At 48.7% G+C, this 71,127-nt stretch overlaps 2 protein-coding genes across 4 annotated transcripts; both read right to left on the bottom strand.

The window, feature by feature from the left end:
* Positions 1 to 20,084: 20,084 nt before the first annotated feature.
* Positions 20,085 to 34,412, bottom strand: PDIA4 (protein disulfide isomerase family A member 4). Of its 2 annotated transcripts, XM_049894186.1 has the most exons (11): positions 34,145 to 34,412; positions 30,432 to 30,606; positions 29,080 to 29,285; positions 27,855 to 27,990; positions 27,152 to 27,156; positions 26,823 to 26,963; positions 24,983 to 25,141; positions 23,485 to 23,636; positions 22,241 to 22,397; positions 21,774 to 22,007; positions 20,085 to 20,785 (listed from the first exon to the last, which is right to left on the bottom strand). In XM_049894186.1, exons 1-11 carry the CDS (start codon positions 34,230 to 34,232, stop codon positions 20,370 to 20,372), a joined length of 1,869 nt encoding a protein of 622 aa, XP_049750143.1. In that variant the 5' UTR covers positions 34,233 to 34,412; the 3' UTR covers positions 20,085 to 20,369. The 2 variants fall into 2 exon arrangements, with proteins under 2 accessions (XP_049750143.1, XP_049750142.1); XM_049894185.1 differs by lacking the exon at positions 27,152 to 27,156 and having other exon boundaries at positions 20,091 to 20,785; positions 26,740 to 26,945; positions 27,852 to 27,990; positions 34,145 to 34,402.
* A 948-nt stretch (positions 34,413 to 35,360) lies between these two features.
* Positions 35,361 to 61,433, bottom strand: ZNF786 (zinc finger protein 786). 2 transcript variants are annotated; one of them, XM_049894181.1, is made up of 5 exons: positions 61,374 to 61,421; positions 61,279 to 61,338; positions 58,093 to 58,219; positions 46,432 to 46,584; positions 35,361 to 45,076 (listed from the first exon to the last, which is right to left on the bottom strand). In XM_049894181.1, the coding sequence occupies exons 2-5, from the start codon at positions 61,294 to 61,296 to the stop codon at positions 43,419 to 43,421; spliced, it is 1,956 nt and encodes a 651-aa protein (XP_049750138.1). In that variant the 5' UTR covers positions 61,297 to 61,338; positions 61,374 to 61,421; the 3' UTR covers positions 35,361 to 43,418. The 2 variants fall into 2 exon arrangements, with proteins under 2 accessions (XP_049750138.1, XP_049750137.1); XM_049894180.1 differs by having other exon boundaries at positions 61,279 to 61,433.
* Between the last annotated feature and the right edge of the window lie 9,694 nt (positions 61,434 to 71,127).

Genomic DNA, 71,127 nt, shown 5'->3' with positions numbered 1-71,127 from the left:
ACAAAAGCCATCTATAGATACAATGCAATTCCGATCCAAATTCCAGTGACCTTTTTTAATGAGATGGAGAAACAAATCACCAACTTCATATGGAAGGGAAAGAGGCCCTGGATAAGTAAAGCATTACTGAAGAAGAAGAACAAAGTGGGAGGCCTCACGCTACCTGGTTTTAGAACATATAATACCGCCACAGTAGTCACAACAACATATACTTAGACCAATGGAACAGAATTGAGAATCCAGACATAAATCCATTCACATATGAGCAGCCGATATTTGACAAAGGCCCAAAGTCAGTTAAATGACGGGGGGGGGGGGGTCTTTTTAACAAATGGTGCTGGCATAACTGGATATCCATCAGCAAAAAAGTGAAACAAGACCCATAGCTCAAATCGTGCACAAAAATTAACTCAAAATGGATCAAATACCTAAATATAAAATCTAAAATGATAAAGATCATGGAAGAAAATATAGGGACAATGTTAGGAGCCCTAATACATGGCATAAACAGTATACAAAACATTACTAACAATCCACAAACACCAGAAGAGAAACTAGATAACTGGAAGCTTCTAAAATCAAACATCTATGCTCATCCAAAGACTTCACCAAAAGAATAAAAAAATTACCTGCAGACTGGGAAAAGATTTTTAGCTACAACAATTACGACCACTGTCTGATCGCTAAAATCTACATGGTACTGCAAAGACTTAACAACAAAAAGCCAAATAACCCAGTTAACAAATGGGCAAAGTATATGAACAGGCACTTCACCAAAGAAGACGTACAGGCAGATGACAGATGCATGAGGAAATGCTCACCATCATTAGCCATTAGAGAAATGCAAACCAAAACTACAATGAGATTCCATCTCACTCCAACAAGGCTGGCATTAATCCCCAAAACACAAAATAATAAAAGTTGGAGAGGTTGTGGAGAGACTGGAAAACTTACGCACCGCTGGTGGGAATGTAAAATGGTACAACCACTTTGGAAATAAATTTGGTGCTTCCTTAAAAAGGTAGAAATAGAACTATCATATGATCCAGCAACCCCACTCCTTGGAGTATATCCTAGAGAAATAAGGGCCTTTACACGAACAGTTATACGCACACCTGTGTTCATTGCAGCACTGTTTACAATGCAAAAAGATGGAAGCAACCGAGGTGCCCATCACTGGATGAATGGATAAATAAATTATGGTAGGTTCACACAATGGAATACTACACATTAATAAAGAACAGTGAGGAATCTGTGAAACATTTCATAACATGGAGGAATCTGGAAGGCATTTTGCTGAGTGATATTAGTCAGTTGCAAAAAGACAAATATTGTATGAGACCACTATTATAAGAACTCAAGAAATAGTTTAAACACAGAAGAAAATATTCTTTGATGGTTATGAGGATGGGGAGGGAGGGAGAGAGAGGGATATTCACTAATTAGATAGTAGATAAGAACTATTTTAGGTGAAGGGAAAGACAACACACAATACAGGAGATGTCAGCACAACTGGACTAAACCAAAAGTAAAGAAGTTTCCTGAATAAACTGAACGCTTTGAAGGCCAGTGTAGCAGGGGCAGGGGTTTGGGGACCATGGTTTCAGGGGACATCTAAGTCAACTGGCATAACAAAATATATTAAGAAAACATTCTGCATCCCACTTTGGCGAGTGGCATCTGGGGTCTTAAGCGCTAGCAAGCGGCCATCCAAGATGCATCAATTGGTCTCAACCCACCTGGAGCAAAGGAGAGTGAAGAACACCAAAGACACAAGGTAACTATGACCCTAGGAGACAGAAAGGGCCACATAAATCAGAGACTACATCAACCTGAGACCAGAGGAACTAGATGGTGCCCGGCTACAATCGATGTTGGCCCTGACAAGGAACACAACAGAGAATCCCTGATGGTGCAGAACAGTGGGATGCAGACCTCAAATTCTTGTAGAAAGACCAGACTTAATGGCCTGACGGAGACTAGAAGGACCCTGGAGGTCATGGTCCCCAGACCTTATGTTAGCCCAAGACTGGATCCAGTCCCAAAGGCAACTCTTCAGACAGGGATTGGATTGGACTATAACATAGAAAATGATACCGGTGAGGAGTGAGCTTCTTGGCTCAAGAAAACATATGAGACTATGTGAGCAGCTCCTGTGTGGAGGGGAGATGAGAAGGCAGAGGGGGTCAGGAGCTGGCTGAATGGACACAGGGAATACAGGGTGGAGAGGAGGAGTGTGCTGTCTCATTAGGGGGAGAGCAACTAGGAGTACATAGCAAGGTATATATAAATTTTTGTATAAGAGACTGACATGATTTGTAAACTCTCACTTAAAGGACAATTATATAATATATATATATATATACACACACACATATATAAAATATATAAAGAGGTCTTTCGGGCAGATTTGCCTAATGTAATGCATCATTTGATTTCTTGACTCCTGTTTCCATGGGTGTTGATTGTAGATCCAAGTAAACTGAAACCCTTGAAAACTTCAATCTTTTCTCTGTTTATCATGATTTTACTTATTGATCCAGTTATGGGGTTTTTTGTTTTTTTATGTTGAGGTGTAATCCCTGTTGAAGGCTGTAAGTCTTTGATCTTCACCAGTAAATGTTTCAAGTCCTCTTCACTTTCTGCAAGCAAGGTTGTATCATCTGCATAACACAGGTTGTTGGTGAGTCATCCTCAACCCTGATGCCACATTCCTCTTCATGTAGTCCAGCTTCTCCTATTATTTGCTTAGCATACAGATTGAATAAATATGGTAAAAGGATACAACCTTGACACACATCTTTCCTGATTTTAAACCACGCAGTATTACCACCTTCGGTTCAAACACTGCTTCTTGGTCTAAGTGCAGGTTCCTCATGAGCGCAATTAAGAGTTTCGGAATTCTCAATTTTCACAATGTTATTCATAATTTGTTATGATCCACACAGTAGAATGCCTTCGCATAGTCAACAAAACACAGGTAAACACCTTTCTGGCGTTCTCTGCTTTCAGCCAGCATCCTTCTGACATCAGCAATGACACGCCTGGCTCCACGTCCTCTTCTGAATCCAGCTTGAATTTCTGGCAGTTCCCTGTCAATATACGGCTGCAACCACTTTTGAATGATCTTTAGCAACTTCTTCCTTGTGTGTGATATTAATGATATTGTTTGATAACTTTTGCATCCAGATAGATCACCTTTCTTTGGAATGGATACAAATATAGCAAAACCAGTAAAGCGTATAAATATATGTAGAGAGAGATTTATATCAAGGAAATGGCTCAAGGGGTGGTAAGGCTGGAAAGTCCCAAGTCCGCGGGTCAGTCTGGAGGGGGCTCCTGGCTCACATAGCTGTAGCGCCTGGAAAACACAAGTTCGGCAGAACCGACAGCAGGCTTCTGGTTGACAGGTTGTGGAGACTGAAGAATCTAGAGTTTCAAATACATGAAGTCATACACGAGGCCTGCTTTCTGCCTGGCTTCTTTCACTCATCATTGTCCCTGAGGTTCATTCGTGTGGCTGCCTCAGTGGTTTACTCCTTCTTGTTCCTGAGTAATATTCCACAAACACTGTCTCAGTCTCCTGGTGCTGCCGTAACAAAGTACCACAAAGTGGGACGCTTAAAGAACAGAAATGTACTGTCTCACAGTTCTGGAGCCTACGGGTCCACATTCAGGAAATCAGCAGGACCCTGCTCTCTCTGCTGGCTCCAGGGGAAGCTCCGTCCTTGTCTCTTCCAGCTCCTGGCTGTTTCTTGGTGTTCTTGGTCTGTCTTCTCCCTGTGTGACTCTGTCTCCGTGGCTGTTAGTGCGTGGGGTTTCTTACCTGGAATTTGTCCTGGGTGCTCCTGCCTAAGCACTGGTAGGGTGTAGCCTCCTACAACTTCCAGGAGCAGCAGTAGCCTGTCTTCAAGGTGGAATATAAGGTTATGTGAAAAGTGACATAACCATCTGACTTCCTGTAACTATTAGGATAGCGCGGGAAAGAGACAAAGCCTACCAAGTAACAAGCACGAATGTCCTATGTATCCTGGCTGAGCAGTTCTCTAGCACAAGCTCTAGTACGAAGTCGGTGGAGAGGAATCCCTGGGTCTTACTGCCATCTGCTGCCACCTTGCCTCAGAAAGTATTTGCAGATCACAGGCAGGAAGATGATGAAAGATAAAAGCTCGTCTTGTTGACATTCAACGTTCAATATTTCTACGGCTGAACATCTGGGACAAGCATGTTCACTTCTCTCCTGTGACTCACGAACCTCTTAGAGATCTGTGCAGGACGAGGGGCTTCCGTCTGACCATCAGTGTCTCTTTCCCAGCATGCAACTACGTGCATTTAGAGTACGCATCTGTGTTATGCTGTTTCAAATAAAAGGAAAACCATCAGGCAACGTGCTGCTTTTTGTAGCACTATACTGTGTGGTTCAGGTGACGTGAGACCTTTTTGTAAACTAGTAACTAACTCATCCTAAGTTATTTAGAGTAGCTACTTAAGTGATTTATATAATGAAAGAGAAAGCTGGTGGTTCGGCTGGTCCGATGGCAGTGGGTTATCAGAACTTATTAACGTTAGTGTCACTAAAGTTGGTATACAACCCCCCCACTGCTGAATTTGACTGGCTTTTTACCATTTGATTTTGCATTCAGTTAAAGGCAGCTCTGCAAAACATGCTTAAATGATTGCACTCAAAGCAACGGAGGGTGGCATTGCTCTTTGTCTGATGTTAGCAACCAGAAATGGCAACCTGCAGATCTGATCCTTCTACTTGCATGCAGCCTAAACGCCAGGTTCCTGAGGCTTTGGGCTTGGAGGACACCTGTCTCGTTTCCTGTGCCCTGGGGGTGCAGCCAGTGCAGCCCCCTGGGAAGTGTGGGCCTCCGGGTAGAGCCTAGGAGAGGGCAGGTGTCCAGGCACCCATTTATCTGCTCAGAAGCGTGATCCGTTCTCAGGGCCCCAGGCACAATTGTCCCTGATTGTCTTCTGAGGGTCAAGACCTGGTGAGGCCCTGGTGATCTATGTCATTACTGATCTCCAGACGCATCTCTGTCTCCAGCCTAGTCTCTTTGTTTAGGGGAGCTTAAGGGCAAGAGCTACAGTGCAAGCTAAGAAGGGGAGGCTACCAAGTCTCTCCTCCACCCCCTTCTGTTTGCTCTGCTTTAAAATAGTAATGGTAACAATAACAGGAGTAATAAAACCAATGGCCTTTCTTAAGTGTAGCCTTTGATAGTGAGGCCATCCATCAGAGCAAAGCCAAGAAAATAACAAGGTGATATCACTCCCTAAAGCTCCTGAGTAGGCAGGAACAAATACATACCTTTTTCTTCCTTCCTTCCTTCCTTTCTTCCTCCCTTCCTCCCTCCCTCCTTCCTTCCTTCCTGCAGTGGGCAAGAGAGCGAAGGGCTGGTGGTGGGTCCCTGAGAGAGACATCACCCCAGTCCCCGGAAATTTCACTTCAGTGAACTGTCGTCCAAATTGTGTCATGATTCCACCTGGTGGACCTGGTTATGGGAAATGAAGGGTAAAACAAACACCTGGAGGAGTCAGGCAGCCTCCCTCTGCTCCCCAAACTCTCTGCCTGCAGGCCTGGGTGCTGGTTCCTCAAGTGCCTGGATAGTGGACTCTGCTCTAGAACCTGGCCGCAGAGGAGGTGGGCACGGTGTGTGCTCACACGGGGGACACAGCCGCAGAGGAGGTGGGCACACTGTGTGCTCACAGGGAAGACAGGGCCACAGAGCAGGTGGGCACTGTGTGTGCTCACAGGGAGGATAGAGCTGCTGAGCAGGTGGACACGGCGTGTGCTCACAGAGGACACGATGCAGACCAGGTGGGCACCGTGTGTGCCCTGACACCGGGGACATGAGGGGCCCCAGGTGATGGGATCTAGGTCACAGTACCCTGGCTGTCTCTTGTTCACTGTCCCTCCAGGGGTAACAGCCCTGTTGATCTGGGTATGGAAAGCCTTGCTTCCCCGGGGCCAGCACGGAAACTGACTTCTGGAGCCCACCCCTTGGTCCCCACTCCCATCTCTGAGCACCCCAGCCTCTGACTGTGCCAAAAACCCTGCCCTCCCTCGAGGCAAAGCACCTGTGTGACCTTCATCCTGGCCTACAGCCCCTGTTCCACCATCCACTTAATTTTCTGGCTTCCTGCAAATTCACTTCTGACCCCAACTATGCGGATTTGGGCCAAATGTCACAGGTTAAGGGCACAGCCCCCACAAGAGGGCCCTTGACTCAACTACCAGCCACAAGCGCCTGTCCCAGGCACACCTGTCCTTCTGACCAAAACAAAAAGACCAAACCAGGTGCTGTTGGCTTTACTCTGACTTAAGGCGCCTCCATGTGTGTCAGGGTGGAACTGCACGCCACAGGGTTTTCAATGGCTGTGATCTCTTGGAAGTACAGGCAGGGCCTGGGGTACGAACGTCTGTTTTACGTAATCTTATAATCTGTTGTTATGAACCAACCTCCATAAAGCCTATTCCATTACAAATTCAAGGAACATAAGATGGTTCATAATAACAAATGGGTGCTGCTTTGTGACACGCATGAGAACGTTGTGATCGCTGTATCAGTATGGTAAAGAGAGTTTATCTGGAAGTGTTTCCTTAATGTTTTTTATGGATAGAAAAGGACACTATATACCGTATAATTTTTTTTAAGACAAACATTTGCCTAAATGACCTGCGATACGAACATTACCTAACTCTTTCGATTTAGGGACAAATTTGACTTAAAGACAAATTTAGGATCAGAACTCCCTTGTAATCTGGGGTCTGCCTCTACAGTGAACCTGAGAAAGCTGACACCTGTGTAAGGCAGAAACCTGTCAGAGAAAGAAACCTCAAATATTTTCCATTAAAACAAGCGATAAAAAAAGTGGCAAGGCAGTCCCGTGGCGTTCTGGCTCACACAGGTTTCACCATACTGTCAAGTCTTTCTTCCAAGGTGCCACCAGGTGGGCATCAACCTCCAACCTTTCAATTAGCAGCCGAGCAAACAAACCGTTTGCACCACTCAGGGACTCCACAGATCTATGCTGTAATTGGTTGACATGTCCCTTAAGTGTGTTAAAAAATTTTTTTTCAATTAAGATATAATTCACATAAAATTCGTCCCTTTAAAATCTTCGAATCTATTGTTTTTAGCGTGTTTACGAGGTTGTGCAACCATCACACCATCTAATCCCAGGACATTCCATCACACGGAAAAGAAACCCCTATACCGTTAACAGTCACTCCTGTTCCCCCCAGCAAACCCTAGGCAAAGACTAACTTGCTTTTTGTCTCTTCATTCTCTTTCAGTCTAAAGATCTCTCCTCCCTCTGTTGAGGTTTCCACAGGACCAACCTCACTGACTGTTCCTGCGTGCTGTGTCTCCTGTAAACGGGCCGTTAGAGCTGCAGTCTTGACCCCATTCAGGTTGCACTATCTTTGTATTGCTTTATAAGTGCTATTGTGAACTCCTTGATAATCCCTTTCTGTGGTGTTAGCAGCCATTGATAATTGCTGCCTAGATCCATTCATCCATCAGGGGTTGCAAGACAATGAAGCTTCAGTTCTCTCATTCCTTCTTCTTTTGTCAGTTGGCAACCCTGTATAGAGAGAAACTCCTTCAGAAGCTCTTAGACTGCTCTGAGGTGCAGGACAATTACGAAATGCCAGATGAATGCCTGATTCTTTTCCTTTACTTACAGTCAAAAACAATGAGCTGACTCCCTGGCACCCTCCAAAACTGATAAGTGAGGACTTTGGGGGCAGCATCACTATAAAGTGTAGGAAGGGTAGGGTGGGCCCAGATGCTGGGGGACCTTAAACCAGCAGAAGAGCATCAAGCGTGGCGTTAGGGAGCCTTGGGGGAGCCCTGATGTGCGGTGGTTAAGCGCTTGACAGTTAACAGATCAGCGGTTCAAACCCACCCAACTACTCCAAGAGAGAAAAGACGTGGTGGTCTGCTCGGGTGAAGATTACAGCCTAGGAAACCCTATGGAGCAGTCCTACTCTGTCACACTGGGTCAGAATCGACATGACAGCACACAGCAGCAATAGGGAACCTTGGTAATTTTCTGATTGAGACATCATATGGTAAAGACGGCCTTAGAAAGGGCAGAAGAATGGTGGGGCCGACTCAGGGGTGAGGAAGCCAGCCAGCTGGGAACTGTCACTGTAACTGACTGAGAGATAAGCTGTTCAAGTGGATGTAAAGAAGAACAGGTGGAACATTTGCTGTTTCTCTAAGGTGTGTCGAGTTGACCCCATGTGACAGAGTACAACTGCCCCCATAGGGCTCCTAGGCTGTAATCTTTGTGGGAGCAGATTACCAGGTCTTTCTCCTGAGCTTCCAGTGGGTGGATTCGAATTGCCAGCCTTTCGATGGGCAGCTGAGCGCTTAGCCATTATGCTCCCAGAGCTTCCGGAGGACATGAACCCACTGCTGTGGAGTCAGTTCTGACTCATAGAGACCCTAAGGGACAGGGTAGAATCCTAGGGTTTTCAAGGAGCAGCATATGGATTTGAACTACTGACCTTTCGGGTAGCAGCAAGTGCTTAGCCATTGTGCCACCAGGCTTCTGGAGGAACACTAGGACAATACACATCTGTCCTGAGAAGCCACCCATCTGTGGTGCTTTGCTACAGCAGAACTAGAAACAAATACAAAGGTCTGGGCTTTTGTAATTATAGAAACAACACCTACACATTATAGAAAAAACTGGGAAGTTCTGAGCACACACACACAAAATCGAGAAGAATCCCAACGAAAGCAATTGGCTGATTTCCTCCAGGCCCCTTTCCTTTCCGTTTTCCCTTAGTGCCTGGTGAGGTCACATTGTCTGCAAAACTGCCACTTTCCCTGGAGTTCTCCCAGCGGCAGGTCTTCATCCTACTCTTGGTCTGGAGACACACAGCTCTGTCGTCCGCCAAGAGTAGGGCAGCAGCTGTGTCTGCAACCAGGGCGTAGGAACGGCACCGGTGTTTCTCTCCACAGGGGACCCGGTGGCAGTGCTACCAGGGAGCCGGCCAGTCAACACCAAGATGAGACAGATCCTGGAGGCCTGGGCCCCAGCATGTGAAGTTGCCAGAGAAGTCCACTGGTGCCAGAGCCCTCCAGTAAACTCTTGAGCCTTCACCGCCCACTTGTTGCCTCAGATTTTCACCCCTTGCCTGGCACACTGGGTGTTCACCACTCACCTGGGCCCTCAGGCTGATCCCCTTCAACCAAGCCAAGTCACCGTTGTCAGGTATTGTCTTGGTTAGGTTCTCTAGGGAAGCAAAACAAGTCCAAGCTGCTCTGAGCTGAAGCCATTAGCAAAAAACAAAGTTCCAGGAATTGACAGAATACAAGTTGAAATGTTTAAAAAAATGGATGCAGTGCTCCAAGTGCTCACTCGTCTATGCCAAGAAATCTGGAAGACAGCTACCTGGCCAAGCAACTGGAAGAGATCCATGTTTATGCCGATTCCCGGGAAAGGTGATCCCACCTAATCCAAAAATTATCAAACAACATCGTGAATATCACACGCAAGTAAAGTTTTGCTGAATATCACTTAAAAGTGGCTGCAGAAGTACATTGACAGGGAACTGCCAGAAATTCAGGCCAGATTTAGAAGAGAACAGGGAACCAGGGATATCATTACTGATGTCAGATGGATCCTGGCTGAAAGCAGAGAATACCAGAAAGATGTTTACCTGTGTTATATTGACAATGCAAGGGCATTCCACTGTGTGGATCATAACAAATTATGGACAACATTGCGAAGAATGGGAATTCCAGAACACTTAATTGTGCTCATGAGGAACCTGTACATAGATTAAGAGACAGTTGTTCGCACACAACGAGGGGATACTGGATGGTTTAAAGTCAGGAAAGGTGTGCGTCAGCATTGTATCTTTTCACCATACATATTCAATCTGTATGCTGGGCAAATAATCCAAGAAGCTGGACTATATGAAGAACGGGGCATCAGGATTGGAGGAAGACTCATTAACTACCTGAGTTATGCAGATGACACAACCTTGCTTCCTGAAAGTGAAGAGGACTTGAAGCACTTACTGATGAAGATCAAAGACCACAGTCTTCGGTATGGATTACACTTCAACATAAAGAAAACAAAAATCCTCACAAGTGGACCAATAAGCAACATGATGATACACAGAGAAAAGACCGAAGTTGTCAAGGGTCATCCTCGGAGCGCGCGCGGGTCCGAGAACCGACTGTCCGGACCCCGGTGAGCCCCCAATCCCGGCGCTGCTGCGCGCAGCCCAAGCGCAAGGAGAGGGCTCGCGGGGGCCCGGGGCGCGCGTGCAGGGTGTCTGGGTGCCGGGTGGGCGTGTCGGGGTGCCGGGGCCGTCACGCTGTGCAGGGTGTCGGCTGTGTAGGAGAGGGCTTGTCGGGGTGCAGAGGTGTCGGGTGCGGGGCTTGAGGCACCGGGACAGATGTGTGAGGTGTCGGGGTGCGGTCTCGAGGGTCCCCCAGCAGAAGCCGAAGCCCCGCCAGCCTGTCGCCCGGGTCCGACGCTGCGGACACTCGGGTCCCGTCACAGCTGCAGCGGGCTCCGCGCTCACCAGCGTCCCCTCCTCTTCGCCTGGCGCGTCTCACCTGGGGGCGGGCACACCTGGCCCAGGAAGGTGCCGGTGCGCGCGCGCCCAGGGGACGCAGCTCCGGGCCCGGAGGCGCTGGACCCTTTGGGTGCAGGCGGAGGGTCACCTTGCAGCCCCTCGGGACGCGGGCGCCCTTGGGGGAGGGGCGGCCCCGCAGCGTCCATCTCCCACAATGCCCCGGGCCCGGGCGGCGGGTTTCGGGTCCACGGAGAGGGAAAGGCGCGCGTCCGGGCCAGGTCACCGTGCAGGTGTGTGCATGTCGTGACGTGCAGGTCACCGTGCAGGCATCCGTCTGTGCATGTGAGAGCCACCCCCCCCCAAAGCTGATAACTCTCGCCCTAAGTGTAGAGTGAAGTGGGCCCCGCAGCCTTATATAGGAAGCGGTAGGGTTAGTGTTCCGGCTGGTCCGAGTGCAGTGTGGGGCTTACAACTAATTGATCACAACCAGTTACAGATTCCTTTGTTCCTTCTCCACTCCCACTGCTTCACTAGACCGGTCTTTTGCTCGTGGGACAGGAGAAGGACTTTGTATCCTTCTTTCTTCTTTTACTGGAAAGGCAATGGCTAGGTCCTGCCTGATTTTCCCCGCACAGCAGCACATCAGAGAAGGACGCGCGCAGCACCGCCTGCGGGAAGGTGCGGTTGGGGAGTCCCGCCTGGACCTTGCTGGGCAGGGAGGCCCCTGTGTCCCCTGGTCCCTGCAGAAAGGGCGAGCCCTGGTTTGCTCTTCATCCAGGTGGGCGCTTGCTGAGGGACCAGGGCAGGCACGTGGGGCCTGGGGCATCTGCAAATCCTTTGTGCCGTGCGGTTCTGCTTGACTCTGCACACAGAGCAGAACCCCGAACCTCCACGTGTTGTACGTGTGTCAGTGGGAGCAAAACGGGAGACGAGCAAGGCCGCACCGAGGTCACCTGGGCAGGCCCCTGGACAAGTCCCCGGGAAATGCGCATCTGCCTGGAGGGAAAGGCGGCGCTGCCATCGCACAGCGGCCAGCACCGGGCCACTGAGCGCACGTTTCTGCGTCCTGGGGACTCGCTGAGGGCTCCTGCAACCTCACAACTCTGCAAGGAAGCTGTGGTTTCCAGGAGGTGACGGAGACAACGAGGCCCGGAGAATCTCAGTCGCCTGTCCCAGACGAAACGAAAATAAAGCCGGTAAGCCCCCGGCCCCGGGCGGAGGTGGGGCCCGTAAAAGACCAGTCAAGCGCAGCAGTGAGCGGGGTAGACGAGAAGGTCGACTTGTAATTGGCTGAGAAATCGGCGGAGAGAACTCACTGCCTTCGGACCAGTCCGTCGCGGGGCCGCCCTGGGAGTATTTAGAGGTCAAGGGGTAGCACTCTTTACCCTTACGGTGACCTCCCGCAGGGACGGCTCGTGAACGCCCACACCCCACTGCGGATGACGGTATGTGCCCAAACCCCGCACGCGGTCACCTGGTCCGGGAAAAGGTGGGACCAGGGGAAACGCTCTCCTCGCCTGCGCGCGCCGCGGGGCATCCTGGGAGAGACATGCAAACGAGCGGCGCCCGCTCCGGCGCTGAGGTGGCTCGGCCTCGGCTGTGCCTTCCCGTCGCCCTCGGGCGGCGCTCAGCCCGCAGCGGGGGCGTGCGGACCGGTCTCCTCGCCCCCTGCTCCCGACCCCAGACGGGTCCTCCGCCCGGGCGCCGCCGCCCCGGGAGCCCCCGCCCTGGGAACCCAGACCCTGGAGCCACGCCCCCCTCAGCACCCCGGTTCTGCGAACCCCTGCCCTGGAAGCCACCGACCGGCAGGATCCTTCTCCTGGGAGCCCCCGCCCGGGAGCCCCCCTCCGGGAGCCCTCACCCCGGGAGTCACCGCCCCGGCAGCCCCCACCCCGGGAGCCCCACCACGGGAGCCCCACCCCGGGAGCCCCCGCCCCCGGAGCCTCTGCCCGGGAGCCCCCACACGGGAGTCGCGGCCCCTGGAGCCCCCATCCCGGGAGCCCCCACCCCGGGATCCCCCGCCCCGGGAGCCCCACCCCGGGAGCCTCCACCCGGGATCCACGCCCCCCTCAGCACCCCGGTTCTGCGAACCCTTGCCCTGGGACCTAACGACCCGCAGGATCCTCCTCCTGGGATACCCTGCCCCGGAGCCCCTGCCCTCGAACCACCGCTCCCTCCGGACAGGCTCCCCGCCCCCGCAATTCCCAGGACCCCCGTCCTGGGAGACCCCTGCACCAAGAGACCCCTGCCCCGCACTCAGTCCTGGCTGAGGCACCGCCCCTGCCCAGGGCCCCTCTATTGGCAGCCCTCCCTCCTCCCCCAGGTGTCCCGTTGTTCCAGGGATGAGGACAGACAGGGGTCTGAGCCAGGGGACCAGAGGGACCACAGGGGGCTCTGTCGGGTGGCAGGGCGGCAGCGTTCCTCCCCCCAGGTACCAGCACGGGGCCCCACATACAGTAGGCGCTCAGTTAATGTGTGGAGTGAGTGAGTGAACAGAACAAAACAGGAAAATGAACAATGAAGACTCAGCAAATGTCCTCATTTTCAGAAGAAGGAAAGAAGAGAACAGTCTGATGAAGTGGAGACAAGGCCTCATGGATCTCCCCAGCAGCTTCTGGACAGTCATTGAGAAGGCAGGTGTACCCCTGGAGCAACTTAGAAGCAATCAGGGAAAGTCACACCAAGTTAATGTAATTTTTCTTTTTTTAGTTGGACAGGGAAGTAGACAGGAGAAAAACAAAAGAGCCTGGGGGCGACACTCAGCCTCGAGTGGGCACCAGTTTGGCACCCCCAGCCACGACTGCTCCTCAGGCCTTCGGTGGTCACCCCCCAGAGCACGAGGGGGGCGTCAGACCTCTCTCTCCTGGGGCCCCTCTGCCTTGGACTGTGAAGATGGAAACAGACCAGATGAACCTACACTCAGGCCACAGCCCCAGGCATCTGCCTCCACCCTGCTGGGCAGACCCTGGTGTCCAGGTGGTACTGGACCCGGGGCTGGCGTCGTGCAGGGCCTGCCTGCTGGGTTCTGGTCCAGATTTCACGCAGGCAGAGCTGGAGGAGGACAAGCGCTGGGAGCTCCCACCAGGCCCTGAGGGCTGTTCTTAGCTCACAGGGGTCACCTCTGGGCCGGCCAGGGCCCGTTACTGGACCGCATCTGGGCCTCAGCACCCAACTACCCCAGCCCAGTGTGTGAGGAAGCTCGGCCCCTCCTCCGTGAGGGTCTGCTCTGGGGGTAGGCCGGCAGCTCTTCAATCTTGAAAATGTGAGGGGCCTTCCCGCATCCTGAGCAGGTGGCTGTCCTGCCATGGGGTGGGGGAGGCCTCCTTAGGGGTCTGGAGGGGACTTCCCCAGAAGCCATGCTGGTCTAATCCCAGGACCTGCTCCTGCCACTGGCTGGGCCCCTCCTGTGTTCTCTCCCTCCAGGTATCCTTCTTCGGTGTAAAAAAGCCCCTCCTCTGTTCTCATCTGTCTGTCTTGAAAAACAGAGCCTCCAGGGCCAGAGGCAGGACAGGTGCCAGCCTGGTGGGCCAGGTTCACTGGGGCTCGGTGGCGCTCAGCCAGGCCTCTGTCTGCTTCACTGGGGAAAGTTCTGGAAGCCTTTCCCAGAGCTGGCCACCTGTCCCTCACATTCTCCATGTGAAAAGCATGTTTAAACAGCCACCTCTGAGAGGCCCTCTGCAGGGGAGTAGGAAGGGGCAAAGTGGGAGGCAGGTGCCTGGCGGTGATCACAGTGAGGATGGCTGGGGGATGGGAGGGCATGGAGCCAGCACCACAGGGGCGTGCTTTTGGGTCCCTGGGGCAGCAGGGAAGGGGGCAAGGAGGGTCTGCGCCGGGTGTCAGCTCAGCAAGGGGACCCTGAGCCTGGAGCTGTGACATGGAACACGCTGACAGTGGTCCCCAGCACTGCTGTTTGGGGCAGCTGGAAGTACCTGGGCAGCTCTGGGACAGTGGGCAAGCCTGTCCTTTCCCTGAGGCCTGACTCCTAGAAAAGCCAGCGCTCTCTGAGAGACCAGGGTCGGCGCTGCTTCCACACCAGTGTCTCTTGTGTTCCTAAGCCCACCCCCAAGCCTTTGCCACACTCAGGGGGTCCTCCGTGCCAGTCTGTATCTTGTGATCCTAACACAATCAGGAAGAAAAGAGGACGTGCCTTAGGCCAGAAGTTTCTAACTGAATCCAGCCCTCAGATGTCTTGTCTTTGGCCTACATAGTGTCGATAACAAGAATTTGTATTAGATCTAACATTTAAAAATTGAAGGATTAAAAAAAATTGTTTTTTTCTGTCTTTTCTTAAAGAACCAGAAGAGAAACAGCAGGCCCAGAGTCCCATGTGCAGAATGGCGGGGGTCAAGCAGAAGGGTCCATTCAGGTGAGACCTGGAGCTGTGTGCCCAGCTCTCCACCACTCCCTATCACCTGCCCATACCCAGCCCTTTCATGCAGCCAACTTATCTGCAGGTCCAAGGAAAATACCAGATCTTTTTTTTTTTTTAATTTGTATTGTGCTTTAAGTGAAAGTTTACTAATCAAGTCAGTCTTTCATATAAAAATTTATATATACCTTGCTCTATACTACTAGTTGCTCTCCCCCTAATGAGACAGCACAGTCCTTCTCTCCGCCCTCTGTTTTCGTGTCCATTCAGCCAGCTCCTGTCCCCCTCTGCCTCCTCATCTCCACTTCGGACAGAAGCTGCCAACATAGTCTCGTGTCTACTTGATCCAATAAGCTTAGTCCTCACTAGTATCATTTTCTATCCTATAATCCAGTCCAATCCCTGTCTGAAGATTTGGCTTTGGGAATGGTTCCAGTCTCAGGCTAACAGAAGGTCTGGGGTCCATGACCTCCAGGGACCTTCTAGACTCAGTCAGACCATTAAGTCTTTTTGTGAGAATTTTATGTCTGCATCCCACTGCTCTCCTGTTCCCTCAGGGGTTGTCTGTAGTGTTCCCTGTCAGGGCAGTCATCAGTTGTAGCCGGGCACAATCTAGCTCTTCTGGTCTCAGGCTGATGTAGTCTCTGATTTATGTGGCCCTTTCTGTCTCTTGGGCTCATAATTGCCTTGTGTCTTTGGTGTTCTTCATTCTCCTTTGCTCCAGGAGAGTTCAGTCCAATTGATGCATCTTAGGTGGCCACTTGCTAGCATTTAAGACCCTAGACGCCACTCAGCAAAGTGGGATGCAGAATCTTTTCTTAATAGATTTTATTATGCCAATTGACCCAGATGTCCCCTGAAACCAGGGTCCCCAAACCCGCACCCCTGCTACGCTGGCCTTCAAATTGTTCAGATACGGGATCTTTTAACCTCTGACCTGGAAGATCTCCACAGTCACCAGCCCACTCTGCTTGTCAGTAATTTCTGAGTTGGGTGCTTTAGTAGTGGGCGGGGCAGGGAGGGTCCGCGATTCCCATGTTTTCCATCAGAGTTTTCCATCTGACCTGAGCTGAGCCCAAGGCCAGGAACTGTAGACAGAGAGGTATTTTCCCAAAGGCTCCTTCCCCAAGCCACAGCCCCCATTTCTAAAAGGTTGCCTTCTCTTTGCTGACAAGTGGCCCTTTGTCTTCCCCTCTTCCTGGGTATCTCCGTAATCTAAGAGGGGAACCTGGCGAGTAGAGAACTCCGTATGTTCTGTTCTGTGCTGAAGGGAAAGTGGGTGCTGTGGTGGGGCAGTTACAGAGGAGGGGGAGGCTGGGGGAGGGGCAGCAGGCAGCACGAGAGACCCTTCCCCATCCCAAGCCTGGTTGTTCCCAGGGTCCCTGATTGTCCACTCATTCATCCAAAAGTTGTTTAGTGAAGGGGTGCTCAGCCCTGGGAGGCCACCCACCTCCCCCGTCTGCTTTCCCACGGTGCTTGCCTGGCACCATTAACCAATGACCACGCAGACAAGACGCACTGAAGTTAGGAGGAGTGCTTTTCTAAACTGGTGTTATGGATTGAATTGTGTCCCCCCCTCCCCGAATATGTGTGGGGATCCTAATCCCTGCACCTGTGGCCACACTCCCATTTGGGAATAGGGGTTCTTTGTTATGTCGATGGGGCCATGTTACTGTAGGTGTGCCCGAAACTCAATCACCTCTGAGTTACAAGGAGCAGCAAGACATCGACACAAGCAAGCACCAGTGGGTGAAGATAGATGCCACGTGACAATCACTCAGGAACGGGGCAACAAGGTGTCAGAGTAGAACTGTGTAGCACAGGGTTTTCATGGCAGATTTTTCGGAAGTAGATTGCCAGGCCTTTCTTCCAAGGTGCCTCTGATGGGCTCCAACATCCAACCTTTCGCTTAGCAGCCGAGCAGGTCCATCGTCTGCACTACCCAGGAACCCCAGATACTCAGCTGGGCAGTGATAAGTGAATGTTCCTCAGACTGATCTCGTGCCACACACACCTCCACGGGGCACAGATTCGTTGTTCCTATTTATCAGTGAGTGAGCCTCATGGGAAAACGAGTAGGTGAGGGGACTGCTCTAGAAAGAGGTTCAAGAGACACAGCGCAGGCCTCAACGCACCCATGGAAAAAGGCGTTGGGGACATCTGTGGACATCTGATTGTGGAGTGGGCATGGGACATCAGGGAGCCGTGTTCACGTTGGAAGCCGTGGTCACAGCTGTGGTTACGGAAGGAAACGTACTCCCAAGCATGCAGGGGTGAGACAACATGCCTGGGATCTTCACTGTAATCCCTCGTCATGGAAAAGGGGGATGGACAGATAGTGCAGCCCAGCCCTCGTTCTAGGAGTGTGAGGGGTGGGGGCACACAGCTCGCTCCTTAGTGTGCTGGAAAAGCTCCTTAATACAGGAACAAAAGCCCCCTCAATTCAGATAACACCCACCCACTCAGCCCTGGTCAGCCCGAGGCCTAGAGTCCTTCCCCAGCCCGCCTGGATCCCATTTGCTCTCAGTCACTGATCACTGCAGAGCCTGCCCTCGCTCCCACTCAGCCTTCCTAGAGGAGGTCCACCAGAGGGGTGACTGACCGCTGGTGCAGACCCCAGCTCTGCCTTCGCCCAGCCTGCACCTGGCAGCTGGCACCTCCTCAAAGGGGTACAACGGCACCCACACCTTGGAGACAGTTACACGAGGTAACCTGGCAAACCCCGAACCTGGCCCCGCTTTGCTAAATGCCTAACGACTATGTGCTATCTCAGGATTCAAGTACCCACCCGATCACATCAGGCTCCTGCTGAAACCATCAATGGTTCCCACCGTTAGGGGTTGCATTGTGTCCCCCAGCAAGATGTGTTGAAGTCCTAGCCCTTGTAATGTGAATGTGACTCTGTTTGGAAATGGGGACTTTGAAGATGTGGTCTGTTCAAATGAGGCCATTGTAAGAAGGTGATCCCAAACCAACCTGAGTGATGTCCTCATGAAAAAAGAAGAGACACAGAGGGAAGACGGCCATTGACAGCGGAGTTGGAGATTGGAGGGATGCAGCCACAAGCCAAGGAATGCCAGGGGCCAGCAAAAACTGGAAGAGACAAGGAAGGATCCTCTCCTAGAGCCCTCAGAGGGAGCATGGCCCTGCAGACACTCTAAATTTGGACTCCCAGCCTCCAGAAGTATGATATATTCTTTTCTTATAAACCTGAAAATGACCATCAAGGCCACCCCTTCTGAGACCTCCCCTTTACCCTCTTGCCCCATGACAAGCCTTCATCCCTGTGGGGAAAGTGGCCACCCCGAATGCTGTCATCATCCTTGCTGTTCCCATCAGATCAGGAGTAGAATGATTGGGGGTGACAGGGAGGGCCAGTCCTAATGAACTCCTGGTGGGTCCCCGCAGTGTCTGACAAAGATTAGCCCCTCACAGACATGGTGCCTGTCCTCCCCATCGAAGAAGACTCTGCCTTGCTCATCACAGAACCAAGTGCCAACACCCCACAACATTGTCTGGGGCCAATGATGATGATACCCGCACCCCCTCAGCCTCCAGGATTTCAGGTGTTGGGTGGGACTTGCACCCTGTGGATGGAGCCCCTAGGCCTGGCCGACCTACCCCTAGACAGAGCATTACTCCTGACATGGCGTCTATGGCCAATTTTCAGTCCATTTCAATAGCCCACTCCATTTCTCCTGAGCCTGGTGCCACTGGTACCCCAACCATGTAGGTTCTGGGTGGGGCTGCCAGGGTGGGCAGCCCCTTCCCAAAACGGAGCCCAGGGCCTGTCTCCAAAGCCCTTGGTCTGATGGGACATGTGCACCCCTGCAGGGTTCTAGGCAACACCTCTCAGTCAGTGCCATGACAGAAAAAAAATCTAAAATACCAACAGTCACATCTCCTCAGATAGGGGGAAAAACTCACATGCTAACCACCACCTCCTCAGACAGGAGGAAAAACATAGCAACAGTCACACCTCCTTAGACAGTGATAAAATAACACGCACTCCCCGACATTCATATCTCCTTAGACAGGAAGAGAAAATCACATGCCAACAACAGTCACGTCTCTTCAGACAGAGACACTAACACAGACAATCACGTCTCCTCAGACAGTGGTAAAATAACACACAGTCCCCGACAGTCACATCTCTTCAGAAAGGAAGAAACATTAACACAGCAACAGTCACACCTACTCTGACAGGGTCATGGATTGAATTATGTCCCCCCAAAAATGTGTATCAATTTGGCTGGGCTGTGATTCCTGGTACTTTGTGATTTTCCTGTATGTTGTAAATCCTGCCTCTATGATGTTGAGGGAGGATGGGCAGCAGTTGTGTTAGTGAGGCAGGACCTCAACCTACAGGATTGGATTGTGTCGAGGCAATCTCTTGAGATATAAAAGACAAAAGTGAGCAGAGAGACAGGGGGACCTCACACAACCAAGAAAGCAGCGCCTGGAGCAGAGCACATCCTTTGGAAACGGGGTCCCTGCACCTGAGAAGCTCCTCGACCAGGGGAAGATTGAGGACAAGGACCTTCCTCTAGAGCCGAAAGAGAAAGCCTTCCCCTGGAGATGATGCCATGAATTTGGACTTGTAACCTACAAGACTGAGAAAATAAACTTCTTTGTTAAAGTCATCCACTTGTGGTATTTGTTATGGCAGCATGGTGACTCAGACAGAAACTCTAACACACGGACAGTCATGTCTCCTCAGACAGAAACAGTAACATACAGTCACATCTCCTCAGATAGTGATAAACTAACACGCACCCCCTGACAGTCACGTCTCCTCCGACAGGAAGAAACATTCACACACCAACAGTCACACCTGCTCAGACAGAACTACTAAAATACAATCATGTCTCCTCAGACAGAAACACTAACACACAGACAATCACGTCTCCTCAGACGGCGATAAAATAACACTTGCTCCCCGACAGTCACATCTCCTCAAAAGGAAAAGAAACTTTCACATGGACAGTCACATCTCCTCAGACAATGATAAAATAACATGCACTCCTCAACAGTCACGTCTCCTCAGACAGGAAGAAACATTCACACACCAACAGTCACACCTGCTCAGACAGAAACACATGGACAGCATGTCTCCTCAGTGATAAAAATCGAAAACCAACGTGATTTGGCAAAGGCCTTTTGTTTTTGAAATTTTTTTAAATAAAAAAAACAACCATTCCCACACATAAGATTCATCTTATCTGGTCTGAGGAAAAACATTAAAGATGGAGTTAAAAAAAAAAAAAAAAAGTAAAACCCCAAATAATGATAAAAATAAGACACATCCTCCATAAAAACCTGGACTAAACTATCTAACCATTCACGTTTAGTCAGTATTCACAGCGTGAGTGGACCACCAGAGTATAAAAATAAAGCCGCGAGTCGCTGCTATGTGGAGTCCGTCCAATGTCTGCCGGCCCCCTGGACTCAGAGCTCCTCCTTGGCCCGACCCAGCTGTGTGGCATGCTCCTCAATGAACTGACTCAGGTGCTCCAGGTCCCTGTCGGCGCCCTCAAACCTGATGGGGTTCTGCTTGTCCCCACTGGGCGCAAAGTAGATGGTGGGGAAGCCATCCACCTTGTAGTGGTCGCTGGTGGCCTCGTTGGCTGTGGCGTCCATCTTGGCGATGACCAGGCCCTTGTGGCTGCGGTACTTCTTGCCCAGCGCGGTATACACAGGCTCCAGCTGCTTGCAGTGCCCGCACCACGGAGCGTAAAACTCGATGAGCACGTCCTTGCTGGGGTCCAGCACGATGTCCTCAAAGGTCTTTCCTACCACCACCTTGACCGGCCCCTTGTTGTTCTTGGGCACTGGCTGCGACTTGATGACTGGCTTCAGCTTCCCTGTAGGGGAAGCAAGAGGGGTGGGTCAGTGCACACAGGCCGCCAGCCCAGGAGGGGGCGGGGATGGCAGGGGGCCCCAGGGTGGGGGCGGGGGTGGCAGGTGGCCCCAGGGTGGGCCAGTGCAACCCTGCCAGGCTGGAAGGACCCAGCCCTAGAAGCTGAGGGCAAGGCCGGTCCTGGCCACCTATCTGGGGCGGAACGATCTGGGGACGCTGGCCCCACAGGACAGCGGACTGATGAGGCCCCAGCACCACGGAGAAGGAGGAGCCATGACTAGAAGACCCGAGAATGGGGGTCTGCCACAGCTCTGCCGGCTCCACCGAGCTCGGTAAAATTTCCCTGAAGCCTCAAAGTGAGTTGCCCACCTTTGCAAAACTTATGTCTACGTCCAAAATACTTCCAGTATTTTAAAAATAAGGTTTCTAAAAATTTCCAAGATATGCCTGCCAATTTTCTTAAGAAAAAAAGAAAGGAAAGGAAAGGAGAAAAAAAAGGAGGAGAAAAGGAGCTGGCGCTGCCCCAGGCCGCCCTCCCGAGGCCAAGAGGGTGCTGACGAGGCTCTGCGTCGAGTCATGGGACCCTACGTGGCTGCCCCTTCAGATATGTCCCACACCTCCCAGCTCCCAGATAGACACCCTGCCTGTGGGTAACCTGAAGAAGCTCTGAGCTGGACCCCAAAATCCTGCTTTTACTTTCAAGCTGACATTGTAGGGATCACCCCAGAGGAAGAAAGAGGTTCCCACATGTTAGTGAAGGCTCTGCTGCACCGTCCTCCCCCTACTCTGGGGGCCACCCTGCCCCCCCTTACAAGATCGCAGGTGTGTTGTGGGGGCCGGCTTTCTCACTGCAATGAGGACGTGAGTGGGGCCTTTGGGGGTGCCGCAGGCTGGCGGTGGGACCCTGATCTCCCACTGCAATGAGGACCTGAGGGAGGCCTCTGGGGGTGCCGCAGCCTGGCGGTGGGGGCCTGTGGGGCCCATGTGCTCACCCTCCTTGAAGGCTGTCACAAACTCGCGCAGGGCATCGGCGTCGAACTCAGTGGGCTCCATGGCGAACCTGCGTCCACCCTCATCCAGCACAGCCGCGTTGACGTCCTCCCCGCTCTCGCCAAGCCCCAGGTCCTTCACCTCCGAGGCATAGTCCTCCTCGTCGGCGATGGCAAACGTGTACTCGGGGAAGTCCTTGGCCACCTCCAGGACTTTGCTCCGCCAGAACTGCGTGGCTGGGGGGACGGAGGTGTTCCTGAGAGTCTGCTGGCTGCCCGCCTGACCCCCTTGACTCCCCACCTGCCAGGGCCCATCCCCCACATCCCCTTCCTGCCAGGATCCTTCACCCACACCCCCTACCTGCCAGGGCCCGTCCCCCTCACCCCCATCTGCTAGGGCCCTGTCCCCCTCACCCCTGCCTGCCAGGGCCCGTCCCCCTCACACCCTGTGTCCCCTGACCCCCACTCACCAGCTCTGTAGTCAAAGCTGAAGTCCACACTGAGGTAGACTACCACCAGAGGCCTCCGGGTGTAGCGCTTGGCCTCGGTGGTGACCCTGCGATGGCCTACCAGTGGCAGGGCGTGCTGCACCACGTGGTCCCTGATGACCAAGGCCTCCGTTGAGCCCTGGTGGGACGAGAAGGCGTGAGGGGGCACCCACACCCCAACCCCTGCTCATGATGGCTGTGGTCAGGCCTGGAGTATGATAGGAATCCTGGGTTTGCCTGTCAAGTACACCCGGTGGGGACACTTGGCAGGCTTCGGAAGTATAGGCCAATCTCACAGGTCAAGACTGGATTTACTAGCCGCTGACCCACTGCCCATGCAGGACCCTGCTACAGGCCCCCACCCTCACAGCCCTGGGTCTGGAAACACCCCAGCCACAGAGAAAAGCGCAAGACAGGCTGCCTTCCAACCTGAGAGGTCTCTACACCACAGTGCATTGCAGATGGCTGGTGTTTCCCAAAATATGTGCTGAAATCCTGTCCCCATATCTGCAAATGCAACCCTGCTTGGAAATAGGGTCCCCCTATCATGTTAACGGAAAACCTGGTGGTGTAGTGGTTAAGTGCTACGGCTGCTAACCAAAGGGTCGTCAGTTTGAATCCGCCAGGTGCTCCCTGGAAACTCTATGGGGCAGTTCTACTCCGTCCTATAGGGTCGCTATGAGTCGGAATTGGCTCGATAACACTGGGTTTGGTTTTTGGTTTTATCGTGTTAATGAGGTCATGTAAAAAGGTGGGCCCTAAACCTGATGCCTTCAGTTATCAAACAGCAAAAGAGACACAGACACACAGGGTGAATGGGAGGCCACGGAACTTTGAGGCTACTAACAAAGACCCTCCCTAGAACTGTTGCCCTAATTGGACTTCTAGTCCCCATAACTGAGACAGATTTCTGTTTCTTAAAGTCCCCTATGTGTGGTATTTCTGCTACGGTGGCCCTTGGGCACTGAGACAGGGTAGGAGTCAGGCAAGACAGCCAAAGGCTGCGGGGGGGGGGGGCGCAGGACTGCGGTCCAGCGGGGGTTCCGGGCTGTGGGGTTCCCGTTCCAGGAGTCACAGGGTACAGACTCAGACACATGCAGCAGTGGGGTCCTCTCGCCTAAAACCACCACCCCCCATGAGCCCTGACAACACACTGGGAATGGGGCTAAGATGGGAAAGTCCCAGGTTTCCAAACCTGGACACTCCCGGCCAGTGCCCACACTCACCTGAACATCCATCACATGGCTCTTGGGCTCAAATCGAGACTGGAACCTCTCTGGCTGCATCACGACTAGTTTCCCTGGGGTGACTTTCAAAAACTTGGCAATCTCGGCACTGAAGGTGTGGTGGAACTTGTAGTCCTCTCGTAGGCTGTTGGCTGAAGGAGGGATCGGACGACAGCAAGAATCTACCATGTTTCTTAAATGCCTGGGTCCACCCCAGCCACTCCGGCCACTTAGATGCTGGGGAGCCAGGAACCTAGAGCTGTGTATGCAGGTCGGAGACCTGAAACCCACTCAGAGTCTGTGAGAGAGACAAGCTGAACGTTCCTGGAGCCCAGAGCTGATGCATGGAGAGCCACCAGCTGCAATGCGGAGAAGCCGTGACAGGGGCAACACATGGTTCACAGACGGGGTTTCCGGGTTGGGTGCCTCCCGGGGGCTGTGCCCTCCTCCTCAGTTATGGGGGCCTGAACGTAGCACTTTTGCTCCAAACCAAAACCCACTGCCATCAAGTTTATTGCAACTCATAGCAACCCTATAGGCCAGGGTAGAACTGCCCTATAGAGTTTCCAAGGTGCACCTAGTGGATTCGAATTGCCAACTTTTTTGTTAGCAGCTATAGCTCTTAACCATTACACCACCAGGGTTTCCCTGGCACTTTTGCCACCCACACTTTTAAAACACTTATGAAAACTCCAGAGATGAAACTTCACTATCTAAGGACATTCTAGAACAGGAGTTGGCAAACTTTCTGCAAAGGATCAGATAGTATTTTTGGCTTTGTAGGCCATGTGGGCACCTCAATTCTTCTATGGTCATGCAAAAGTGGACGCTGTAAACACGTGGCAGTTGCTGAGAGTCAATCTAGCTTTATTTACACAGCCTCCTGCCCGGAACCTAGGTCAGCTCACCTTCAAGCCCTTGCCATCTGCCTGGCTGGTTCTATGATTAGCGCACAAGGCTAAGCCTCACCAGGGCCAGTTGGCCTATGAAGACCACGCGGCTCACCCACGATGGCCCCTGATCCAGGGGTCTGGGGTGTCCACGCTGGGGGGCAGGTGGGCCAAGAATGGGGCTGGGACACCAGGCGTGGGGCAGCCTCTGGACTCAGATTTAGATTTGATCATACCCGTGCCCTGCTGTGCGCCTCCAGGTACCCCTCCATAAAAACAAACACTCAAGTCTCCCTCAGGCTGTTGTGAGGATTAAGCAAAGCAGCCCACCTCAGGACCCCCAAACACGGGTCTCTCCCAGTTCTAAGCCTCCTGGGGCCCTGAACCCTTGTGCTGACGGAGCTGCAGGTGGAGACGGTCACCACAGATGTCACCCCCCCGCCACAATCAGACCCCCGCAGCCCCCCAGCTCCCTTATATGGAGGGGAGCAGAGTCCACAGTGGCCTGGATGTGGCCAGTGTTGCTCCATCTCACACGCGCTGGGCCAAGTGTCACCAGAGCAGCCAGAGACCAGCCTCCACCTGGCCCTGCCCCAGGCTCCACTCACCTGCCTCCTGGTACTGCTGGTAGGCTGGGTCACTCTCCCCCTGGAAGAGCCCGATGATGATGACATCATCCCCGTCCTTCAGGAATTCCTGCACCTGCTTCAGTGCCACGACCGCCTTGGAGGGAGGCCCGGCCTGCTCCACCATGTAGTTCACAATGCCTGGGGGCAGGGGGTGCTGAGGGTGGGCTCAGGGCCACGGTCTACCCACATCCACCCCATTGTCCACCCCACAGCCCACATCTGCCATGTCCATCCCATTGTCCACCCCACAGCCCAGGTCTGCCATGTCTACCCCACTGTTCACCCCACAGCCCAGGTCTGCCATGTCTACCCCATTGTCCACCCCACAGCCCAGGTCTGCCATATCCACCCCACCGTTCACCCCACAGCCCAGGTCTGCCATGTCCACCCCATTGTCCACCCCACAGCCCACATCTGCCATGTCCACCCCACCGTTCACCCCACAGCCCAGGTCTGCCATGTCCACCCCATTGTCCACCCCATAGCCCAGGTCTGCCATGTCCACCCCATTGTCCACCCCACAGCCCACGTCTGCCATGTCCACCCCATTGTCCACCCCACAGCCCACATCTGCCATGTCCACCCCACCGTTCACCCCACAGCCCAGGTCTGCCATGTCCACCCCACCGTCCACCCCACAGCCCAGGTCTGCCATGTCCACCCCATTGTCCACCCCACAGCCCACGTCTGCCATGTCCACCCCATTGTCCACCCCACAGCCCACATCTGCCATGTCCACCCCACCGTTCACCCCACAGCCCAGGTCTGCCATGTCCACCCCATTGTCCACCCCACAGCCCACGTCTGCCATGTCCACCCCATTGTTCACCCCACAGCCCAGGTCTGCCACGTCCACCCCATTGTCCACCCCACAGCCCAGGTCTGCCATATCCACCCCATTGTCCACCCCACAGCCCACATCTGCCATGTCCACCCCATTGTCCACCCCACAGCCCAGGTCTGCCATATCCACCCCATTGTCCACCCCACAGCCCAGGTCTGCCATATCCACCCCATTGTCCACCCCACAGCCCACATCTGCCATGTCCACCCCATTGTCCACCCCACAGCCCAGGTCTGCCATATCCACCCCATTGTCCACCCCACAGCCCAGGTCTGCCATATCCACCCCATTGTCCACCCCACAGCCCAGGTCTGCCATATCCACCCCATTGTCCACCCCACAGCCCAGGTCTGCCATATCCACCCCATTGTCCACCCCACAGCCCAGGTCTGCCATATCCACCCCATTGTCCACCCCACAGCCCAGGTCTGCCACATCCACCCCATTGTCCACCCCACAGCCCAGGTCTGCCATGTCCACCCCATTGTCCACCCCACAGCCCACATCTGCCACGTCCATCCCACCGTTCACCCCACAGCCCAGGTCTGCCATGTCCACCCCACTGTTCACCCCACAGCCCACATCTGCCATGTCCACCCCACCGTTCACCCCACAGCCCAGGTCTGCCATGTCCACCCCATTGTTCACCCCACAGCCCAGGTCTGCCATGTCCACCCCACTGTTCACCCCACAGCCCAGGTCTGCCATGTCCACCCCACTGTTCACCCCACAGCCCATGTCTACCTCATCATCTACCCCACAGCCCAAGACAGCCCACGCCTGCCCACGTCCACCCGACTGTCCACCTTGCAGCCCGTGCCTGCTCACATCCACCCCATGGATGGCCCACGTCTACCATGTCCACCCCACTGTCCACCCTGTGGCCCCCTACCATATTTTTCTCGAGGACCATTGTAATCAAAAGGCTTCCCACGGCGAAAGATCTTCAGAGTCGGGTAGCCAGAGACAGAGAACCGTTGAGCCAGGTCTGTCTCTGCGATGGCATCGACCTTGGCCAGGGGGATTGGTGGTGAGCGTCGGCTGAGTTCCTTGGCTGCCTTCTCATACTCAGGGGCAAGCTTCTTGCAGTGCCCACACCTGCAGGACAGAGCCGGTCTGTCAGGCCTGCTGAGGGGGGGTGAGCCTCGGCCAGCAGGCAACAAACCCCAGCAGAGTCCCCAGAGCTGCGGCTCCAACCTGCTATGGCCACACATCCCAGGAGGGGGCAGACAGCCCTGGGAGGTTCACAGCCGTGGGGGAGGCATATAGCCGTGGGGGAGCCTTATAGCCCTGGGGAGCCTCACAGCACCTGGGGGAGGCTCACAGCACTGCAGGGGTGAGGCAACATGGCGGTGCAGCGCGTGGTACAGACACCATAGGGACACAAGTCACTGTGGCAAGATGAGGGAGACCCCCATGGGGGAAGGGGTCTTCTGAGGGACAGAAGAGGACCTGACTCAGAGCAACGACCTCGCAGCAGATGGTGGGAGCCAGCACAGGCCTACCGGGGCACAGGATGGGAGCAGAGGCAGAAAGAGACACACAGAACACCAGCTCACACAGTGGGGCATCGCAGGAGGCCAGGCATTGGGACCCTGAACTCGGACCATGGACAGGAAGCCCAGGCAGATGCAGTTAGAACTGGCTCTGCTACCAACCCAGCCTCCAGCAGAGATGAGGGAGAAACTACAGTTCTACCCCAGGAGGAGCGAGGGGCTGGACCAGGCCAGGGAGCCCCGCTGCCCTCCCCAGTCAAGGCCAGATCAACATCAGCCACCAGCCAGCACGCCGCCGTGTCCTGGACTGTGGGGCCCGGCAGCAGCCGTGGCCTTGGGCTGGAGTGACTCCGTGTTACTCTCCACCCAGGAGTACACAGCGTCTCCTCAGGATCTGTAGGATCTCCCTTGCTGGCCCACTTACGTCCCCGGCCCCATTGGAGGGCCCGCAGGCTGCAGCATGGCCCAGCAAGGCTGTGACGACAGACACCCCACAGCACCCCCTTACCACGGGGCATAGAACTCCACCAGGATAATGTCTGCCTCGTCCACAACACTGTCAAAGTTCTCCGCAGTCAGCACCAGCGTAGCCTCAGGCGGGGGTGTCCAGGTGGGCTGGGCGACCTCTCTAACCTTGGCAACAATTTCTGGAAAAAACAGATGAGTGTGACCACAAGCTGAGGATCCTGGCGGGGTGGGCAGGGGCAGACAGGCAGCAGGTGCCATGAGGGCCTGTGTCTACAGCTGGTGCCACCTGCAGTTAGAGGACCCAGAAAAGTCCAAGAGCCCTGTTTTCAGTGACTGGGAGCAGCCTTGCAGCCACCCGCACAGCCCTGGCTCTGCAAAGCCCCTCTGTCCAGGAAGGCAGTGCCACCCAGGGCCACCGGGCCCCTCTGTCCGTGCATGTACATGTATGCAGTATGCACAAACCCAGGGGACGTGCCTGAGGAGTCCCAGTAGCCGGACTCACGGACAGGGCACAGACAATGTTCCTCCAAGGAACTTCCCAAGAACCACCGGGAACAGCGCCCGCAACTTCCTTCTTCCTTTTCCTTGCAGAGCCCAGGCCCTAGGGGGTCCTGGTGCTCCCAAAGGCAGACCCTGTGCCCGACACACCCAAGCCTGGCCCCTCACCTCTGGCTTACTTAACTCCAGACCTTGGGCACCAGGGTCTGGGATGGGACGCTACCTCCCACCTGAGTGGAATTTAGGCCTCAGTCCCCAAAATGTCACCACAGAGAGTACCTGCAGGGCCTGGGGTGCCCAGGCAAGCCTGCCACATTCTGACGACTTTTCTTCTTGTCTCTGTGGTGGATTCTGCGTGTTCACTTGGCCAGATTATTGGCACCAGCTGTTTGGTCCAATATGGTCCAGGTGTTGCTGAAAAGTGTCTTGTAGACATGGCTAGCATCCACTATTAGCTGACCTGAGTAAAGGACATCACCCTCCATAATAGGGGTGGGCCTCATCCATCAGCTGAAGGCCTTGAGCGCAAACATTGAGGTTTCCCCGTGAGAGGGACTAGGCCTCAAGACAGTAACAGAAATCCTGCCAGAGTTTCCAGCCTGCTGATAGCCCTACGGATTTCGGACTTGCCTGCCTACAACCATGTGTGCCGTTTCTTACCTGTTCCATTTCTCTGGAGAACCCTGACAGTCTCCACTGCCCAACCCCCACCTCCACTCTCTGTCCAGGGGAAGCACCCTGGCCACCTCCTGAGTGCGGTGCCTGCTCACCTTCCTGCGTCCTGGCACCCTCATAGTCGACAGCCTGCCCCTTCTTGAGGATCTTGATGGTGGGGTAGCCGTTTACGTCAAACCTTCCAGCCAATGTCGATGCTGTGGTCGCATCAATCTTGGCCACAGGGATGGGGGGATCGTCGCCCTTCAGCGTCTCGGCAATTTTTTCATATTTTGGCGCAAACTGCTTGCAGTGCCCGCACCTAGAGTTAGATTTAGGAAAAGCTAGTCACAGTACCCACGGAGGTTAGAATCCAGTCGTGCTCACAAAAACGGAGGCTCAGGGGTCAGAAACACCCGAGTTAGGAGGAGAGAGGCAACAAGCATGAGGTAGGCTGGGGGCTTTGAGGGCAGAGCCGGGCCGGAGCACCCTCACCACCAGACAGAGCCAGGCTCGAATGCCAGGTCTTCCTTGGCAAACACTTCCAACAGCACCAAACTTCACATCTAAGTTTCTCACATCTGATCCTGGGACACTTCTGGGGGGTCTGTGAGGTCAAAACTCTGTAGCAAGCCACTGTCTATTTCTGTCCCTCACTCCTCAGGCAGGGGGCTTCCAGGGGCCGTGGGCCTGGAGCGTGCCCGCACACTGACATGAGATGTGACAGGCCACTGCAGTTAAAAACTCAACAAATATTCTAAAAATTTCTAACGTGGCAACACTGGACAGACGTGACCCACAGAAAAGCTCTCTGGGGCCTCGCAGGTCCTGAGACCTGCTGACTCATCAAGAAGGGACAGCACAGCCACCTCGGACACCTGCCATGAGGACGACCGAGTCAGAGGTCTAAAGTAAAACACCGTGTGGTGCCAGAACAGCAGGCATGCACAGGCCACCTGCACAACCTGACGACTCACAGGACGGAGGCAAAGAAAAGGTGACAGAACACCAGGTATTGCACAGGCTACCTGCACAACCTGAGACTCACAGGACAGAGGGAAAGAAGAGGTGACAGAACAGCAGCAAGGGGAGGGACAGAACACCAGACGTGGTTAATGCAAGGTGCCACACTACAGGGTTGAAAGACGGACAGGAGGTGAGTTTGCAACTGTCTCCCCAGGGCTATGTGCACACTTGGGGGGCCAGTGGGAAGGGGGTGGGCTGAGAAGTCTCTGTCATGACTCAGTGCCCCTTCGTTGCTCCCGGCACTGTCACCACCTGACAAACTCAAACTTCAGGCCCTTGGACGCTGGCGCGAGGCGTCTTCGTCCAGAAAAGTAGCATGTCAGGGCGGGTCGGTGAGTGACCGCACCCAGGGCTGCTAAGCCTGTCCCAAGCCCTCCTGCTGACCCAGTCTGAAGCCTCGGATGGGCCCTGGCCCACCCGGAGCCTGATGCCCGACTCTCACCAGGGTGCGTAGAATTCCAGCAGCACTGTGTCCCTGTCAGCCACGAAGGTGTCGAAGTTTGAGTCGTTCAGGACCAGGACGCCGTTTTCCTCCTTCACTTCCGAGTCACCGTCCACATCCTCCTCCTCGTCCTCTGCGTCCTCATCTTCGATGGCATCTTCTATGCTGGAAGAATCTGAGAGGAAACACCGGGTGTCAGGGAACTGGCTACTAACCCGGCTGCTAACTGAAAGGTTGGCAGTTCCAACTCACCCAGTGGCTCCACAGGAGAAGACCTGGTGATCTGCTCCTGTGAAGATTTCAGGTGAGAAAACCCCCATAGGGGGCAGTTCTCTTCGGTCACATAGGGTTGCTGTGAGTTGAAATCGACTTGACAACACCCAACAGCATTTTACGATGTGTAATCTTCAAGTTCTAAAACTGCTGTCACTCTTTTGAGATGCTAGGAACCTTCAGTGTGGACCCTTTCAAGAGCTTTACTCGTGTCCAAATTTTTTGTCTATTTTCGCTCCCGCCCTAGGCACTTCGCCTTTACTAGATTTTTTGACTAACTACGGCTGAAGACCCCAAGTAATACAGTTTAATGAATAGTCGATGAAACAGCTTCCTGGAGCCAAAAGCCTGGAAATATGTCGAGTCCTGGGGCACCTGGCCCAGCCATCCCACTCACCCGCACGCTGGGTGCCACTGAAGGCTGCATGTTGAGGTCTGGGCACTGCTGGTCCAGGGTCCACACTTGTCAGTAGCACCGAGGGTGACATATGCCCCCCTCTGCAGACCCGGCCCCACCTCCCTGATACCACTCCAGTACAGGTCCCTCCCGTTCCCACTGAGATCTGCCGCCTCAGCCCCACAGACCCACCCTCAGTGCAGACCCCCACATCCCTGTGCTGAGCAGCACCTCATCCTGCAGTTCCCCCCACGCCTATTTCCTCAACTGCTGTGCTTTCTCTGGGTGAGGGAAGGCCCGGCCTGGCTCCCAAGCCCTCCTAGACCCAGACGGAAACAGCTCCTTCCGGCTTTTCATGCTGGAGGAAGGGCACGAACCCCAGCTCTGAGCAGGGACGATTTCACTTCATATTCATAAGGCAGCCTAAGGGTTTGACACTCCTTCGGGGGCAGGAGAGTGGAACCACATTTCACTTCCATGGTCCCCCAGCCACCTCCAGGGTGGGAGCTACTCCATGAGGAATTTAGGGCCCGCTGAGCCAGATGCACCAAACACCCACAGGTTCTCTGCTTCAAAATGCTTCCCCCAGAGCACAAGAGACCGCCACATGTCATTACCAAGGTAGTTTGATTTTCCCAAACAACAGACACGTGGCATCGTGGGGCTTTGGGTCTTACGCATCACCTTCTCCAGCCACTGTCCCACCGGCAGCCAGAGCAGAGCCACAGAGCATGGCAGTCTCGTTAACTCTGAGCTGCAAAGTGTCAGTGGGCCAAGGATTACTCCTTCTTGGAGATGCTTCCTGGGAGATGAGTCGACATGGCTTGTCACTCTGTTTGGGGCTGAGACGAGGTGAGGGCTTGAAGACCTGCCTTCAAAGGTGGAGGTGATGGAGGAGGGGGAGATGGAGGTTGGAAAGGCGGAAGTGATGGGCAACCTGAGGCTTGAGTCATTGGAGTTTGAGCTCATTTAGTGTTTGTACTTTGGGGACATTTAGGTGCTCAGAGACTACTGTTCTGTTTTAACCTAAGGAGATGCGAAAAAACAGGAAAAGCTTAAGGCTTAGAAAATCTGGGGTGGGGGTGGGTACAGCCTAGTACACCGGTTTTGTCAATTTATTGAAATGAAAAGGCCAGGATGCCCTCAGAGGTGGCAAGAGGACTCTCCCTGGGAGGCTAACAAGCCAGGCATCCTGGACTCCCCCCAGAGGCAGCTCCCCTTCATCTCTCCTGTATTAGTCATCTGTGACCCACAGCAGGGCCGCCAGGGTACAGATACACCTGCAGGTCCTATCAGCCTGGAGGTGCACCCCACTTTGCCGTCCTCCCCCCCAGGCCTCTCAAGTGCCCTCCAAAAGCAGTGCAATGGATTGAATTGTGTCCGCCAAAATATCCTAACCCCTATACCTGAATTGGGGCCCTGGTGGTGGAGTGGTTAAGAACTTGGCTGCTAACCGAAAGGTCGGCAGTTTGAATCCACCAGCTGCTCCCTGGAAACCCTATAGGGCGGTTCTACTTTGTCCTATAGGGTGGCCATAAGTCTGAATCAGCTGGATGGCAATGGGTTTTGGTATACCTGAATTCATTCCTTCTGGAAATAGGGTATCTCTGTCGTGTTAACGAGGCCCTATCGGTACAGGGTGTGTCCTAGACTTAATCACTTCTGAGACATAAGCAGCAGCACAGACAAAGATGAGAACCACAAACTGGGAAAAATGCTGTGTGAAGTCGCCAAGGAACAGAGAAAGAGGCTGAGACAAGGACCTTCCCCCAGAGCCAACACAGTCTTCCCCTAGAGTCGGTGCCCTGAATTAGGACTGGGAGCCTCCTGAACCGTAAAAATAAATATCTGTTCTTTAAAGTCACTCACTTGTGTTACAGCAACACTGAGAAACTGTGATGAGCATGTTTGTTGGACCCAAGACAAACCTAAGACAAACTCATTCTGATTATTAGCTATGTTCCAAAAGGTACCCTCCAACCACACTGAGCCTCAAACTTAACCTGCTTCTCCTTTTATCCTGCCTAGGAATCAAGGAGGAACTACTTAAAACGCAGTTCCTGCTGCACTCCTGGTTCAGTACATTCTGGGAGTCTGCATTCAAATCATCCCAGGTGTGTGTCCGGAAACACACTTGTGGGCAACATTAGCAGAGACAGGTGCCTTTCACCACGTGCTGGTTTCACTTTTTTTTTTTAAAGACTACTGAGCTGGTAAGTGACCTGCACACACGTTACTTAACCTGTTTAAAAAGTATAAAGTTCACACTTCCCTGCAGAGGATTACTGGAAAATGGGGCTTATTTATTTTGGCACAAACTCTCTAGGAAAAAACTAGTGACGAAAAGAGCAGAGCAAAAGGAGATTAAGGGCAGTAATGGGACGCTGTCCTCTAGGAAGTTCGCCCTCAAATTTTCAAAGTTCCCAGGTGCCGCTGGCTGATGTCAAGAGGCGGCGGGGACGCTGACCTGCAGCCACGTCCTGGGTGTTTGTCCTGCCCGCGCAGCCGCTTTGCGCAGGGCCTCGCGGGAGGGTCGGCACCTGAGCCAGAAGGCCGGCGCCTCCTGGCTCCAAAGAACGCGAACAACGTCCCTTCCTCACTCAACCCAGAACCCTCGGTCCGCTCGCTCCAGCTCCGCCAACCGCGGTTCAGCAAGTACAAGCACCGTCCGCGCACTCCCGGGCGCGCCCTCCCCGGGACCCTGTGTGACAGCCCGATCCCCAGCCCCCATCCTTGGTCCGCTCACCTGCGCCTTCCCTGCTCACCTGCCTGCTCCCCTGCGCTCTCACCCGCGCCCTCCCTTCTCACCTGAGCCCTCCGCAGCACCTGCCCGCAAAGCGCTCGCTCACCTGCACCTTCCCTGCTCCCCGGCGCTCTCACCCGCCCCCTCCCTTCTCACCTGCGCCCTCCCCAGCACCTGCCCGCAAGGCGCCCGCTCACCTGCACCTTCCCTGCTCACCTGCCTGCTCCCCTGCGCTCTCACCCGCGCCCTCCCTTCTCACCTGCGCCCTCCCCAGCACCTGCCCGCAAGCTGCCCGCTCACCTGCGCCTGGCTCCTGCGCACACGCCACGGCCAGCAGCTGCGCAAGCGCCAGGAGCAGGAGGAGAAGGCGCGCGGTAACCGGCCGCATGGCGGCGGCGACGGCTGCGACTCCCGGTTCCCGGCCCGGCTGCTCCGACCCGCGGCCCGCGGACGCTGCCTGCACCCCGCGCTGCCGGCACTTCCTCTTCTATGGCCGGAACGTGAGGTGCCCCCTTCCGATTGGCTGCGCCGCGACCGCCAATCCGGGGCTGCCACTCGGATCGCTGGGAGCGTGCGCGCGGAGGGGGACCGGGACGGTGCTGGCGAAGCGGGAGGACCGCGCCGAGCGGCGCCGGAGACGCCTCGTGGCGCCATTGGCTAGTACCGGGTGGGCGGGGCGAGGTTGGGAGACGACCCGGGGCACCATTCGCCGGTAGCGTGGTGTGTGGGGCGGGACAGGCTATGCTTCAGGGCGCCATTGGCCGGCAGCTCGGCGTGCGTGTCTGTTTGGGTGGGGCGACGCCCTGCGCCGCCATTGGCGGGAAGCGTGGCGGGGAGGCGGGGCGGGCCGAGGGGCGGGGCAGAGCAGGAGAGGAGGAACGGAAGCGCTACGCCTCGGGGCGCCATTGGCCGGCACCATGGGGGTGGGGCAGGAGACACCTTGTGACGCCATTGGCCGGCAAAGTGGAGGGGGGCCGTGCGGCGCCGAGGCCACGCGGATGCGCGCGCCAGCTTCCGTCGCGAAGCGGCGCAGGGTGCACGTGCTGACGGCGTGCTGCGGCTACGTCGGCTGGACACGTGCCGATGCTCTTCCTCGGGACGGGGAGCAGGGCGCGAAGGGAGGGGATGGCCTCTGTAGGTCGGAGAAGCACCTGGGCGCTGCCCTGGGTCGAGAACGGTTGTGCCTGAAGGATGAACGAGACAAGGAGGCCAGAACACTAGACAGACAGGAGAAATCGGACGTATGCCTGTCTGTGCCGGTCGTTGAGTGAGGACCAAAGAGCAGGCCGGCCAGACTAGCAGTTCGTAAGCGGACCTGTTTAGCTTCTAGTTATTTGTCAGGTCCAGTTTGTCTTCTCAGCATTTCTTTGGCATTTTTTCTTCAGACTCCCTAAACCCTTATTTTCTAGCACACTTTTATAACTTGGGCTAAAACCAATTAAGTAATTATAAACATACTTATAAAATATAAGAGAGTAACATAGAGAATAACATATTTGAGCAAATAAGTCATTCGTATTTTAATTTTTCTTTGTTGTTATTGGAAACCCTGGTGGCGTAGTGGTTAAGTGCTATGCCTGCTAACCAAAAGGTCGCAGTTTGAATCCGCCAGGCGCTCCTTGGAAACTATCTGGGGCAGTTTTACTTTGTCTTTTAGAGTGGCTATGAGTCGGAATCTACTCGACTTGGCAACAGGTTTTTGGTTTTGTTGTTAAGTGTGGTCCGGTCACTTCTGACGCATACTGACCCTGTGTACACCAGAAGGAGATACAGCTCAGTCCTGTGCCGTCATCACAGTCGTTGCTGTTTGAGTCCATTGTTGCAGCCACTGTGTCAATCCATCTCCTCAAGGGTCCTCTTTTTTTGCTGACGCTCTGCCATGCACGATGTTTTTCTAGATGAAATTTAAACTCTTCCTATAAAGAGTTTTTTTAAATGAAAGATGGGGAAAGGATGGGTATTGCCTTACGATGAAGGCACAAGGAGATAGGGAAAGCCAGGGCCCTAATATTGCTGAAGATTGGAGTGAGGTGGAGAATGTATACTTACACAGAGAAGACCACACAGCCTTAGAACGTTTTATCTCTGCTTTGGGTCTTGAGCAGCCAAGAAATCAGATTTTAAAAAAGGATACATCCCCAAAACCCAAACCCATTGCCGTCAAGTGGATTCCGACTTCTAGTCAGCCCTACAGGACAGACTAAAACTGCCCCATAGAATTTCCAAAGAGTGCCTGGTGGATTTCAACTGGCGACCTTTTGGTGAGCAGTTGTAGCAGTTAACCTCTATGCCACCCAAGGATATGTCCATTCAGTGCTTTTGTCAAAGTCTTTGCCAGGCACTGTAAAAAAAAAAAAAAAAAGGACACCAAAAATCAGAGCAGATCACTGTCTAAAAGGGCTTGGGGGTGGGGGTCAATTTAATTAATGTTTATAGAACTCCCCCGAAGTTTTGTAAGGCAGAAAGTCATGCAATTAACTTTAACACCGGGCAGAGCATACACTGAGTCATTTATTACAGTGCTATGAAAGTAGAATATTAAATAGTTCAATATCATTTTAAACAGAGAAATGAGGGCCTATTTACCCAGATGTGGGGCAAATACAACCAAATTTACTAAGGCCCTTTGTTGATACGAGGTATGGGAAGAAACTTCTCAAAATGCAGTGTGTGTGTGTATGAAATATATACCAAAATATGTCTGTATTCTCCAGTCCCTGGAGAAGGACATCATGCTTGGTAGAGTGGAGGGTCAACAGAAAAGAGAAAGACCTTCAAGGAGATGGATTGACACAGTGGGTGCGGCAATGAGCTCAAGCATAACAATGATTGTGAGGATGGAGCAGGACTGAGTAGTGTTTCGTTCTGTTGTGCGTAGGGTCGCTGAGTCAGAACCTACTTGACGGCACCTAACAACGACAACATGTATGTGAAATACACATGTGAACTCAGTATTATATAAGTGAAGTCAGTATCATATTATTTGTGAAATTAAAGCAATATGTTCTTTTTAAATGCGTTTAGAGTATAGCAGAAGTTCATTCAACAGCAAAACACTGAGTTGGAAAGCCTCTTGTTCTTTATCCCTAAATCTCACCTCATCTGGTTATGTGTACAAACAGGCTGGGAGACCACTGTGTTGAGGCTCAGAATGGAAAGGGATATTTTCATGCTATCTCCGAGATCTCCATAAACAGTTGTATAAGTGGACCCCAGCTTGGAAACTTGTTGATATAAATGAACCTGCCTGGCTGTCCCCAGGGCTGTTCTCAGGCATAGTTTACAGGTCATTTAAACAATGATTTCCTCTACTCTCGCCAAAGCACTCCCTGGAGATGAGGCCTATGGGGAATAATCTTCCCCATCTAGATTGTCTCCAGGGGCACCTTTGACAAAGTCATTACCAGTCCTGGCACTTACATCAGCCATCACAGTGAGAGAACACGTGGTTCAGAAAGCTGTCAGCTGAGACCAGACAACCCCACAATCTGCATACCTTACAGGATTTTGAAACTTATGGCCAACCTTATTGAATTCCATCACGTGAGATGAATCAATTTCTTATATATGCTAGAGAACACAGGAATGGTCCTGATGACCTTTCTGTGACTCTGACATAATTCTCTTTCAGCACAAAGAGAAGGGGCAGAAGCCTTCAAAAATCTGTGCACCATGGATGACCCTGCTGGTTATTTGAAACACCAGTGGCATAGCTTCCACCATCACAGCAACACACAAGCCACCACAGTACAAAAAACTGACAGGTGGTAGTATGTATGATGTTAGCTATAGGTTTTTAGTAGATGCTCCACATCAGGTTGAAGAAGTTCCCTTATTTTTCTAACTTCCTTAAAGTTTTTAACAGCAATAAACCAAAACCCATTGCTGAGTCGGTCCTGACTCATAGCGACCCTATAGGAAAGAGCAGAACAGCTCCATAGAGTTTCCAAAGAGCGCCTGGTGGATTTGAACTGCTGACCTTTTGGTTAGCAGCTGTAGCTCTTAACCACTACGCTACTGGGTTTCCTTTAAGAGGAATAGATGTTGGATTTTATCAAATCAATTTTATGCATCTATTGAGATGATCATAGAGTTTTCTAGTCTGTTAATATGGCTCATTACATTGATTTTTTAAATATTAAACCAACTTGAAGAAAAAAATTCAAGCCTCTAGTTGTGATATTGATGGATTCTATAGGGAAAATGCAGGAAGCATCAAAAGAAGATGGCATATACAGAGTCACTGTACCAAAAAGAATTGGTCAATGTTCATCCATTTCAGGAGCTAGTATATAATCAAGAACTGATGGTAATGAAGGAAGTGGTCCACTCTGCACTGAAAGCATTGGTGAAAAACAAGGCTTCAGGAATTGGTAGAATACCAGTTGAGATGTCTCAACAAACAGATGCAGTGCTGGAAGTGCTCACTTGTCTATACCAAGAAACTTGAAAGATGGCTACTTGGCCACCTGACTGGAAGAGATCCATATTTATGCCTATTCGAAAAAAAGGTGATCCAACTGAACAATTTCATTAATATCACACACAAGTAAAATTTTGCTGAAGATCATTTAAAAGTGGCTGAAGCAGTACATCAACAGGGAACTGCCATAAATTCAAGCTGGTTTCAGAAGAGGACGTGGAACCAGGGATATCGTTGCTGATGTCAGAGGGATCCTGGCTGAAAGCAGAGAATACCAGAAAGATGTTTACCTGTGTTTAATTAACTATGCAAAGGCATTCGACTATGTGGATCATAACACATTATGGATAACACTGGGAAGAATGGGAATTCCAGAACACTTAATTGTGCTCATGAGGAAACTGTACATAGATCAAGAGGCAGTTGTTCCAACAGAACAAGGGGATACTGTGTGGTTTAAAGTCAGGAAAGGTGTGCATCAGCATTGTATCCTTTCACCATACTTGGTCTGTATGCTGAACAAATAACCCCAAAAGCTGGACTATATGAAGAAGAACAAGGCATTAGGATTGGAGGAAGAGCCATTAACAACCTGTGCTATGCAGATGACACAAACTTGCTTGCTGTCTTAGGCTGGGTTCTCTAGAGACGCAAAACCAGTAATGCTTATAAATATATAGAGATTTATATCAAGGAAACAGCTCACACGATTGCAAGGGTTGGAAAGTCCCAAGTCCTTGGATCAGGACAGAGTCCTTTCCCAATTCACGGAGCCACAGAAGCTGGTGAACCCAAGATGAGCAGGTCAGACAGCAGGGCTCCTGCTCACAGGTTGTGATGGTTGAGGAATCCCCAAGGTTGGCAGGCAAGACCAAAAGGTTTCTGCTGAGTCACTTAGCTGCAGGGGCTGGCGAACCCAAGACAGGCAGATCCAGGAGGACTCTTGCTCACAGGCCATGAAGATGGGCGAATCCCAAGATGGACAGGTAAGCTGCTAGCTCAAGTCCCAAGAACCAGAGGTCAGACAAGAGACAGCTGCTGGATCCAGAACAAGCCAACAACCTTTATAAGGCAAGCAGGAAGAAAGTAGGTGGCAGAAGGTGAAGAAATGAAGGCTGAGGGGGGCAGTGAGCTGCCACAGGCCCCACCCCCACCAGTACCACTCAGCAGATTCCATTATAGGAGTGATCACATATCAAATTTTGACAGGGAAACGATCACGACATTGTACAGCTGCCAAAATGCTGAGAATCATGGCCCAGCTAAGTTGACACACAATCTTAACTATCACACTTACTGAAAATGAAGAGGATTTGAAGAAATTACTGATGAACGTCAAAGACCACAGCCTTTAGTATGGATTATACCTCAACATAAAGAAAATAAAAATCCTCTCAATTGGGCCAGTATGTGACATCATGATAAATGGAGAAAAGATTGAAGTTGTCAAGGATTTCATTTTACTTGGATCCACAATCAACACCCATGGAAGCAGCAGTCAAGAGATCAAAAGATGCATTGCATTGGGCAAATCTGCTGCAAAAGACTTTTTTAAAGTGTTAAAAGCAAAGATGTCACCTTGAAGATTAAGGTGTCCCTGACCCAAGCCGTGGTGTTTTTACTCACCTCATATGCATGCAAAAGCTGGACAATGAATAAAGAAAACTGAAGAACTGACACCTTTAAGTTATGGTGTTGGTGACGAATATTAAATATACCATGGACTGACAAAAGGATGAACAAATCTGTCTTGAAAGAAGTACAGCCAGAACGCAACTTAGAAGCAAAGATGGCTAGATTATGTTTCATATACTTTGGACGTGTTATCAGGAGTGATCAGTCCCTGGAGTAGAACTTCATGTTTGGTAAAGTAGAAGGTCAGCAAGAAAGAGGAAGACCCTCAATGAGATGGACTGACACAGTGGCTGCAAGGATGGGCTCAAGGATAACAATGATTTGTGCGGATGGCACAGGACCAGGCGGTGTTTCGTTCTGTTGTACAGAGGGTCACTATGAGTCAGAGCCAACTCGATGGCACCTGACAACAGCAACACATATACATCTACTTTTCTTGAGAGAGCTTTGCTAGTTAGTTGAAATTTGCCCACTTATATAAACTGTCAAATTTATTGGCATAAAAAGTTGTTCACAATATTATTTTACTTTAAATGAATATAGGATCTGTAATAATTTCACCTCTCTCATTTCTGATGTTGATTGCTTGTGTCTCCTTTTTTCTGATTAGCCTGGCTAGAGGTTTATAAATTTTTTTGATCTTCTCAGAGAACCAGCTTTTGGCTTCATTGATTTTCTTTATTCTTTTTCTGTTTTCCATTTCTTTGATTTTTTCTCTGATGTTTATTATTTCCTTTCTTCTGCTTACTCTGGCTGTCACTTTACTTTTATTTTTCTCCTAATTTCTTAAAGTGGAAACTGAAGTTGTTGATTTGTGGCTTTTCTTCCAATATAAACAGTTAGTGCTGTAAACTTCCTGCCAAGTACTGCTTTAGACCTTGAGTTAGGTGGATGGAGGTGACGGATAGTCCAGACTAGGCTGGTTCGTGCGAAGAGATGGAACAGGAAGGATGGAAAAAGGTCACTTATGTACTTGGATGTATATTGTTGTTAGTTGCTAAGGAGTCAGCTGTGACTCATGATGATGTTACATATAACAAAGTGTTGCCTGGTCCTGTGCCATCTTCATGAGGGATATATAGTGAGAGATACTCCATGAAAGAGGGGTCCTTCCAAAGACTTAGGATCAGGGAGAATTCAGAGAAATGCAGGTCATTTGACATAGCTGAACATAGTGATAGTGTAGCTGATAACATAGTGATACTGTATGGTATGTAAATAGTATAGCTATATATAGTTACAGGAAGTAGAGCAAGGGATCAACCTGGAGGAGGAGGGGCCAGATAATTAAAAGGCTTTGTCCTGAAGGTAATAAGGAGCCAGTGAAGGTTTTAAGCAGATGAGAGACATGATATTATTTGCATTTTATAAGATCACTTTGGCAGCAGTATGGAGTGGAAGCAACTATAATCAAGAAAAACAGAAATAGTCTGATAGTAATTTTTTTTTTTAATCCAAATGAGAGTTGGTGGTTGCAGTGGAATAAAGAAAAGTAGACATACTAAAGTGATAAGAGGTAAAATCAGTGTGGAAATTGGTGATTGACAGATATGTGTGGGGAAGGGCACAAAGAGTCCAATGGGTGGCTAGTGGTACCATTCAGTGAGACAGGGAACACAGAAGGAGGAACAAGATGTTGGCAGGCTGGAAGTAGGGTAGGAATGGGGTCAGGAATGATTTCAGTTAGGGACACGTTGAGTTCAAGGTGCCCATGAACCATCTAAATAAAGATACATAGTAGGCAGCTGTGTATGTGGATTTGGAGCTGAGGAGAGATACCTGTCCAGGAGATAAATTTGCAACCACCAGTAAGGAAGACTGAAGAATTGGTAAAGAATGTTGAATATACCATGGACTGCCAAAAGAATGAACAAAACTGTCTTGTTAGAAGTACAATCAGAAAGCTCCTTAGAAGCAAGGATGGTGAGACTACGTTTCACATACTTTGGACATGTTATCAGGAGGGATCAGTCCCTGGAGGACATCATGCTTGGTAGAGGGTCAACGAGAAAGAGGAAGACCCTTAGTGAGATGGATTGACAGTGGCTGCAACAGTGGGTTCAAACATTGCAACGATTGTGAGGGTGGTGCAGATGGTGCAGGAGTGGGCAGTGTTTCCTTCTGTCATACATAGGATCACTATGAGTCAGAACCAACTTGATACTGAAGGGACTTCCTATGTCTTAATTCAAGCTGGGATTTCAAAGGTGGCTTAGCATTTGGGGGAAAATTACTACTTAGGATGGTAAAAGGGCAAATGTTGAGATAGGATTAGGCTGGAGCAGGGCTGGTTGCCCGCCCCTGCCAGCACATAAACCAAAACCAAACCCAGTGCCCTCAAGTCGATTCCGACTCATAGGGACCCTATAGGACAGAGTAGAACTGCCCCATTGAGTTTCCAAGGAGCGCCTGGTGGATTTGAACTGGCGACTCTTTGGTTAGCAGCCATAGCACTTAACCACTAAGCCACCCCAGCACATAGGCCAGGGAAAAGGTCAAGCAGGACAGAGAGTAGAATAAACAACCTGACCCATTGGCGCTGGTTCAACCATAACCCACCTGGAGATGAGATGGGAATGCACAGGCTCTGTGGGGCAAAATGCTCCAGCTGTGGGGTAAAACTAACTGAAATGTTCTACGATGTTACCAATAAACTGTTGAGGTAGAGCCTGCAGGACTCCACAGGCGCAGAGCACATGCAAAAGAAGTAAGAGCAATGGCTGTTTGTCCTTCCTGTGCCTGCAGAAGGTGGCACTGTGGCCAAGGGACCCAGTGCGCCTGCATCACATCCCATAATGAGTTACGTCAAGCGGAACCAAACGACCTCCATCTTGAAGAAACCCTGTGTGCACACGTATATTTGCATAACCCCACCACTTCTCAGGAATCTCCACCCTTTCACCCCCCACCCGAAAAAAAAAAACCTCATGAATAGACATCAAGACCCCTCCTCCTCGAAACCCTTAAATACTTGGCTCTTAGGCAAATAGGAGAGACAGTCTCTCTGAAGGTTCTAGCCCTTACTGTCTCCTTTTGCTAGCTGCTGACAAAATTAATTTGCTTGTGTGACTCCAGACTGCCTGAACAGTCTTACTGGGAGGTGCCAATCCTGTTGGGTTCAACCAAGGTAGGGGCCTTGGTAACAGTGTCTCTTTTTATCAGTGGATAGGAAATATAAGTGGTCATCTTTTAAATTCTTAGTGGTTTCTCATATTCGTAAGTACTATTACATTCTTACGGAGCCTTTCTGGTACAGTGGGTAAAGTGCTTGGCTGCTGGCTGAAACCACCAACACTCTGCAGAAAACGATGTGACAGTCTACTCAGATTTAGCCTTGGAAACCCTACGGGCATGTTCTACTCTGTCCTATAGGCTCTCTGAGTCGAAATGGACTCGACTGCAGTGGGTTTGGATTCACACTCCTGCTCAGAAAGGGCCCTTTTCAGAAAATCTGTCTACGAGCTGGGTTGGGCTGTGTTGCTGTCGATTCCCAGGCTGTCAGCTGCTCCGTCTGCCTCAACTCCAATCTGCCTCTATCATTGCAAGCAGCTGACTGAGCCTTTTCTGAATTTCAGGCTCACGTGGCACACCAGTGGACTTGGCGTGCACTCTGGCGTGTTCCGCCAGTTTGGACTTATAGATGAAGCCCTTGCCGCAGTCACCGCAGGAGAAGGGCCGCTCAGGCCTGTGGATGCGCTGGTGCCTCAGCATGTGGGCCCTTTCCCGGAAGTTCTTACTGCACTCGGGGCAGTGAAAAGGTCTCTCCCCCGTGTGCAGGCCTTGGTGGCTGAGCAGCTGCGCTTTCAGGCGGAATCTTTTGTCACACGTGGGGCACTGGAAGGGCTTCTCGCCTGTGTGCGTCCTGACGTGTTCCACCAGCTTGGACTGCTTGGCAAAGCCCTTGCCACACTGGCAGGAGAAGGGCATGGCGCCGCTGTGCAGGCGCTGGTGCGCCTTCATGTCGGCCTTCACCCGGTAGCACTTGCCGCACTCCGGGCACGGGAAGGGCCGCTCCCCCGTGTGCAGGAGCTGGTGGCTCTGCAGCTGGCCCTTCAAGCGGAAGCTGCGGTCGCACTCGGGGCACGGAAAGGGCTTCTCCCCACTGTGCACGCGGAGGTGTTCTGTGAGCTTCGACTGCCGTGTGAAGCCCTTGCCACACTGGCCGCAGGAGAAGGGCCTCTCCTCGCTGTGCGTGCGCTGGTGGGCCTTCAGGATGCCCTTGAGGCGGAAGCTCTTGCGGCACTCGGTGCACTGAAACGGCCGCTCTCCGCTGTGCACGCGTTCGTGCTCGCGCAGCTTGCAACGGTGGGCGAAGCCCCGGCCACACTGGGTGCACGAGAAGGGCCACGGGCCCCAGTACCACCGTCGGTGGACGCGCAGCTGGAAGTGCGTGTCATACTCAGGGCCCAGGAGCGGCCTGTCGCCAGAGCCAGGACGCTGTGCCCTCGGGTGCATGTTCCTGACACAGGCCGCACAACAGGCGGCCTTGTCCATGCTGCGGGCTTGGCCGAGCCCCGGCGGTCTGCTTGTCCCAGGAAGCCCGCGGCCACAATCCTTGCAAGATGAGGACACGTCCGAGTCCCGCCTCGTGCCTGCGCCAGTATCCCAGGCTATCTCCTTCCCCAGGCATAGCCCCGGGGGCACAGCCCCTTCAGCGGCCGCCGGCCTTGGGTGCCCCTGCCAGGAGGCCTGTCTGCCTCTCCTCTGTGGAAAGCGTGGGCCACGCTGGGGGACTAGCCTGGAACTCTCAGCCCGGGGCCCGTGGGGGCCGGAGTGCACAGCTGCCTCCGGGCACCGGGCTGGGGCTTCCCACACAGGCGTAGCCAGAGGCCGCTGCAGACCCAGCTCCAGGGGAAAGGCCGGGCCACCCCCTAGCCGACACCACCTGGCCTGCGTGCCCACCCCTGCAAGGCTCTGCCCACTTTGCTTCTCCCCGCACACGTAGCCTGGGGCTTGGTCCCTTCTAGGCGCCTCCCTGGAGCTGTGTGCGGTTGGAGGTGGCCCCGAGATGTCGCTTCCGTGGGATCTCCTGAAGGTGTCAATGGAGTCAGGTGGGAAGGACCCCTCTTCCCCTTTTCCTAGTAAGGCTCCAAAGGAATACTGGCTGTGCGGAGGTTCTCGACGGAAACGCCCTTGACTTTCTTCTGCCTTCACAGCTTGCCAGCACCCTGAAACTGGAAACGTAAGTTTAGTCAGCATTCCTGTCTACACCTTGGTACAACCAAGAGTTTATGTCGCCAGTGCCCCCGAACACCCAGCCACATGCATTTCTGGACCTCGTGGCAGGAAGATGCAGGCCCATGTAGAGCCTGACTGTGGACCTGCCCGCATGGAGCCCCACTGATGCCCCCAGTTGACTTTCTCAGGCCATACTTTGATACTTCCAAGAATCCAAAAATCTAGACCGCTCCCATCATGCCAGGAAACAAAAGAAGAGAGCTCATGTTTCAGCACGCAGACATAAAAAGCAGCCTCCAGGGAAGAAGGAAGCAGTTGAGGTCACAAGGCTCCAGGTAACCAGCGGTTGATTTTATGGTTTCCCAACCACTGGTAAGAAGAGCTTAGTTAACTGAGCCCTTACTGTGTGCCAGGTGTCATTTTAACACTTTTCATACATTTATCCATTTAATCCTCATGACAATCCTATCATGCAGGTACTTTTATTATCTTCATTTTACAGATCAGGAAACTAAAGTACAGACAGGTTGGATAACTTGTCCAGGATCACCAGAAGAGGTGAGATCCAGGCTCACCCTCCAGAGCCTACATTTCTAACCAGGGGCACTTCTAACTGCCAGGATTAGAATATGGTAGTGGTGTCAGTCACCATGGAGTTGGTTCCCACTCACGGCAGCCCCAAATGTACAGAGTAAAACTGCTCCAGTAGGATTTTCAAGGCTGTGACCTCTCAGCAGCAGATCCCCAGACCTGTCTTCCAAGGTGCCTCTGGGTGGATTCGAACTCCAACCCTTCTAGGACTTAACCATTTGTACCACCCAGGGACTTCTCCAGAATATACCAGATGGCAAGCCTCATCCCAGCGGAACAGGAACACAAGACCTGAGAATGGGAACTGAGAAACTAAATGTGGTATCTTAAGGGCCAGACCCTAATTTTTTTTTCATTTTGCTTTAAGTGAACGTTTACAATTCAAGTCAGTTTCTCATACAAAAACTTATACACAAATTGTTATGTGACCCTAGTTGTTCTCCCTACAATGTGGCAGCACACTCCTCCTCTCCACCTTGTATTCCCTGTGTCCATTCAACCAGCTCCTGTCCCCCTCTGCCTTCTCATCTCATCTCCAGACAGAAGCTGCCCACATAGTGTCATGTGTCTACTTGAGCCAAGAAGCTCACTCCTCACCAGTATCATTTTATGTCTTATAGTCCAATCTAATCTTTGTCTGAAGAGTTGGCTTTGAGAACGGTTTTAGTTTGGGGCTAACAGTGAGTCCAAGGGCCAAAACCTCTGGGGTCCCCCCAGTCTCAGTGAGACCACTAACAGACCCCAATTTCTTAATACTCACCCCGAAACAGCTGTCCTTCAAAAACTGCATCAAAATGCATATTAGCGGAGGAACAAATTATGTTTTCAGATTTCTGGGATTCTCCCCGATTCCTGAAGGGCTCTCTGCCCTGTTCAATCCAGGATATTAGTTCCGGTTTGGGAATTCCACCACCTGCACAGAGAAGTCAGACAAGGTATATGGTTTCCTTGAGCACTAAGTTTAAAGCACACCAGCTTGTTTCTAAACTTCTCCAAATTCACTCCTGCGGCAATGTATGAGAAGAGCTGTCAAAACATAGGTCAGGCTGCTGGCTCATGGGCTGCAGAGGCTGATAAATCCAAGATCAGCAGGTGTCTTAGTCATCTACTACTGCTATAACAGAAATACCACAAATAGATGGCTTTAACAAAGAGAAATTTATTTCTTCACAGTAAACTAGGCTAAAAGTCCAAATTCAGGGTGTCAGCTTTACGAGAAGGCTTTCTTTCTGTCAGCCTTCTCATCAATCTTCCCCCAAACTAGGAGCTTCTCCACGGAAGGACCCCTGATCCAAAGGACTCGCTCTACTCCTGGCACTGCTTTCTGGGTAGTACGAAGTCCCCCCTCTCTGCTCGCTTCCCTTTCCTTTCCTTTTTATCTCTTGAGAGACAGAAGGTGGTGCAGGCCACACCCCAGGGAAACTCCCTTTACACTGGAACAGGGATGTGACCTGGGTAAGGTTGTTACAATCCCACCATAATCCTCTTTAACATAAAATTACAATCATAAAATAAAGGACAATCACACAATACTGGGAATCATGGCCTAACCAAGTTGACACACCATGACAGCAGGTAAGAAGGCAGGCTGCTGGCTTACAGGCTGCAGAGGCCAGCAAGCTTTGCCAGAATGTCCATATATATTGGATACAGGCCACATCCCCAAGGAAACTCTTCTTAAAATTGATTGGCTGATTATATCAGATCACATCATGAAAGTGATTACATAAATCACAAAAGGGAGGATAACTATATCATTACAGAACTGCCAAATTACATCATTACATAAGTGCTAAACCACATAATTATATAACTGCCAAATGACTGAGATTCATGGCTGAGCGAGTTGATACACAGCCTTAACTGTAACAGTCCACCCCTTGTCAACTTGGAACCTGTACCCATCTCCTTAAACGATACATAATCTGTAAATAAAGACAACTGGACCAGTAAGCAACATCACCATAAACAGAGAAAAGATTGAGGTTGTCAAGGATTTCATTTCACTTAGATCTACAATTGCTTATTGGTCCAGTTGTGAGGATTTTTGTTTTCTTTATGTTGAGGTGTAATCCATACTGAAGCCTGTGCTCTTTGATCTTCATCAGTAAATGCTTCAAGTCCTCTTCATTTTCAGCTAGCAACATTGTGACATCAGCATAACTCGGGTTGTTAATAAGTCTTCCTCCAATCCTGATACCCTGTACTTCTTCATATAATCCAGCTTCTCGGACTATTCACTGAGCATACAGGTTGAATAAGTATGGTGAAAGGATACAATGCTGACACACACCTTTCCTGAGTTTAAGCCATGCAGCATCCCCTTGTTTTGTTCAAATGACTGCCTCTTCATCTATATACAGGTTCCTCATGAGCACAATTAAGTGTTCTGGAATTCCTTTGCAATGTTATTCATAATTTGTTAGGATTCAAACAGTCGAATGCCTTTGCATAGTCAATAAAACACAGGTAAACATCCTTCTGGTATTCTCTGCTTTCAGCCATGATCCATCTGACATCAGCAATGATATTCCTCGTTCCATGTCCTCTTCTGAATCGAGCTTGAATTTTTGGCAGTCACCTGTCAAGGTACTGCTGCAACTGCTTTTGAACGATCTTCAACAAAATTTTATTTGTGTGTGATATTAATGACATTGTTCAATTATTTCCACATTTGGTTGGATCACCCTTCTTGGGAACAGGCAAGTGGTTGGCCAGGTAGCAGTCTTCCAAATTTCTTGGCATAGATGAGTGAGCACTTCTGGTGCTGGATCCATTTGTTGAAACATCTCAATTGCTATTCTATCAATTCCTGGAGCCTTGTTTTTCACTAGTCTCTTCAGTGCAGCTTGGACTTCTTCCTTCAGTACCATCAGTCCTGATCATATACGCTACCTCCTGAAAAGGGTGAACATCAACCAATTCTTTTTGATATAATAACTTTATGTATTCCTTCCATCCTCTTTTGATGCTTCCTGCATCATTTAATATTTTCCCCATAAAAACCTTCAATATTGCAACTCAAGCCTTGAGCTTTTTCTTCAGTTCTTTCAGCTCAATGCCAAGCATAATATTCCCTTTTGGTTTTCTAACTCCAGGTCTTTGAACATATCATCATAATACTTTGTCTTCTCAAGCCGCCCTTTGAAATCTTCTATTCAGCTCTTTAACTTCATCATTTCTGCCTTTCACTTTAGCTACTCGACATTCAAGAGCAAGTTTCAGAGCCTCTTCTGACATTCACTTTGTTCTTTTCTTTCCTTCCTGCTTTTTAATGACCTCTTGCTTTCTTCAAGTATGATGTCCTTGATGTCATTCCACAACTCATCTGGTCTTCGGTCACTAGTGTTCAATGTGTCAAATCTGTTATTGAGATGGCCTCTAAATTCAGGTGGGATATACTCAAGGTCATGATTTGCCTGGTGGGATGATCCAAACCTTCATTCCGGAAGGGTCTGGACCATTAGTAGTCATGACAGAATTGCGTTTCTGTAGTTTTCCATTGAGTTTAATCACAGGACATGGAGTACTAAGAGATGTCCTAAGGAATCTTCTGTATTTGAGACGTACTCTTTTTTTTTTTTTTGAAAGTAGCCTTAAAAAAATTTTTTTTATTGAACCTTAGATAAAAGTTTACAGAACAAACTAGTTTCTCATTAAACAGTTAGTACACATATTCTTTTATGACATTGGTTAACAACCCCACGACATATTAACACTCTCCCTTCCTGATCTTGGGTTCCCTATTACCAGCTTTCCTGTCCCCTCCTGCCTTCTAGTCCCTGCCCCTGGGCTGTTGTGACCCTTTAGTCTCGTTTGTTTTATGGGCCTGTCTAATCTTTGGCTGAAGGGTGAACCTCGGGAATGACTTCATTACTGAGCTAAAAGGGTGTCCGGGGGCCATACTGTCAGGGTTTCTGTCTGGGGGCCATACTATCAGGGTTTCTCCAGTTTCTGTCAGGCTAGTAAGCCTGGTCTTTTTTTGTGAGTTAGAATTCTGTTCTACATTTTTCTCCAGCTCTGTCCAGGACCCTCTATTGTAATCTCTGTCAGAGCAGTCAGTGGTGGGAACTGGGCACCATCTAGCTGTACTGGACTCAGTCTGGTGGAAGCTGTGGTAGATGTGGTCCGTTAGTCCTCTGCTAATCTTTCCCTTGTGTGTTTAGTTTTCTTCAGTCTTCCTTGCTCCCAAAGTAGTGAGACCAGTAGAGTAGCTTAGATGGCCGCTCACAAGCTTTTAAGACCCCAGATGCTACTCACACCAAAGTAGAATGTAGAACATTTTCTTTATAAATTATATTATGCCAATTGAGCTAGATGTTCCTGAGACCATGGTCCCCACAGCTCTCATCCCAGCAATTCAGACCCTCAGGGAGTTTGGATGTGTCTATGGAGCTTCCATGGCCTTGCCTTGTACAGGTTGTGCTGGCTTCCCCAGTAAGAGACATACTCTTTTTTACCTCCATTATGCAACATCAATCCAGTTTCCCCTTGGTAATCAGAGTTATTCACACCAGCAAATATTGTAACTCACTTCTTTGCCTGCTGATCCAGGGGCATGAGAAGCCCAAAGTGGCCAGGTAGCATTCTTAACTTCCAGTTCAATGGAATCCCTACTGTGTCTCCAGGTGGGTGCACTCCTCCCCTTAGAACTAAGACTTCTAGACTCACAGAGCATAGGACTGCGGGGTTAAGAAGCAAGAATTTTGGCAAATGGGTCACTAGGCACGATACTGAGTGGTGCCAATCACATCTCCACCCCTTGATTTTTGGGACCGTGAATCCTGGCTATGGAAGAAACAACATTACATACTGGACATTGGTTTAAAGCACATACATCTTCCTGAAGAACACTGCCCCAACCCTGCAAAGTGTTGTCACCTAGCTAGCACTGAAATTGTGTTTTTAGAAGGTTATTCCATCATTCTATCAAGCCAGATACTTCAACATGTTGGGAAACATGGTAAGACCAATGAATTCCACGAGCATGGGCCAACTGCCATACTTCATATGCTGTAAAGTGAGTCCCCTGATGCAAAGTGATACTGTGTGGCATACCATGACAGTAGATAAGGCATTCTGTGAGACCACGAATGGTAGTTTTGGCAGAGGCATTCTATGCAGGGAAAGGAAATCTGTATCCAGAGTGTCTATTCCAATAAGAATGAAAAGCTTCTCTTTCCATGAGGGAAGTGGTTCAATATAATCAACCTGCCACCAAGTTGATGGCTGATCACCTTGAGGAATGGTGCCAACACTTAGTTTTGGTCTCATCTGATGGCAAATTGGGCATTCAGCAATGGCTGTAGCCAGGTCAGCCTTGCTGAGTTAAAGTCTATGCATAGCCCCCATCCCTGCCACCATGGCCACTTTTTCATGAGCTCATTGGGCAATGACAGGAGTGACTGGGGAAAGATGGTAACTGGTTTCCACAGAAAGTGAAATCCTATCCACTTGATTTTTAGAAACCTCCTCTGCTGAGGCCACTCTTTGGAAAGCATTCACCTGAAACCAGATATCTTCGTTTCTTTGGCCCATTCAGAGAGTTTATCCACATAACTCTTCCCTATACCTCCTTGTGTCCAATTTTCCAATCTTGCTCAGTCAATTCCCTGACCATCCAGACAAACCATTGTCCATAGCCCATAATCAGTATACAGTCGCACCTCTGGCTATTTTTTCTTCCAAATGAAGGGAACAACCAGGTGCATTGTTTGGAGTTCTACCCATTGAGTGGATTTCCCTTCAGAGAGGTCCCAGAAAGGGGCTGTAGTGCTGCTCCTGTCCACTTTCGAGTGGTGTCTGCATATCGCACAGAGCTATCTGTAAACCAGGTACGAGTTTTCTCTTCCTAAGTTAATGGATCATAACGAACTCCCCATGAGGCCATAGGTGCAGACTGGGAGAGGGCAGGTAATGTGACAGAAGTGGAGGCTATGGGCATTTGGGCCACTTCCTCATGCAACATAATGGTGCCTTCTGGTCCTGCTCAAGCCTGGTCTCGTATATACCACCTCCATTTAATGACGGGGTGCCACTATGCATGTCTGACTTTATAGCTCTGTGGGTCAGACAACACTCAGTTCATGATGGGCAGCTCAGGCTGCATGGTGACTTGGTAGCCTATGGTTAAGCATTCAATCTCTACGAAGGCCCAGTAACAAGCCAAAATCTGTTTCTCAAAAGGACGGTAGTTACCTACAGAGAATGGCAGGGCTTTGCTCCAAAATCCTAAGGGTCTGCGCTGTGATTCACCAATAGAGGCCTGCCAAAGACTCCAAACAGCATCTCTATCCGCCACTGACATTTCAAGCACCACTGGATCAGTTGAAGCATATGGCCCAAGTGGCAGAGCCACTTGCATGGCAACCTGAATCTGTTGCAAAGTCTTCCCTTGTTCTGGGCCTCATTCAAAACTAGCAGCTTTCAAATCATTTGAAAAATAGGCTGGAGTAACACACCTAAATGAGGGATATGTTGCCTCTAAAATCCAAAAAGGCGCACTAGGCATTGTGCCTGCTTTTCAACTGCAGGAGGGGCCATATACAGTAACTTATCCTTCACTTTAGAAAGAATATCTCGACATGCCCCACACCACTGGACCCCTAGAGATTTGACTGAGGTAGAAGGCATCTGAATTTTTGTTGGGTTAATTTCTCACCTCTAGCATGCAAATGTGTCACCTACCAATTAACACCAGAATCATTGACACATGTTCCTTACTAGGTCCAATCAGCATAATGTCATCAATGTAATGGAGCAGTGTGATGTCTTGTGGGTGGGAAAGGCACTCAAGATCACTGCAGACTCAATTATGACATAGGGCTGGAGAGTTACCGCTGAGGTAGGACACTGAAGGTGTATTGCTGGCCTTGCCACATGCAGGCAAAATGCTTCCAGTCTTCCTTCGAAACCAGAATCGAGAAAAAGGCATTGGCCAGATCAACAGCCGCATAGCAGATGACATGAAATGTATTAATTTGTTCAAGCAAAGAAACGACATCTGGAACAGCAGCTGCAACTGGAGTCACCACCTGGCTAATTTTTTGGTAATCCACTGTCATTCTCCAAAATTCATCTGTTTTTTGCACAGGCCAAATAGGCAAATTGAATGGGGATATAGTGGGAATCACCATCCCTGTATTCCCCCCAGGAATGTGGTATTGCTTTTGATTTACTACTTTCCTAGGTAGGAGCAGGTCTAATGGCTTCTACTCGGCTTCCCTACCATAGTTGCCATAGTTACTCCACTTGTCAGAAATCCAGTGTGGCGGTGCTGCTGGTTGCTGAGTATATGCATCCAGTTGTGCACTCTGGAACCGGGGAAATGCCTACAGCATGAGTTGGGACCCGCTGGACCCACTGTGGGCAAACCTGAACTAAAACTCCATTAATGACTTTACTTCTACGTGACTCCACTCTGACTGGTGGGCCACAGTGACGTTTTTGGTCTCCAGGAATTAGTGTCAGTTCAGAGTTTGTGTCCAGTAATTCCTGAAAAGTCTGATTATTTCATTTTACTGAATGAACACTCACTCTTGTAAAAGGCTATAGATCTCTTTGGGGAGAGCTGGGAAAAAGATTAACAGTATAAATTTTTGATAGGGTAGTGGGGTCCTTTCTCAAGGGAACCTGGCCTCCCTTTCTTTCAAGGGGTTATAGGCCTATAAACTGGCTCCAGTCTGGGAACTGATTGAGGGGACATGACTCTCTATTCTGGCAATTCAAATGAGACTACTGTTCACTTGACCTAGGATTCTTCTGCTTTTACAGTTCAAGTAAATATTTAATAGATTTCCCACCTATTTTACTTCTAGGAACACTATGACTAAGTAGCCAACACCATAAGTCCATACAGGTCAGAGTATTCTGATTACTGCTTGGACTCTGCTGTCCAGTACAGTAACCACACCCACTTTGTCTTTGTTGACTGAGTGCAACTACTTGGCCCCCACCACCAAGGAGGTGAATCAGCCCCATTGTAGTTAGGTGTCTGAATTAAGTTAAGGCAGTTCCCACTGTTAAATCTGACATACATAAAATAGCAATCACAGCAGTCTCCAAGGATGTTGGGGCTTCCTTCACGAATTTTTTCCTCACCATTGTAATAAAAGACTTGTCCTCTGAGCACTCCAGTGTGGGTCTGTGGGTTTAACCTGATAAATCCAGTCTAACATGTCAATTTCCCTAAGCCTTCTGATACCTTCTTCTACAGTGCATGATGGCAGGTCTAGTACTTCAACCTGATTTAGTGTAGGCCACTACTTAGTCCATGCTTCAGTGAACCAACCAAATAAACTTTTATATCCATTCCTAACCTCTCCAGCCAAAACACTGAATGAAGAATCTGTGATTAGTGGGACCATATCAGTAAACTCAGACTGATTCAACTTTATGGTCCTTGCACCATTAATAATCCCTCACCTTTAACAGCCATTCCCACACATATTCCCCAGGTTTCTATTTGTACATATTAGAAAAGTCAAAGCGGTTCTTCTGGAGTGTAGCTTATCTCCCCCTGGGTCATATTTTGTACTTCAGCTTTTGAAGCTTGCTGGGACTTAAATCTAGTTATAGTTCTAGAAGCAAAAATGGGTGGTGGGGATGTGTTCTGAGAACATTTAGCAATGTCGTGTAAGGCATCTGCCTCAGGCAATGCCCCCAGCAATGACTCAGATGTCTCAAAGGCTCTTCATACATGGCTGGGTTAATCTCATCAGATGGGGGTAGAGGGGCTAATGGTTTTATTGGGGAGGTTGGCTTAGCAGACAAAGAGGGAGTAATCTCTTCAGATGGGAGTGACAGAGCTGGCTCTGTTGGCAACATTGATTCAACTGAATTTAGGCGCTCTGTGTCCCCTTCTCAAAAAAAGCAAACCTGTTGCCATTGAGTCGATTCTGATTTATAGTGACCCTAAAGGACAGAGTAGAGCTGCCCCATAGGGTATCCAAGAAGTAGCTGGTGGATTCGAATTGCTGACCTTTTGGTTAGCAACCATAGCTCTCAACCACTACGCCACCTGGGTTCCTCAGCTTCCTGATTAATTGCTCTTATGTCCCCATTCCAAGTTTCAGGATCCTGATTCTTCCCAATCAATCCCCTTCCCCTCACTTTAACTTCAGACACCATTTGAGTTGGGATTTCAACTGGAGTTGTAATTCAGCCACTCTTACAATAAGACTGTGGATTTGGTTTTTGGTAATATCAGCTCTGTTACAAGAAATAAGGCTTTCTTTTTCAGGGCACGAGTGGCAACTTTGAGGTTGTTTATATGGCGCTTGAAGCTGTGACCCTGAAGCCCTGAGCTAATCTCTTTCTTTCACTTCTTTGTCTAGCAAAAGCAGTACCAACCAGCCAACTTCTTTATGCTTCTCATTCTGATAAAATTGTAGAAAAGTATCAAACATGTGATCACCCAGAGCCTCGCCTCTCACCAATACTTGACCTATTGGTGGTGATATTTTGCATTTTTCTATTGCCACCTCATGCCATGGATTAGTAGTGCCCTCTTCACTACTGGAAGTGGAGTCCTTGACATCTTTAAGACTAACCAGACTTGAGAACCAGTTTTAAAAACTCATAATTTTGTCTTTCTAGAACCACTCTTGATACTAAATGTCTTAGGCTGGGCTCTCTAGAGAAGCAAAACCAGTGAAGCATAGATATATACATATATATTCATAGATTTATCCACGAAAATGGCTCATGTGGTTGAAGAGTCTGGTAAGTCCCAAGTCACGTGTTAGGCTGGAGTCTTCTCCTGACTCATCTAGCTGCAGGGGCTGATGAATCCAAGCTCTGCAGCTAAGATGGCAGGCTGCTGGCTCAAGTCCCAAGAACCAGAGGTCAGATGATAAGGAGCTGGAATCAGGATCCAGAACAAGCAAAAGCCAGCAAGCTTTGCCAGAACATCCATACATATTGTATGCAGGCCACACCCCTGAGGAAACTCCCCTTACAACTGATTGGCTGATCACATCATGTAGATGATAATATTATGTCACAAAGTGGAAGATAACTACATCATTACATAACTGCCCAATTATATCATTATATAGCTGCCAAACCACTGAAAATCATGGCTCGGCCAAGCTGACACACAGCCTTAACCATCACATAGTCTACAGGTTTACGCAAAGAGGAAAACTGCTCACATATCATAACAGTGCTTCCTAATCTATCTGGACCTGTTGGGCCAGTTGCATTGTTTTAATTTTGCTCTGGTCCCCTTGTATCTCACAATGCTGCATTTCGTCATGGGTTTAATAAACTCACTAGTATTTTGCTCTGGGAATGGTGGGACAACCCATCAGATAATTGGAAATATCATGGGAAGAAGGGGTATAAAAAAAATAAGAACTAGAATGAATGTTGTAGGAAATTTCAAAATAGGTAGGCTCCAACTAAAACATTCTCAGAAGTACTTCTAGTGACAATGCTAATCACAACATATGTCACGGTTGAGTTCTGTTCAGAACAGGAGTTGCAATGAATGAAAATAGTTACAAGATTCTCTTATATTTGACTCCATTCCCCAAAATCCTCACAACTGGACCAATAAGCAACATCATGATGAAAAGAGAAAAGACTGAAGTTGTTAAGGATTTCATTTCACTTGGATCCACAATCAACACCCATGGAAGCAGCAGTCAAGAAATCAAATGACATATTGCATTGGAAAAATCTGCTGCAAAAGACCTCTTTGAAGTGGTAAAAAGCAAAGGTGTCACCTTGAGGAATAAGGTGCACCTGACCCAAGCCATGGTATTTTCAATTGCCTCATATGCATGTGAAAGCTGGACAATAAATAAGGAAGATCAAAGGATTAATGCCTTTGAATAATAGTGTTGGTGAAGAATACTGAATATACCATAGACTGCCAGAGGAACGAACAAGTCTGTCTTGGAAGAAGTACACCCAGAATGCTCCTTAGAAGCAAGGATAGCGAGACTGTGTCTTACATACTTTGGACATGTTATGAGGAGGGGTCAGTCCTTGGAGAAGGACATCATGCTTGGTAAAGTGGAGGGTCAGCGAAAAAGAGGAAGACACTCAATGAGATGGACTGACAGGCTGCGACAATGGGCTCAAATACAGCAACGATTGTGAGGATGGCACAGGATGGGGTAGTGTTTTGTTCTGTTGTGCATGTGGCCACTATGAGTGGGAACAGACTCGACAGCCACTAACAGCAACAACAGCGATCACCATAAGAAATGTTTGCTCTATGTACTTTCAAGTAAAAAACACAAAAACATAAAACTGTCTTTTTTTCAATAATACATATATTTAACAGAACTAAAAGTATGCTTTGTAGATCACTAAAGGGTAATTAGTAGACAGTCCAGATTCCTCTTTAGCCCTCTGAAATCTGATCTCAGCCTCAAAAGAATTTGAAGGCTGCTCTCATGAAAAAAAAGAATCACTACCTTTTATTTAAATGCAAACACCAATTCTCAATCTTCATCTGGGCTAAACTCCCAGCATCTTTTAAAACATAACTATTTTTCCAAAAATAAAGTTAACAAAACCTTAAGACTCATATGATGAAAACTACAAAACATTGAAAAAAACTTTTAAAGTCCTAAATAAATGGAAAGATATCCATGTTCACAGACAAAAACAAGTAATATTGTCAAGATGGCAATACTTCCCAAACTGATCAAAGAATTCAACGTAATGTCTATCAAAATGTCACCTGCCTTTTCTTTTCTTTTGCAGAAATTGACAAACTGATTATAAAATTCATGTGGAAATATACCAACTCAAAAAAACCCATTGCTGTACAGTCGATTCCAACTCACAGTGACCCTACAGGACAGAGCAGAACTGCCCCACAGGGTTCCCATGGCTGTTAATCTTTACGGAAGCAGGCTGTCATAGCTTTCTCCCAAGGAGCAGCTGGTGGATTTGAACCGCCAACCTTTTGGTTAGAAGCTGAGCCCTTAACCACTGCACCACTGGGGGCTCAAACTAACCAAACCTGTCTTGAAAAAGTTGGAGAACTCGCACTTCCTGATTTCAAAACTTACTACAAAGCAACAGCAATCAAAACAGTCTGGTACTGGAATAAGAACAAACACAGATGAATGGAATAGAGCTGAGAGGAGAATAATATACAGTCTTACCACACTGACATACTTGCTTCAGGTTTTTTAAAGATATGAGACATTCCAAGTTTAAGCCTCTATATATCCCACTCTCCAAAAGTAATCACAACCAGAATTTGGGGTTTATCATTCTCATGGATGTTTTCATTTTTTAAATACATACATACGAATAAATATTTTATTAGTGGTTTTAAATTTTGCATAGACCATACTGTATCACACTGCAACTTGCTTTTTTCCCCTCAAATTATGTTTTCAAAATTTCTCCATGCCGTCTCCATGTCACACCCACAAAGCTGAACTGTTCTCACCTAGGGAAGCAAGAGTCTCATAATTGGCTCTCATTACGTGCTTGTAAAGGTCCTTCTGCCAGGCCTCCAGATTCTGCCACTCTCGCTCGGAGAAATAAACAGCAACATCCTCAAACGTCAAAGGTAACTACAATCATAGACACAATACATACAGTCACAGGTGTTTCCAAATGACCCCAGCTCTTTCTCATCACTCATTTAAGAGACTTCTGTAGTAGACACTGTTTTGTCTGTTCAGCAGCCTCTCTCTTAGGGAACGGCTCCTCCCCTACTCATCATGTGGTTCCCCGTTAGCCACTGTAATCCTCTCCCTGTTCCTCTCGGCCCATCCAGTTCTATATGCACATGCTGTTGGGTGCCGTCAAGTCAATTTTCGACTCATCGTGACCCCATGTGTTAAACAGCGGCACTGCCCCACAGGGTTTTCTAGGCTATAACCTTTATGGGAGCAGATCACCAGGTCTTTCTCCTGTGGAGGCATTGGGTAGGTGTGAATCGCCAACCTTTCAGTTAGTAGCAAGAGCTTAACCGTTGTGGAAAGCTTTTCCCTTTTTAACACAAATGGAAATAAATTACCGTGTAACTACATTCACTTAGTATGTCACAAACGTCTTTCCAGGTCAACATACACAGGCGCATGTGGTTTTTTCCCAAGTTGCATTATATTCCACGGGTAGATACACCATGGAGACCTGGTGGCTCCGTGGCTAAGAGTTCGGCTGCTAACCAAAAGGCAGGCAGTTCAAATCCACCAGCTGTTCCTCGGAAACCCTATGGGGCAGTTCTACTCCGTCCTATAGGGTCGCTATGAATTGGAATTGACTCAACGGGAGTGGCTTTGGTTTTGGCTTGGTTTAGATATACTACAGGTTAGTCAGCCATACCCAACTGAAGAGGCATGAAAAACTTTCCATTTCCTTTTCAAATGACGATGTTGTTCTGGTATGCTTTCTTACATAATAGTGTTTTTCCTTCTGTAGGATAAAGTCTAAAAGAAGGAGATACTAAATCAAAGGGTATAAACATCTTCAGTTTTAACAGATACTAGATTGCCTTCTAAAAATAATGCAGCACTTTATACCCTTGCCAGTAATGTAAGATAAACCCTCCTGTTCCTTTTCACCTTTGCCAGCATAAGATGTTCTTAAAGCTCTTTTTTTTTTTTTGCTAATGCGAGTAAAAAATTGTGTTTTATTTTAATTCGCATTAATTTGTGAGGCTGAGCATCCCTTCAACTTTTCCTTGGCTTTCTGCGTTTCTTTGTGAATGTCTGCTCACATCCTTTGCTCAACATTCTAGCAGCCTTAGTATCCGAATGAGCTCTTCTTATATTAGGGTTAATAACCCTTTGGCTGGCAAATATTTTCTCAGTTTATCGCTTGTCTTTTGATTTCATCTTTTGCCAAATAGAATATTTTGATCCTTTTATTTAGTTAAATCTGTCAGTCTTTTTTACACTGTTTCCATGTTTTTCTCTCATTTAAAACAATGTTCCCATATCAAGGCTATACAAATATTCTGCTAAATTATGTTTTTTTACATTTAGATTTGCAATTCCCTACAAGAGATTGGAATCTTACTTCATTTACATACATATGTATAGCCAACCATACAACACCATCAAATACATTGTTCTTTTTCCTCTAAATGAAATATCAACTTCCAACAACTGCAAACATTAAATTTTTGTATGTATGTGAATCTCTATATTCTGAACTCCGTGTTGTTGCACTATCTATATGTATTTGATTACAGTACTTAAGCAATGTTGTATGGAGCCGTGGTGGCACAGTGGTTAGGAGTTCAGCTGCTAACCAAAAGGTTGGTAGTCTGAATCCAGCAGCTTCTCCTTGGAAACCCTATGAGGCAGTTCTAGTCTATCCTATAGGGCCACTATGGGTCAGAACCAACTCCATGGCAATGGGTTTTATGCATTGTTGTACCTGCAGGGCAAGTTCCCCCTCCCCCATTCTTTTATAAGCTGTTGTTATCAACTGCTGGAATATTTATTCTTCCTTGTAAATTTCAAAATCATTCTGTCTAGTAAGAACTATTAAAAAAGTACACTGGGATTCAGTTTGAATTGCATTATATTCGTATGTGCATTCAGGAAACAACGACGTCATCTAGGGACATGGTATGTCACTCCATTTATTTAGGTCTTTCATGATTTTCTTTATTAAATGTTCTGAATCTTTTTATTGACTTTATTTCTGGTATTCTGTAGTTTTCTAACAATCGTAAATGGGATCACCCCACTAGTATTAAAATAAGTTATTGATTTTTGAAAATTTATTTTGAATCCAATTAATGTCCCACGTTTGCTTATCAATCTTAATAAGTTTTTGGTGAGATACAATCATTATAATCTTCAAATAAGAATAACTTCCCCTTCTTTTCTTAAAGTATAAACCAAAAAAAACCCAAACCCGTTGCGGTGGAGTCGATTCCGACTCCTAGCGACCCTATAGACAGAGTTGAACTGCCCCACGGGGTTTCCAAGGAGCGCCTGGCGGACACCGCCTTCATTCCCTAGTCTTGCTGCATTTATCAGAGCCTCTCCTGTGGCTTCAGGGTTAGCGCCCCGGCTCGGAAGGCTTCTCTCATTCTAGGCTTGTAAGAGATGCTCTCCTAACGTTCCGTAGCTTTTATTGCTTTATTAGAAGGAGGTCTTTACCCGGGACTGACTCCTGCGTATGGTATGAGGAAGGAACAGAATTAGTTTTACAAATGGATAGTGAGTTGTCACAACTTACTGAACAGGCTGTTCTTTTGCCATTGATCAACCAAAATGCAAACATGCGCGACCTTCCATCACCTCCCAGCTGCCTCAGTTTACCCCGTGTGGCTGCCCCCACCCATGCACACGTGCTGTTTGGTACAGCGCCCTCTAAAGCGCCAAGGCCCCACTCTTCAACACGACAACCACCGCCGTGCGCACCGCCTAGGTTTTCCGGCCTCTTCTCGTCCTTCTTGCTTCTCACACTCAGAACAAACTTCAACCCGTCGGCGGTTCGACCCCAGACCACCCCTGGGGCGCCGCGGCCACCGGCTCCATCAGGCCCGGTCCTGTGGATCCCGTCGCACCCCAGACCGCCCGCCCGGCCTCCGCCTCGCCCGGGCCGGGACCCTGCTGGCCGCGAGGCACCGGCGTCTCGGCGCCCGCTCCTCACCGTCCCGTCTTACCGGGGCCGGCCGGGCCATGTCCTCTGCGCTCCCGCCCGGCCCTGAGGAAGGGACCGGCGCCTGCTCCCGCCCGGCCCTGAGGAAGGGACCGGCGCCTGCTCCCGCCCGGCCCTGAGGAAGGGACCGGCGTCTGCTCCCGGCCGGCCCCGCCCCGGTCAGGCCGTCCCCACAACCCCCCGCGGGCCCGGCCGCACGACACACGCTGGGATTGGCCGCCAGCGGCTCGGCTCCCACAGCGCCGCCTGCGGGCGGGAGGAGTAAGAGACGTCCAGGCTCAGCCTTAAGTGTCTCTCTCCGCCTGGGGGTCCTTGGTGAGCGTCCTCGTGAGTGCGCGACCTTCAGCCTGCGGCAATTTGCCTGTCATGGATCCTGGGACTGTCCTGCGGCTCCACAAGACTTTGGGGTGGGGAGACCCAGGGAAAGGGCCACTTCCCTCAAAGCTGACCTCCATTCCGAGTAGACGGCACACACACCAACACAACAGGCAGAGAAAAAGGAGCCTGCGTGGCGCAAGCGGTTTGGGATTGAAGGCTAACCTAGAAGTTGGCGGTTGGAACCCACTCTGCGACTCCGCGGAAGAAAGACCTGGCTAACTGATTACAGCCAAGAAAACCTTATGGAACAGTTTTACTCTGTAAAACAAGGGGTTGCCTGTGTCAGAATCAACTTGATGACAACTGGTTTAAGCAGAGGGAGAGATGAAGAGTGTGACACGAAGTAAAACAGGGAGGGAAACGGAGAAACTGAAAGGGTAAATGGAGACGGAGAGAGAAAGATGGAGATGGAGAAAGCTAATTGACAGAAAGAAGAGAGAGAGAATAAAGTGAGCGGCAAGAGGCTACAAAAAAAAAAAAACCATTGCGGTGGAGTCTATTTCAACTCAGAGCAACCCTATAGGACACAGTAGAACTGCCTGTTAGGGTTTCCAAGAAGCACACCTAGTGGATTCAAACTGCCAACCTTTTGGTTAACATCCGTAGCTCTTAACTACTACACCACCAGGGTTTCCAGCAGGAGGCTAGTCCCCCAAAAATCAGCTTCAAACCAGAATGAACTGATTTGAAGTCCTGCCTCAAACTCTATCCTAGTAATATTTTATCCAGGTCTTAGGCTAAGGAAATGCAAGTGGAAAGGTGGGTAGCTTGGGGAAGGTATATATAAGAGACATAGTCCCTGTGTAGATATTGCCTGACTGTGTGTATATTTGTGACTGCCATAGACTCGTAAAATGTGTTATTAGGTGCTGTGGTTCTGACTCCTAGTGACCTGTGATGGTTAAGATTGTATGTGAACTTGGCTGGGCCATGATTCTCAGTGTTTATATGTGATCACTCCCATGATGGAAACCCTGGTGGCATAGTGATTAAGTGCTACGGCTACTAACCAAGAGGTCGGCAGTTCAAATCCCCCAGGCGCTTCTTGGAAACTCCACGGGGCAGTTCTACTCTGTCCTATAGGGTCCCTATGAGTCCGAATCCACTGGAGGGCAGTGGGTTCACTCCCATGATTGAATCTGCTCTGAGTAGCCAGTCAGTTGAAAGGGAGTTTCCTTGGGGGTGTGGCCTGCATCCAAATATAAGTAGATAGTTCTGGCTTTTTTGCCCCACCTCCACTGGACTTGAGCTATCAGCTTATCTGCAGATCTTGGGATTCCTTAATATTCACAGCCTGAGAGCAGGAGACCTGCCAACCTTGGGTTCGCCAGCCCCTACGGCTACATGAATTGAGAAGTCTCTATCCTGATACATGGACTTGGAACATTTCAGCCTCTACAATCGCGTGAGCCGTTTCCTTGACATAAATCTCTCTATATATTTATACACTTACTGGTTTTGCTTCTCTAGAGAACCCGGCTTAAGACACGAACTTATATACAACAGAATGAAACACTGCCCAGTCCTGCACCATCCTCACAATCATTGCCGTGTTTGAGCCGATTTTTATGGCCATTGTATCAATCCAGCTTGTTGAGGGTCTTCCTCTTTTTTGCTGACCCTCTACCAAGCGTGATGTCCTTCTCCAGGGACTGTTCCTTCCTGATAAGATGTGCAAAGTACATGAGACAAGTCTTGCCATCCTCACTTCTAAAGAGCATTCTGGCTGTACTTCTTCCAAGACATATTTGTACACATAAATTATTTAAATATTTTTATTTTTAAATGATCATACCATAAAATTTTTCTTTGGTGTAAAGTTCTGTGAATTTAAACACATGTATAGAAAAAAAATTTTTTTTATAGATACATGTAACAGGCACCATGATGAGGATACAGAAAAATTCCATCATACCCCAAAATGCCTTTATGCTCTTCTTTATATCACCCCTCCCAACACCCATAACCCAATGGCAAGGACTGATTTGTTCCTATGCCTTTTGGAGAATGATATCTAAATGGAACCATACAATATGTAGTATTTTGAGACTGACTTCTCAAAAGTACAAGGCTTTTAAGATTCATGCGTTGTTGGGTGTGACTTTCTTTTAATTGCTGAATCGTATTCTACAGTGTAGGAAATCCTGGTGGTGTAGTGGTTAAGTGCTACGGCTGCTAACCAAAAGGTCAGCAGTTCAAATCTCCTAGGGAGTCCTTGGAAATTCTATGGGGCAGCTCTACTCTGAGTCAGAATTGACTCAACAGCAATGTGATTTGTTTATTCCATAGTAGGTATGTACTAAAGTTTATTTACCCATTTACCTATTGAAGTGTATTTGGGTTGTTTCCAGGCTTTGACAATTATGAATAAAGTTTCTAAAAACGTTTGTGTGCAGGCTTTTGTTTGAGCATAAGTTTTTTTTTTTTTATTTCTGTAGCTTAGACATCCCACACGTCTGTTGGTTTGCCATACTGTGGTGGCTTGTGTGTTCCTGTGACAATGGAAGCTATGCCACTGGTATTTCAAATACCAGCAGGGTTACCCATGGTGGACAGGTTTCAGCTGAGCTTCCAGACCAAGACAGACTAGGAAGAAGGACGTGGCCATCTAATTCTGAAAAAATTAGCCAGTGAAAACCTTATGAATAGCAGCAGAAGAGTGTCTGATATAGTGCCAGAAGATGAGCCCCTCAAGTTGGAAGGCACTCAAAAGACAACAGGGGAAGAGCTGGCTCCTCAAAATAGAGTTGACTTTAATGACGTGAATGGAGTCAAGCTTTTGAGACCTTCATTTGCTGAGGTGGCATGATCCAAAATGAGAAGAAACAGCTGCAAACACCCATTAATAATAAAAATATGGAACTTACAAGGTATGAATCTAGGAAAATTGAAAATCGTCAAAAATGAAATGGAATACATAAAGATCGATATCCTAGGCATTAGTGAGCTGAAATGGAGTGGTGTTGGCCATCTTGAATCAGACAATCATATGGTCTACTATTCCGGGAATGACAAAGAGGGATGGCATTACAGTCATCATCAAAAAGAACATTTGAAAATCTATCCTGCAGTACAATGTTGCCAGTGATAGAAAATTATCTATATGCCTACAAGGAAGACCAGTTAACATAACTACTCCTTATATTTGTGCATCAACCACAAATGCCAAAGATGAGGAAATTGAAGATTTTTACCAACTTCTGCAGTCTGAAATTGATCAAACATGCAATCAAGATGCATTGATAATTACTGGTGATTGGAAGGCAAAAGTTGGAAACAAAGAAGAAGGAACAGTAGTTGGAAAATATGGCCTTGCTGATAGAAAAGACTCCAGAAATTGAATGATAAAATTTTGCAAAACCAATGACTTTGTCATTGCAAGCATTTTTTTTTTTTTACTAACATAAACAACAACTATACATGTGGACCTTGCCAGATGAAATACACAGGAATCTACTACATCGGTGGAAAGGGATGGAAAAGCTCAGTATCATCAGTCAGAACAAGGCTAGGGGCTGACTGCAGGACAGAATATCAGTTGTTCATATGCAAGGTAAGTTGAAACTGGAGAAAATTAAAACAAGTCGACGAGAGCCAAACTATGAGCAAGAGTATATTCCACATGAACGTAGACACCATCTCAAGAATAAATTTCATTCATTAAACACTGACGACCCAAGACCAGATGAGCTGTGCAAGGCCATCAAGGACATCATACATGAAGAAAGCAAGAGGTCATTAAAAAGACAGGAAAGAAAGACCAAAATGAATGTCAGAAGAGACTCTGAAGCTTACTCTTGAACATAGGGTAGCTAAAGCAAACAGCAGAAATGATGAAGTAAAAGAGCTCAACAGAAGATTTCAAAAGGCAACTCAATAAGACAAAGTAAAGTATAATGACTTGTGTAAAGATCTAGAGCTAGAAAACCAAAAGGGAAGAACACTCAGCATTTCTCGAGCTGAAAGAACTGAAGAAAAAATTCAAGCTCGAGTTGCAATAGTGAAGGATTCTACATGGAAAATATTAAATGACACAGAAAGCATGAAAAGAACACACAGAGTCACTGTACCAAAAAGAATCGGTTGACATGAAGAGTATGTTTGTAATACAGGAGATTCCTTAGGGCTTCTCTTAGTACAGCCATGCTTGGGATTAAAGTCAATGGAAAACTACAGCAGCCCAATTCCAACATGACTGCTAATGGCCCAGACCGTTCAGGAATGAAGGTTTAGGTCACCCCACCAGGCAAAGAACCATAACCAGCTGAGATGCTTGCTGACGGCAAAGGGAATATAGAATGTGTGGTGGAAGAACATAGTTCTAAATATAAGCTACGACCTTGTGACCAGTTGCAGAAATGAGGACTGTAAATGTTTTGAAAATTTCTTCCTTGTTTTCTTATGCACGTGTGTACATAGATATGTATATATAGTAAATATTTGTTTTCTTTCCTCCCTTATCCCATTACTCATTATAAAATATAAGATTTAAATAGGGTTAATGCATTTTCAGTTGATACATGTTAGTTGTATCATGTTGGGTTCAAGTATGACTCTATAATTCTCTTTATTTAGAGATTATGTATGATTTAAAGAGATGTGTGCAGGTGCCACGTTCACAAGAGGTGGAAAGTGGTGGTTATTGTTATGTGTCAACTTGGCCAGGCTATAATTTTCAGTGGTTTAGCAGACACTGTGTATCACCTTCCATTTTATGATCTGATGTGAGCAGCCAATCAGTTGGAAGAGGAGTTTCCTCAGGAGTGTGGCCTGGATTCATGATATAAATGAATGTTCTGGCAAAGCTCATTCTCTCTCGGTCTTACATTGGTCTCATCATTCTCAGACCTCCGGTTCTTGGGACATGAGAAACCTTCAGCCTACTGCCTAACCTGCAGATATTGGATTCAACAGCTCCTGCAACCCCGTGAGCCAGCAGCCTTCTGCCTGACCTGCAGATTTTTGGTTCATCAGTCCTGCAACCACCTAAGTCAGGAGAAGCCACCGGCCAGCTGCCCAACCCACGGATTTGGGACTTTCCAGCCTCCACAATTTTGTGAGCCATTTCCATGAAATAAATCTCTCTCTGTTTATATATATATGTTTCATTGGTGTTGCTCCTCTAGCCTAAGACATATTAAAAAAACATTACTCGTGTATCTCTATTCCCTTTTCCCCATTTTTGTGGTGTTATTGTTATTCATATTACATCTATTAATGTTACAAACCCAACAATGCATTGTTGTATTAGTTTACCACTTTTCATATTTCTTTAGCTCAATATAGTTTTGCTTCCACCCACCTTCTTGCTGCTCTTATTGGCAAATGTATTACATGTATACTGTACTTCTATATGTCATAGCCTAACATTATATACTTGCTTTTAAAATCAGTTATGAGAAGAAAGGAGAAAAAAATTAAGTTATACTATTTTTTGGAATTACATAATTGCCTTTACTGGTTGTTTTTAGATGCCACTGAGTCAGTTCTTACTTGTTGTTAGTCAGTTATGACTTATAGAGACATGACCCACAACAGAATGAAACACTGCTCGGTCCTGCACCATCCTCATGATGGTTGTTAAGCTTGAGCCCATTGTTGCAGCCATTGTGTCAATCCATCTTGTTGAGGATCTTCTTCTCCTTCACTAACCCTCCACTTTACTAAGCATGATGTCCTTCTCCAAGAACTGGTCCCTCCTGATAACATGTCCAAAGTATGAGAGATGAAGTCTTGCCATCACTGCTTCTAAGAAGCATTCTGGCTGTACTTCTTCCAAGGCAGATTTGTTCGTTTAGAGATCATCTCAAAAATAGATTTGATGCATTGAACGCTAATGAGCGAAGACCAGATGAGTTGTTGAATGACATCAAGGACATCATACATGAAGAAAGAAAGAGGTCATTAAAAAGACAGGAAAGAAAAAAAAGAGCAAACTGGATATTAGAAGAGACTCTGAAGCCTGCTTTTGAAGGTGGAGTAGCTAAAGCAAATGGCAAAGTTGATGAAGTAAAAGAGCTCAACAGAATATCTCAAAGGGTGGCTTGAGAAGACAAAGTAAAGTATTATAATGACATGTGCAAAGACCTGGAGTTACAAAACCAAAAGGGAAGAACACTGTCAGCATTTCTCAAGCTGGAAGAACTGAAGAAAAAATTCAAGCCTTGAGTTGCAATAGTGAAGGATTCCATGGGCAAAATACTGAAATGACACAAGAAGCATCAAAAGAAGATGGAAGGAATACACAGAGTCACTGTACCAAAAAGAATTGTTTGACGTTCAATCATTTCAGGAGGTAGCATAAGATAAAGAACTGATAGTATTAAAGGAAGAAGTCCAAGCTGCACAGAAGGCACTGGCAAAAAACAAAGCTCCAGGAATCGATGGAATACCAATTGAGATGTTTCAACAAATGGATGCAGTGCTGAAAGTGCGCACTTGTCTATGTCAAGAAATTTGGAAGGCTGCTACCTAGCCAACTGACTGAAAGAGGTCCGTATCTACGCCTATTCCAGAAAAAGTTCATCCAACCAAATGCAGAAATTATCAAACAATATCATTAATATCACATGCAAGTAAAATTTTGCTGAAGATCATTCAAAAGAGGCTGCAGCACTATATCAACAGGGAACTGCCAGGAATTCAAGCCAGATTCAGAAGAGGACATGGAACCAGGGGTACCATTGCTGATGTCAGATGGATCCTGGCTGAAAGCAGAGAATACGAGAAAGATGTTTACCTATGTTTTATTGCCTACACAAAGGCATTCAACTGTGTGGATCATAACAAATTACAGATAACATTGCAAAGAATGGGAATTCCAGAACACTTAATTTCACTCATGAGGAATCTGTACATAGATCAAGAGGCAGTCGTTCAAACAGAACAAAGGGATACCGCATGGTTTAAAGTCAGGAAGGGTGTGTGTCAGCACTGTATCCTTTCACCATACTTAATCTGTATGCTGAGCAACTAATTCAAGAAGCTGGCATACATAAAGAAGAATGAGGCATCCAACTCATAGCAACCCTCTATACAACAGAACGAACCACTGTCCAGTCCCACACCATCCTCACAATTGTTATGCTTGAGCCCATTGTTACAGCCACTGTGTCAATCCATCTTGTTGACGGTCTTCTTGTCCTCTGCTGACACTCTACTTTACCAAGCATGCTGTCCTTCTCCAGGGACTGGTCCCTCCTGCTAACATGTCTAAAGTATGTGAGTTGAGTTCTTTGGTTAGAAAATCAATAATATCAGGTATCAACCCAAGACTAGAACACTGGACAGATTAATCAGGTGTTAACCCAGACAGGGAAATCACAAAAATAAATCAAGATAAAAAAATGCTCAAAACAAGGAAACAGCAATGTCATTACGTAAAAGAAGACAACATTAAAATAATTGAGAGACTAAGAAATGTAGTCATAGATCTTTCCTAAGGAGAGGAAGACAAGGCGATATAAAGAAATAAAAGTTAGGTTTAAGCTTAGAAAAATAGGGGTAAGTATTAAGGTAACCACAAAGGAGACTAACTATCCTACTCATCAACATAAAATACAAGAAAAAAATAGACTCGGCAGAAAAGAAATCAACAACGAAGAAGAGGAAAAGACAGTATATAAAAATAAACTACTTAGTACAAAAAATTAAGTGGGAAAAAGAAACTGTCAACAACACACACAAAAAAGACATCAAAATCACAGCACCAAACTCATACCTATCCATAATTACGCTGGTTGTTAATGGACTAAATGCACCCATAAAGAGACAGAGATGGCAGAATGGATAAAAAAACACTGTCTAAATGTTGCGTATGAGAGACACACCTTAGACTTAGAGACACAAACAAACCAAAACTCAAAGGATGGAAAAAAATATATCAAGCAAACAACAATCAAAAAAGAGGAGTAGCAATATTAATTCCTGACAAAATAGAATTTAAAGTTAAACCCACCACAAAGGATAAGGAAGGACACTATATAATGATTAAAGAGATGATATACCAGGAGGGTATAACCATATTAAATATTTATGTACCCAATGACAGGGCTGCAAGATACGTAAAGTATGTGAGTCGAAGTTTTGTCATCCTTGCTTCTAAGGAGCATGCTGGATATACTTTTTATACTTTTTCCAAGACAGATTTGTTAATTTTTCTGGCAGTCCATGGTATATATTCAATATTCTTCATGAATACCATAATTCAAAAACAATTCTTCTTTGGTCTTCTTTATTCATTATCCAGTTTTTGCATACATATGAGGTGATTGAAAACACCATGGCTTGCGTCAGGTGCACCTTAGTCCTTAATGTGACGTATTGCTTTTGTACACTTTAAAGAAATCTTTTGCAGCAGATTTGCCCAATGCAACATATCATTTAATTTCTCGACTCCTGCTTCCATGGGCGTTGATTGTGGATCCAAGAAAAATGAAAGCCTTGACAACTTCAATCTTTTCCTCCATTTATCATCATGTTGCTTATTGGTCCAGTTGTGAGGATTTTTGTTTTCTTTATGCTGATGTGCAATTCATACTGTAGTCTTTGATCTTCATCAGTAAGCGATTCAAGTCCTCTTTGCTTTCAGCAAGCAAGGTTTTGTCGTCTGCATATGGCAGGTTATTAGTGAGTCTTCCTTAACCCCAATGTCAGGTTCTTCTTCATATAGTCCAGTGTCTCGGATTATTTGTGCAGAATGCAGATTGAATAAGTATGGTGAAAGGATGCAACCTTGACACACACCTTTCCTAACTTTTTTTATGCCTCGTTTTTTTTTTCTTTTTAAAGAATTGTTTTATTTGGGTAAAAATATATATAACAAAACATTTGCCAATTCAACATTTTTGTAAATGTAGAATTTGGTGACATTTGCTATGTCCATCATGTTGTGAAATCATCACCACTATCCACAAGGTCTTTTTTTTTTTGTACTTTAGATGAAGGTTTACAGAACAAACTAGCTTCTCATTAAACGGTTAGTACACATATTGTTTAAAAAAAATTTTTTTTACACATATTGTTTTACGACATTGGTTTACAACCCCACGACATGTCAACACTCTCCCTTCTCATTCTTGGGTCCCCCATTACCAGATTTCCTGTCCTCTCCTGCCTTAGAGTCCGTACGCCTGGGCTGTTGTGCCCCTTTAGTCTTGTTTTGTTTTATGGCCCTGTCTAATCTTTGGCTGAAGGGTGAACCTCGGGAGTGACTTTGATTCTAAGCTAAAAGGGTGTCCGGGGCCATACTCTCGGGGTTTCTCCAGTCTCTGTCAGGCCAGTAAGTCTGGTCTTTTTTTGTGAGTTAGAATTTTGTTCTACCCTTTTCTCCAGCTCTGTCCAGGACCCTCTATCATAATCCCTGTCAGAACAGTCCCTTTCCTGACTTTAAACCATGTAGTATCCACTTGTTCCGTTCAAAGGACAGCCTCTTGGTCTATGTACGGGTTCCACATGAGCACAATTAAGTGTTTTG

Source organism: Elephas maximus, chromosome 8 (assembly GCF_024166365.1).
Source record: "Elephas maximus indicus isolate mEleMax1 chromosome 8, mEleMax1 primary haplotype, whole genome shotgun sequence".
Taxonomy (NCBI): Eukaryota; Metazoa; Chordata; class Mammalia; order Proboscidea; family Elephantidae; genus Elephas; species Elephas maximus.
The sequence above is the reverse complement of the archived record's forward strand: the minus strand, read 5'-3'. Positions and strand labels throughout refer to the sequence as shown.

Bases quoted from the DNA above. Each gene is read 5' to 3' on its own strand.
- ZNF786 (XM_049894180.1), bottom strand. The intron at 46,585-58,092 runs GTGAGAACAGTT...TTCTCTGTGCAG, and splicing joins TGAGACTCTTGCTTCCCTAG to GTGGTGGAATTCCCAAACCG. The intron at 45,077-46,431 runs GTGAGTATTAAG...TTACGTTTCCAG, and splicing joins TGAAGGACAGCTGTTTCGGG to TTTCAGGGTGCTGGCAAGCT.
- PDIA4 (XM_049894185.1), bottom strand. From the start codon at position 34,232: ATGCGGCCGGTTACCGCGCGCCTTCTCCTCCTGCTCCTGGCGCTTGCG. The intron at 30,607-34,144 runs GTGAGCGGGCAG...GTTTCCTCTCAG, and splicing joins TGCGCAGGAGCCAGGCGCAG to ATTCTTCCAGCATAGAAGAT. The intron at 27,991-29,079 runs GTGAGCAGGCAC...TGTTTTTTCCAG, and splicing joins GGGTGCCAGGACGCAGGAAG to AAATTGTTGCCAAGGTTAGA.